Source organism: Barbatula barbatula (assembly GCF_947034865.1).
Source record: "Barbatula barbatula genome assembly, chromosome: 2".
In the NCBI taxonomy this organism is placed as follows: domain Eukaryota; kingdom Metazoa; phylum Chordata; class Actinopteri; order Cypriniformes; family Nemacheilidae; genus Barbatula; species Barbatula barbatula.
The window spans coordinates 26,427,845-26,499,933 of NC_136767.1; the positions used below are offsets into that span (position 1 = coordinate 26,427,845).

General features: G+C 38.7%; 3 protein-coding genes across 6 annotated transcripts in view; 2 read left to right on the forward strand and 1 right to left on the reverse strand.

Annotated features, from left to right (window-relative positions):
* txnrd2.2 (thioredoxin reductase 2, tandem duplicate 2) overlaps positions 1 to 14,616 on the forward strand; it is a gene marked incomplete at its 5' end in the record, with an annotated part of 15,969 nt that extends 1,353 nt beyond the window's left edge. For both annotated transcript variants that reach the window (XM_079480361.1, XM_079480362.1), the window contains 13 exons: positions 1 to 48; positions 555 to 633; positions 722 to 784; positions 1,340 to 1,410; positions 2,656 to 2,675; positions 2,918 to 3,009; positions 3,471 to 3,645; positions 8,578 to 8,714; positions 9,501 to 9,596; positions 10,759 to 10,851; positions 11,421 to 11,492; positions 11,700 to 11,797; positions 11,981 to 14,616. The exon at positions 1 to 48 is cut by the window's left edge and continues 27 nt beyond it. In XM_079480361.1, coding sequence (XP_079336487.1) covers positions 1 to 48; positions 555 to 633; positions 722 to 784; positions 1,340 to 1,410; positions 2,656 to 2,675; positions 2,918 to 3,009; positions 3,471 to 3,645; positions 8,578 to 8,714; positions 9,501 to 9,596; positions 10,759 to 10,851; positions 11,421 to 11,492; positions 11,700 to 11,797; positions 11,981 to 12,104 — 1,168 coding nt within the window. In that variant the 3' untranslated portion in view covers positions 12,105 to 14,616. The remainder of the gene's footprint in view (positions 49 to 554; positions 634 to 721; positions 785 to 1,339; positions 1,411 to 2,655; positions 2,676 to 2,917; positions 3,010 to 3,470; positions 3,646 to 8,577; positions 8,715 to 9,500; positions 9,597 to 10,758; positions 10,852 to 11,420; positions 11,493 to 11,699; positions 11,798 to 11,980) is intronic.
* Positions 14,617 to 19,990: 5,374 nt separating this feature from the next.
* gnb1l (guanine nucleotide binding protein (G protein), beta polypeptide 1-like) lies at positions 19,991 to 44,678 on the forward strand. 2 transcript variants are annotated; one of them, XM_079451315.1, is made up of 8 exons: positions 20,024 to 20,104; positions 27,530 to 27,682; positions 27,977 to 28,102; positions 28,302 to 28,464; positions 31,564 to 31,656; positions 35,953 to 36,162; positions 41,401 to 41,533; positions 42,215 to 44,220. In XM_079451315.1, the coding sequence occupies exons 2-7, from the start codon at positions 27,573 to 27,575 to the stop codon at positions 41,521 to 41,523; spliced, it is 825 nt and encodes a 274-aa protein (XP_079307441.1). In that variant the 5' UTR covers positions 20,024 to 20,104; positions 27,530 to 27,572; the 3' UTR covers positions 41,524 to 41,533; positions 42,215 to 44,220. The 2 variants fall into 2 exon arrangements, with proteins under 2 accessions (XP_079307440.1, XP_079307441.1); XM_079451314.1 differs by lacking the exon at positions 41,401 to 41,533 and having other exon boundaries at positions 19,991 to 20,104; positions 42,215 to 44,678.
* A 1,915-nt stretch (positions 44,679 to 46,593) lies between these two features.
* Positions 46,594 to 55,524, reverse strand: tbx1 (T-box transcription factor 1). Of its 2 annotated transcripts, none has more exons than XM_079473628.1 (8): positions 54,768 to 55,524; positions 53,148 to 53,487; positions 50,784 to 50,885; positions 50,329 to 50,500; positions 49,609 to 49,764; positions 48,620 to 48,687; positions 48,301 to 48,401; positions 46,594 to 47,592 (listed from the first exon to the last, which is right to left on the reverse strand). In XM_079473628.1, exons 1-8 carry the CDS (start codon positions 54,952 to 54,954, stop codon positions 47,210 to 47,212), a joined length of 1,509 nt encoding a protein of 502 aa, XP_079329754.1. In that variant the 5' UTR covers positions 54,955 to 55,524; the 3' UTR covers positions 46,594 to 47,209. The 2 variants fall into 2 exon arrangements, with proteins under 2 accessions (XP_079329754.1, XP_079329753.1); XM_079473627.1 differs by having other exon boundaries at positions 53,148 to 53,538.
* Between the last annotated feature and the right edge of the window lie 16,565 nt (positions 55,525 to 72,089).

Genomic DNA, 72,089 nt, shown 5'->3' on the forward strand with positions numbered 1-72,089 from the left:
TCATGTGAAATCACTAAACTGGGGTCACAGGGTTCAACTACAGGACAAGTAAGTTATACTTTAAAAAAAACAACACAGTCAAATTGTACATTTTATAAAAATGTAACTTTTTTTAGTTATTGATCGTGCAGATTATTTATTTTAATCATATTAATATTACTTTACATAATTATAGTATACATCACATTATCATGATTCATTTTGAAAGTATTACACAGGTGTTATTCAGTTTATGTTCAATAGACAAATTAGTTGTCAATCTTTATGATGAGGTTATTGCGGTCTTAGGCTATACGAGCACAGCGAATGTGCCAGCATGATAAATTGAATTTCAGTCTTTATACTGCATGGCTGTGAGGCAAACAGGTGTGGTGATGTCATTTTCCCACAATGCCCCCACACGTTTTCTCCACGTCAATGAAATAATAATTGTGTTTGATGTAGACCTTTCACACAACCCTTAGAATTGAATAAAAACTGGTTGAGTTCCTTAAGTATCAGAAAATTAGCAAATTGTGTTTAGAGTAATAGACCGTCTCTTTCTCTTGTAACAGGAAGGTGAAGTATCTAAATATGAAGGGCAGTCTCGTGGATAAACACACAATCAAAACAGTAAATGCCAAAGGGAAAGAGGTGCGACTTTGTACATAAAAACACATTATGTTTCACCAGCATTCTGATGTACTGTCATCTTATTTTTGTATTGTCTTATTTTATACAGATGACCGTATCTGCCAAAAACATTGTGTTAGCCACTGGTGGACGGCCAAAGTATCCCACACATGTGAGTAACTATGTCTGCATAGATGAGCATGTGCAGGTGTTGTTTTTCAGCTGCGTGACCTTGCTACGCTCAAATGGGAATGAGAGAGAGTGGATGTCAGTATTCAAAAGCCATTTTTTGTTAGCTGTAAGAGAGAAACATTAGGGTGAGGCATCAAGAGACCAATGGCGGACCAGAATACTTAAAATACTATAATGTTACTCATAATTCTTGTGTCACAGTAACTTGAAATCAGGAGAGATTTGCTTGAATGAAAAAAATGTATTTAGTTTATTATATTTGATTGTTGTATTTTACATTGTAGAATTTATTTACATTTACATTTTAACTTTAGCTTTTTTCCTCAAACTAGTTTTAATTGCAATTGCGCCTTATATAAAAATAAACATTGCTATTGCTATTATTATTACAATATTATCAAATTTTTATATTACTATTTTGTAATATTATAAATAACATATGACTCATTTCTTTTATTTTATAGTTTTATTCAAATAATTTATGTACAGTGTTTGCATTAACTTATTCAGTATTTTCTCATTTCTTGACTGTCAGGTTCCAGGAGCTGTAGAGTTTGGAATCACAAGTGATGATGTCTTCTGGCTCAAAGACTCTCCCAAAAAAACGTAAGTGACATTTATGTTGTGGGCAGATGTTTTGTTGCTGCAAACATGTTTACCAAGTTGTAATTTTAGGGAATGCAGCACTTTTATTGCTCTGTAAAGACATGTTTGTCTTTCTCTCATGAGCTTCATCTTACATTGCTTCACATTTAGCTTTGAACCCACTGAACAATAGAAAGGTTTGAATAGATCTATAATCGAAACCATCTATTTCATCTCTCTCTATATATATATGAAGAGTTTGGTTCCAAAATGAGAAACTTTATTGTGCTAGTTAGCTGTATTTTATTTTGGTTATTATGGCCTAACAACTTCAGTCTGATTTATATTAATTGGAATGCACAATAAAAAAACATTATTTAAAAACGGGGTTATTTCATTTTGGAACCAAACTCTTCATATTTTCCATGTTTTTTGAAGAGTTTGTAAGTCACGCGAGATGTCTCTATCATTGCCACATGCTTTCAGGGCAGGCGATGTTGTTTTGCCGTTGATCTGTCAGCTGTACAGGTGCGATTTTAGACTGTTGCCAGTAACAGGGCTCATCTCGTGGAAGTGGCAAGATGTTGGTGACTGATGGTGGTGAATGAGAGTGTTGGCGCGAACACCTGAAGTAAAAACAAATACATTGACTTGTGTAGTCATTTTATTCAGCTGAACACCTGTCAGAACCAGTGACATGTCACGTTCAGTTTGGCACGATAGCAACCCTTGAGGTATTTAAATACTGATGTAAAATTTGGGTAATTCAGGTATCCAAAGGGCCTCAGGTGTCACAAATGCATTAGAATGAAGTACTCGTAACATACAGTATATCCCCCTACTGAGTTTACACAGTTGTACAGAAAATGAATATCATGCCGAGTATTATCATCAAGTAACATCTGATGTGGGGAGTGCAAAGTGGTCTGAGGGGGACACCTAATCCTTCCATAAACCTCCACACAAATGAGCATGCGTGTGGATGTACTTTAGCAGGGTTGTTGTTTAAACGTGTGGTTTTGCATTCGAGTAAGCAAGTTTCATTCATAATGTGTCGTGTGGGGACATGAGGATTACAAGTGTGAAGCACAGGGCAGATTACAGCAGTGTGTACACATCAGCCACACACATACAGACATTTCTTTATGTTAATGCTTTAGGTCCCATACGAAAATTTTTCTGATCCATTTCCGCTCATTGCATACTTTATATTTGCTTGGGTTATTGAGTGTAAGTTGATCACGATTGTTTTTTTCTGCGTTTCAGGTTGGTTGTTGGTGCAAGCTGTATCCTTGTAAAACTTGAACATTTTCTACAAACAATATTTCTGTAAAGCTCCTTTGCAAGAATGCACATTTTGTAAAGTGCTTTACAAATAAAACTTGACAGAAATAATCCTTAGTAAAACCTTGTGAATCTTTGTTTTATTCTGGTTATGTAAATTTGCGATCACACTGCAAGCAATACAGCATATAAAATGATTTGTATAATATAATGTCCTAGATTTTTCTTTACTCTTTGTTGGAAGATGTAGCATTGGAATGTGCCGGCTTTCTCGCAGGCCTTGGACTGGACACCACTGTTATGGTGCGCAGTATCGCCCTCCGGGGGTTTGATCAGGTACTACACATCTCTATTTCTTTAATTTATTCAGAATAAAGATCTTCTTTATCATTTGTTTTCAAGTTAGAACTTTGATTTGGAGATTTTGGTTTAAAATGAATCACCCTGGTTAAATCACCCCGCCTAAAGGCTCCATGGCAAAAACAGGATGAGAGACTTGGCCAGACTTGTTTTATTCGGCTGTTTTTATCACGCTCCTCTCTAATTAATGGTTATAGTGTTCTGACAGGAGATTTGTCATGTTGTTGTTAAGTATTACACTAGCAATATGGTCTGACAGGAGTGACAACACAGAGTAATTTGCTGAATCGGACTAAAATCTGTGTTTAAGAAAACAAATGAACGATGAAAAGCCTTTAAATGTCTTTAAAGGCATTATATTTGCACTGTTAGATGGAAGTCTTAGATGAAGAGCCAAAAAGTATTGAGTAGCTTTCATGACTCTCTGTTTTTCTCAGCAAATGGCTGGTTTAGTCACAGACTACATGGAGGCATATGGCACCAAGTTCTCCTGGAGGTGTACGCCGAAAAAAGTAGAAAAGCTTCCATCCGGGCTTCTTCAGGTCACGTGGACGGATCTAGAAACAAAAGAGGAACATCAAGATACCTTTAACACAGTGCTGTGGGCTGTAGGTGAGAACAAAAGCAATGCGTCTCAAACATACACAACAAACATAATTATTTAGAAGCTAATTTTATTCAGAGGACATTTTAATTTTTTTATTTATGTTGTTTTAACATTTTTATTGAGTGAATTTGTCTTTTGAGAATACTGGATTCTGATTGGTCTGTTTTAGATATGCTTCAGCTATTATTGTTAGGTGGCTAAACCTTGTAATTTATGTCTCTCGTATCACCTTGCAGTCAATATTTGTTTATTTACATGCATATTTTTAAATTATATGCAGTCCAAATATATATCGGCTACATTGAAAAAGCTATTTGCAACAATTCTTTGGTATTTATTGTATTAAAGATTCATTTACTTGAGAATCCAAAAAAATGTATGTATTATTATTCTTATTAATATATACATTTTCCATTTATTTAGAAAAAGGCTAATATAATCATATCCATGTTTAGGTAATAAAAACATTTAACAGTGTATTGTAATATTCTGTGGTATAAGCAGGTAAATTGTACGGTGTGCCAGTTATTTTACAAAATAAATCTCTTTAGGATGATTAAAAAAAACTTCTCTTCATGCCATTGTGCTGAACACTTTGCTTACTTTACAAAAGTGAGCAGATGACACACTCCCCACATATATAAAAAATTGTATTAACAGAGATTAATGCCACAGGAAGCATGTCTTCCACTTTAGTCATCCTCTGTCATCGGTAAAGCTTTCATCACAACCCTGATATTCCACTTCAAGAGTATAAATCCTTATAATCCACATATCTGTTTGTGTTCATATCGTGTCATTCACCCCATTACAGCCGTGTCAGCAAAAACAGGGACCATCAGACCCAAAAACTGAGCAATAAAGAAACAGAGATGGAATTATCTGGGGAAGTGTTAATCATTGCACAGAGATCTGCTCTGCCGGACCAGGATGCACCCGGAGCCCAGGGGTCGCCTCATTCCCAGCTCTCTTCTCTATGGGTTTTCCTGTCCGAATCGCTCGTCTCACTGTACAGAAACCCGCCCAGAGCTGTTGCAGTTTTTCCCTGTTCTCATCTCTCAGCATCCCTGTCCGCAGATGCCACCTTGCCTGGCTTTCTCTTTCACTCATCTGATTTCTCTCATTCCGGTTACAGGGACAATGAGAGGAATATAGAAACACCCGGCTGAAGTCCTAGACATTTTCTATGATTGTTGGACCGAGACAAATGTAGACTTCATGTCACGTGTGGTCAAGCGTATTTAACATCTTTTAATGTGACTCATCCCTTTTTTAATAATAGAACTATACAAATCGTGTAATGTAAGTGTTGACTGTTGCCATAGTGGATAACAGTCCTACAGAGAGGATGCCCTTTGTTTCTCTGCCCTGATCTTTCTGTCAGTGGAAACATAACACAAACATTTTAATCTCCCTCATGGCGACTAATGGAAAAGCCCAATTTCTTTTCTCATCTCTCACCCCCAGTGGAGCTCTTCCACCCTTCCGCTGTTGTACCCTTCCTCTGGGCTGCACCCTTCTGCAGGTGGCTGTATTAAAGCTAGGAAGTCGAACATTTCCTCCATTGCTTTTATGAGGGTTGAAGATAGGAAATGTACACAATGACGGTACATGTGCATGTATGCATACACTATATACAGCAATGTGCGAAAGTCTTCATTGTTTTAGCATGTTGTTTTAATGACCATCCATGTTTATTGTCCAGTCTTTATATTAAAATACAAACAGAATTCCAGCTGATATGTACTCAAAATGTGTATTTAATATATTTGAGTCCAGAATTTGTATGTTCTTTCTCTTTATGCAAAGGTTCTGTTATTATCCATGCCTAAACATTTCGCCACTGTGTGATATCGTTCACAAAATCAGACCCAACAAAAATAGACTTACACAGCTTTAAACAAATGTAAAATAAACAAATCACTACTAATAAGCTCTCCCCAATAATCAAAAACATCTTTTAATCCAAGTTACTGAGTGCAGCTTTAACATTTCAGAGGAGAACTGGCCCTCCCAGCTGAGTCTGGTGTCTCCCAAGGTTTTTCCTCCATTTACGCATCATTGGAGTTTTGGCTCCTTGCCAATGTGCCACGTTGACTTGCCCACCTGGAAATTCTGATATTAGCTTATCTAAGAGCTCTGTAAATTTCATGAGAATTGCTTTATTAGAATGGACTTACTCTTTCGATAAAACTATGTACTGTATTGTATTCTACCTTTTTCTGTATTACTTTCTTTCCTGTAAAGTTGCTTTAAAACAATGCAACACTTTAAAAAGCGCTATATCAATAAAATAAAATAAAATTGAATTGTATTGATAAGTTAAAGATAAACCCAGTGCATAGAGAGATGTTTTTGCTTAATGCGTTGTAATAGCCTAATAGAGCGTTCACATCAAACACGGTAAATCACGCTATCTGCGCGTAGTTGGACTCTTAAATATTTTGAGGTTACGCGCTTCATTATCGCGCCACAGAATCTCTTTCGCGTCTTCGCACATTTTACTGTTATATATGGAAAACCTGTGTGCTTCGCTTTTGTGAAGGAGAACATGTTTAGGTTGCAACCATTTGACATCACAGGTTTTGACACAAAAAATGGCAAAAATAGTAAAAAGATTTTTCTAACTTTATGAATACTGTGACAGTTACACAGTTTTTTTTATTTCACAATTATAAAGTCAATGCCATTGTTTATATATTAAGCCATACATCGCTCTATACCCAAGGATCCTTTTGAGACTGTAAAAGTCATGCAACATCATACTTTCGGCTTTTAACTCTGAGACAGCAATAGAAGTCAGTGGAGTCTTTCCTTATTGTTGCGTCCAACATACCTTGTGTCTGGACCTACAGGTCGATAAGACTCTATTAAAGACTTGCCAGACAGATTGTTGTGGCTATTAGCATGTAGGCCTTGAGAGTTCTTCCTTATACAACCCTTGGCTTTGTTCTTGTGCATTATCACAGGAAAGTTGTCAGTGTGTGTGGACGTGAGCAGGCGTAAACTGTGATTTTTCAGGCATAGTCCTTATCAGTGGGTCGGTGTTGTTGTGTCCAGCCTTCACAATGACCAGCTAAGTTCCAGGAGCCCAAATCAGACAGAGGGTGAGACAGGAAGGGTAATGCAGGAATGCCCCCGCTCTGGTCTGACGCAGATACTGCTGCTTTTCCCAGTTTACTGTAATCTTCACTTCAGCTCCTATATTTGAGATGAACCAATAAAATGCATGTTCTCACTATTATTAGGCCGCCTTTACCCAAAGTCAAGGACGTTCCCTGGGCTGTGAAGGATATGGTGGAGGGGTTTGTTGCTGCTGGAATGTGGTGTAAAACAAAGACTGTCTTTCACAGTTTTTTTAACTAGAAATGTTGATATATTTTCTCAAGACTTCTTTCGCCGTATGGAATATTATTTATTGAATCAAACTAAATAAGTAAATAAATACACAGTGTTTTTTTGGCCTTTAGTTCTGCTGCTGGTGTTTGTCTACATGATGTCGGTCACGGATGAACGTTGCTTTTGTAATCTTGATTTCTGATCTTTGCATGATTTGCATTACATAAAGATGCATTTGTAGTTTTTCACCAGGATGAAACTATATTCTCATTTCCTGAATGAAATAGAAGTCTTAATCTTGCACTAAGGAACATACGTGTAATTGAAACCGTACATGAGAGCTGCTTTGATGTTTTATGACAACAATTGCTTTCTGCTCAGATTATGTAGTTGAAGTTGAAATGAAACGGAAGTTATGATGTTTTATCGGCCGGGCTTGATTTCTTCCTTCGGTCTAAATTAATTGCATCATTTGAAGTTGGAAGCCTGGCCATTGGACAGTCAATATACTCCCACCCTTGTGCTGATATGTTTATGATAAATATTGAATACATAGGATTTGTGTATTTATTTTATTATATAAAACAATTTGGATTGCAAAGTTGTGAAAAGAAATCTTGCTTATTCAATCCTATATTCATTGATTAAATGATCTTGATATACATTTAGAAACGTTAGTATTATGTTGTTTAAATATTAATATGAACTTTAATTTTTCCCAAAGTTGCGTATGTTTTGTTATATGTTTAAGTTTGTCCCATAAAAATTTTTCCCAAACAAGTGCAAGTTAAAGATCAATATTTTCAATTGGAATTTTTGGGGAGAAATGTTGTTGACCACTGTAGTTCACAGGATGGAAAAAAAATGTTTTGTTAAACAAAGTTATAAATCCTAAATTCAGAAAAAAACATTTTTTTTATCTTATAAGTACCGATACCATAATCTCCAATTTGAAAATGAAGACTCTCAGCAACGTTTTAAAAAGCCATCAGTTTTTTCCTCCCTTTTCTTTCTCTAAATCTTTCATTCTCAGTCATGGCGATAGACGAATACGCAGCTCTCTGGCTCAAGACTCGTTGTGGAAGTTATTTCTTAGCTGGAGGCAGGAAAAAAGGCTTTAGGGTTTGTTGTTCTTGCAGGCTGATAGCATCTACATGGCTTCTGCTGCAAACATTGTTTATTGTGATACCCACCAAGCAGGCGTGATTGGCCGGTCTGTGCATTCGTGTGTGTGTCTCAGACGCTGTGGAGGGGGGGGAGATGGACAAGTGTCGACAGCCTGTCTCAGTCCTCCGACAGGAAGTGACAGAAATGACACCGCAGGCCCCAGGTGCCTGATGGGATATGCCTCCAGGTCTCGTTATTACTGAGACCACCACACACACATTCGCCTCTCTCCCCAGCTGTGCATGTGTTTTCTTTTGTAAGCTCGGGATAAGATTTGACCTCTATTCTTGAGGTGTAAAGCCACCCCTGCACTCGCCAGCAGGACCAGAGGTTTGGATGTGTCCGAAACACTGAAAAGCTCATCACACCTCCAAAAAGCTCTCGTGCTATAAATCACACCACCTGTCATTGGTTTTGTTTTTTTACTTTAGGCAGAGCCCCCGAAATCAGGACCCTTAATTTGGAGAAGGTCGGCGTCGAGATCAACAAAGAAACCGGGAAAGTTATCGTGGCCCCTGATGAAGCAACATCCGTGCCGAACATTTACGCCATCGGGGACATCGCCGAGGTGGGTGCCAAGGATTCCGTCACATTAAACTCATGAACAACCAGGCCTAATCGGAAAAACGCACACATTGTGGAAAACGACAGAGCGACAGCATATTCCTGTCTGTCAGTTCCGTCGTTATGTTAGAAGGTCATTGACCTGTAACATCTCCGACACAACTGGCTGCCGGATCAAATATCCCGTCTGCAGCTGTGTGATTATTTGAGCGCACACACGCCTCCGCAAAACTAGTCAGGAGATGAGCCTTCTACTCTTTAGCCGTCATTTTACATCAAGATTTAAAATAAAGCGTCGAGCTGCACCTGGCTGTCTGGGTGGCGTCCGCACACACACATGCAGAGCCAAACTCCCCAGGCGCTTTCTTGGACAGCAGGATGTACAGAAGTTATCAGACAGGTTGCTGTTGCCATTAGTCAGTGAATGAGAATTCGCCCGCCGGCGCTGCTTGTTCCTGTGTTGTTACTGTAGGCATGTTGGCGCTTTTTTTCTCAGCCCTGATTGGCAGCCGTCCACCTCTGCACTGTAATCATCATGGTGACTGACAGCCGCGTGATGTTGAGTTGATACTAATCTCTAAAATGTCTGATCGGACTAATCGCGGCTAGATTTACACTTAACAGCGCGCTAATTTGCTTTGTATTGTGGTTAATTGCAGTTTAAATAGTTTCAGATGTTTTGTGCGCCGATCGCCAAAGTGCTAGACCTGCCTGTTTTTAGTAAACTGGATGTGTGTGAATGTGTGTGTAAATGTTCCTTGACGTAGCCAACGCACGTTCTGTGCTTCAGGGTCGTCCTGAGTTGACCCCGACCGCCATCAGGGCCGGAAAGCTCCTGGCCCACAGACTGGTGGGACAATCGACTGAGCTCATGAACTATGAAAACGTGAGTTTGCTACACACACACTATTTTTCTGTGTTCATTTATGATATACTTTCGTGACAATTCAGCATATTTTCGCATAAAAATATATTACTTACTATATGTATGTTTTTTTTATTTTCATTATTATTTTGACATTTCGCATTTACGGATCTTTGTGCGCACAACACAGTCTGTTCATAACAAATCTCTGTGTTTAGCTAAGGACAGCACGGGTTGTGTTCCTTTTAATTCGCCTTGTGTTGTCCCTTATATTTATTTAACACAAAATCAACACAAAATGACACGTGATAAAATAGCTACGACACAAAATATTATATTCCATAACAAAACCGTATAGAGCGTTTTATATGTGCTGGTTTTATTGATGCTTGTAACAAATTATTTGACTAAACACTTTGCGGATATTTGAAGGGTACAATACTGTCCTGTAAGTACTCAAGAGTAACATGAGATATTCGGAAGCTCTGTGTGTTATGGCCGCTTTAAGTGGATAATATGCTCAATTGTCAGACAATACTGACATTTTTATTTTATTTTAAATAATTTCATTATTTTTATTAATATATAATAGTAATGTTCTATTAATAAATTTTGAATGAATTATTATTTTCATTTTTTTATTATTGTGTTCTTTTATTTTTGGGGGCAGATAATTTACCTTAGATTTACTTTATTTTGTAGAACTGTAATGGTTTGAATTGTGCTTAACATTAACCTTTAGTTTTTATTTATGTATTTAGAAATTATGAGTAAAAATTGTGAATTATTAAATGTGTCATTATTATTTATTATGATTATTTTTTATTAACTAAGTTTAGTTTTGGTGGGATGATTTATCTTAGATTTACTTTAGTTGGTAGGAATTGTGATGCTATGAATGTGATTGGCATCCCTTTGGTTTTATTTATTTTTAGTCAATAATGAACATTATTATTTTAAGTGATTATTATTTGCATTTATTCTTTGTTTTATCTTTTATTTTTGAGGATGATTTACTGTGATGCTATGAATGTGCTTTGCATCCCTTTGGTTTTTAGTTCTTTTATTTATGTATTTATTTTAAGTTTAATTATTGTAAAATATGTTTAACTTTATTTTAAAGACATATTTTGGCTCAGGGAAGTGATGTGACCTCTTCAGTTGTTTGTATGTGTGTGCTCAGGTGGCCACTACAGTGTTCACTCCACTGGAGTACGGTTCTGTAGGTCTGTCTGAAGAAGAGGCAGAGAGAAGACATGGCAAAGACCAGATTGAGGTAAAATAAAACCGAGGATTATACCAAATACAGTAACTTTACATGCCCCTTTAACTAAGGGTTAGGGGATTTGTCATGAAACATTATTGTTATGAAGCAGCAATGTTATACTGTAAGACACAAATTTATAAATATATAATCACACGCTATGCCAATGCCTTGGTTTATAACATAATCAGAATTTTAAGCGATTGCGACATTTAAAACCATCGTTACTGAACCAAAACCGTAAACACGAATCACTAGCAACAGTATAATAATACTTGCACACCTGCATGGCTCTCAAACCTAAAGCATTCAGAGAGGGGCGTGGCTTTAGGCATGAATCTGGTTTGATTGACAGGTCTGCAAGAGTGCTGATTGATGCTAAAACGCAGAGTCCCATTTGCCCTGACAGCCGCGTGTCGGCACACCTGGACGTACGCTCTTAAGCGTGTTCAATATCACCAAATGATTTCAGCGAAGAGAAAATGTTTAACGCTGTAACGCAGAGATAAACCAGTAGAACAGTCGAGTGGTTGACCATGCAGGAAATGATGTAATTTATGACAGTGTTTCTGTGTTCACAGGTGTACCATGCGTTCTACAAACCATTGGAGTTCTCAGTGTCCCTACGAGATTCCAGTCAGTGCTACATTAAGGTAATGTAAGACTTTTTAACATGGTCTCTTACAAAGTATCCACCTTTACACGGTATTGCTGATGTTGCTTTTATTGATAAAAACATGGGTGGGCTGGACAACAGAAAATAAAGCAAGATTGGGTTGCCCGATGTCAAAATCCCTCTGAAGTCATATCTAAAATATGCATAAATAATAATAAAGGATTTTTTTATGTTTTCCTCTCAGTTGGTTTGTTTAAGAGAAGCCGAGCAGCGTGTACTAGGTCTCCATTTTACCGGGCTGAATGCTGGTGAGGTCACACAAGGCTTTTCTTTAGGCTTCCAGTAAGTTCTACCTCTTCCTGCAAATCATGTTGAGATTAATTTAGATTTAGGTTGACTACTGATTTAGATTTAGTTATTATTAGATTTCTGATATGCAGCACAGATGTCCTCATTACATGCTGAGTGTGAATACAATCGTAACAGCTGGGAATGAATACAGCGTCTGTGTCTTTATATCTACAGGTGTGGGCTTACCTACGCTCACCTGAGAAATACGGTCGGGATTCACCCCACCTGTGCTGAGGAGCTGACAAAACTCAATATCACTAAACGCTCGGGTCTGGACGCCACGGTAACGGGCTGCTGAGGTTAAGCATCCCCTCCCTGATCGCACGAGCACACGGGAATCAACCGTGTGATGTCATAGCCAGGTGCAAAATGAAAGATGCAGATTTCCGAAGATACAGGGCTGTAACCTTGACCTATAAAACGTCGATTCAATGCGAATCCAGCACAGCAATTCTCATTTAATATTTATTTTTACTACCGTCTATGATCTGTGTAGTTAAGGTCAGTGTTTTAAATATCAACCTTCCCGATATCGCATTCCAGAGGCCAAGTAACTCCTTCACCCCAACTGTAATGCATTGTTTTCAAACCAAATCCAGGCCACTTCTGCTAGCTTTTTACCCTTAGTCAAGATAATCCAATAAGGTCCTCGTGTTTGCTCTACGGAGATCCTGGTTAAAGCAACACCAACCGCTGCGCTACGAATAAACACGGCCATAAATCAGGATTAAGGCCCCATTACGGTGTGCTGAAATGAAAACCGTAAGAGAAAGTGGCCTAATGTTTCTGAAATATATTCTGCAAATATTGTTGTTTCTCCGGCTGTACTTCCTGGCCATTAGTCATACGCCAGTCTTGACACTGATGAATGGGATAGGCCCGTCGCTACGCTGACACCACCCCGTTTCCCAGGGATGTAGACAAACACTCGGCGAGCAGCGTGTCAGTCAAACGCAGAGGCCGGTCGTGGACAGAGTGAGCGCTTGTTTAGTCCTGGACTTTAGGAGGTTCCCTACAGCACAGAGAGAATTGCATACTGCCCTAAACATCTACAGGGCCAGGGTGAGAATTTGTTAGTACCACACGTGCCCTGCAGATGGCGGTATTACCTTCTTTTTCCCACTAATCCCTCTTAGGGGTGGAAATGTCTGGATGAGGTCCGAACCATTTAGTCATCATGAGTTCAAGTCACAGTTAATCACTGGCAGAATTTAAGATGAATTGAACACTTACTGGGCGTTCTGGCTTAAATAAGTTTAGCGTATCTGTTGTTTGCGTACTCGCCCCGGTTAATAGCTCAGGGTACTTACACCAAAACTATTCCCAAAAGTTTCATTCATTTTGTGACAGGAAACTGTGTAACGTTTCCCGTTTGCGTCCAAACCAGGTTAAGTTGCAAAACGTGCAAATTTAAAGGGATGGGTCATCTAAAAGTTTTCACCCTCATGTCAAAACTTGTGACTCTTTTTTTTGTCCGTACAACGGAAGTCCATGTGTTCTGCCACAGAAAGTGATACAGGTTTGATGTGACATGAAGGTGAATAAATGATGGAAGATTAAAATTTTGGATGAACTGTCCCTTTATAACAACATCTGGAGAACAGCATGAACATCACTTTTATTAATTTACTTTTGTGTGCATTGTCGTTCAAACCCTTCTCTAACACACCTGCCTGTAGTTTTCAGGTTTACCTAAAGGACATAATGTATATCGATATAGAAATCAGCTTTACAAATACTAGCTATAATTCCTGTCAGGATCTTAAATCCCACCTTAAAAATGGTGTCAGCTTAAAGTTAGTCATTTATTCGTGTTATTTCAAATCTTTATGACTTATTTTATTTAAGAATGCGTATTTTGTCAACACGTTCTCAAATAATGAACGTGAATGTGAAGTGGGCCAAGCAGTAGTTTTTTTTTCCTCATATAGGAAAGTTTTTGTCATTTACGGAAGAATGTCATGCAGGTTTGGAAAAACATAATGGTGAGAGAATGCCATTTAAGATACAATTATGGTCAACTCCAGAGGAAATATGTAAGAGTTTAAACAAGAGAAACTCCTGCGCTTGATTCATGAGAATGCCATTGATTTACAAGTGAGGTTCTGTGCTGGATAGAGTTTGTTTTTGTTTGAAGTCTAATCTGCCCCGGCTCTGATTAATGAGCTTAAGAGCCGAGTGACAGGTTGCCGTGGTGATGGAGAGGAGCACTGCGCTACCAGGTTTATTTGTACCCGGGGCTGATGGGAGCAAGGGGGGTACCGTGTGCTCGACTCAGGGATGGGGTGCTGAATGAAGACCCCTGACCCCAACACAGTACCACCAACAGCTTTGCTGTATCAACCCACACATACACACACAGCTGATGGTCGGGCCTGCAACACACAATGCAAAATATGCAGACGTTTGAAAGTGATTACATTCATGTTCATATTCGTGTGCTTAATATTTATGTGAATGTTTCTGTGTTGTGATTCCACAAATCTTGTATATGAATAATGAAGTTTATAATTTCAGTGCATTGGAATTATGTCCAGTGGTTTTACAGACATGTAACCCGCAGGCCATCTTGAGACAGCAGCCCCCAGTGCTCGCACACACACACACAGAAGGGTCAGGGTTCAACTTTCAAGGGCCCAGCTAATGATGACTTGTGCTAAAAGCCCATACTGGAGAGGGCAAGTCTGATGTCACCTGGCGTCCGAGTTTATTCTTGTAAATATAAAAGCCCAATTTGCCATTGAGGCTTGCACTGGAAAGTTTGTGTGTAATAAAATATACACTTGCAATATTAAAGTATTGAAAGTTTTAAAGATGTTTTGTATTCATTCAAAGTATAATAAGCCTTTTGCTTGACTTACAATGGGACTTTGCCTTAAAGCGGACAGCAGACCAAAATTCAACCAAATATGAATTCCGTCATTTATTCAACCTCATGTCATTTAAAATCTTTATATGACTCTTTGGAACACCACAAAATAAGATATTTTAAGAAATGTCTCGGTGGTTTTGTGTCCATAGAATCAAGTCAATGGGATCAATGTTTTTGGTCATCAACGTTCTTCCAAATTCGTTCTATTTTTGTGTTCTGCAAAAGAAAGAGAGTCATACAGGTTTGGGATGACATGAGGTTGAATTAATGTTGACATCATTTTCATTTTTGGGTAAACAATTCCTTCAACTATATATACAGTAGAAATAGCCAGCTCTGCAAAGGAACACTTTTTTTACGGACCAAATGTATAACTTTTTAAAATAGTTTTTCTATGTAACAACGTTAGACAGATGTTTTTGCCAAGGCTGTGCGTGTGTGTGTGTCTGTGTGCGTGCGTGCACGAGAGAGAGAGAGTGTGTGTAAGGTCAGCTCCTCTGAGGAGCTCTCTCTCAGCAGGGGTGGTCACGGTATGACCTCTCGCTGTCTATACTGACAGACTCCTCAGCAATGCCGGGCTGTCAATCAAACCGAGCTGCAACAATGGTGGAAATTCTTTTCTGTTTGTTTGCTTAAGGACGGGGCTCTCACAAACCCTGAAACTCTTAACGTTGTCACCCCTGAAACTTTACTAACTCTGAGCTCTGGCCTTAGCCATTAGGATGAAAGTTATACCCGCAACAGTTTGAGCCCCCTTTTACCGGCAACACGCTTTTAGCGTCTCTCTCCTTCGAAATGGAACAAATGTACGTAAATCCGTCTTAAAACACACTTAGCAGGAACATGTCAACATGTCTTGGTGAGTTCGGTGAATAGTTAGCATCTTAATCCACTGGTATTGTGGACTGACAGTCGGAATCAGCGTCTGTGTGCTTACAGTCCATTGTGGATGTGGTAGCCATCATTACCCTCCTGCGGGGGGTTTAAACTCACGGTGGTTACCCAGCCCTACATTTGTTTCCAAAGACCTGGGAGGAGAAATAAATATCTGCCTTGTGTAAACAGATGCGAAAAGAAATTCCCGCACAGAAAGGCGGGATTATGGGTAAAATTCATAGGCGCCCATTTTGGTCCTTTCGACAAGAACAGGGGGGCTTTTCTTGGCGAGTGTCAAAAGTTTCTTGGTGAGATTTTTAAAGTGAGAGCAGGTGGGTTAAATCTAACATACGGCTGCAGGTTCATAGCTATGCATAATTCATACGTTTTTCTTATTAGATTTACAGTAAGTATTTGAACTCCAAAGCTACCTTTTAATATTATACACCCAAGAATCTTCATTCATTCACCCTCATGTCTTTCAAAATCTGTATATGACTCTTCTGTAGAACACAAGGGAAGATATTTACAAAAATGTTTTGTGTCCATATATTGTAAGTTAATGTGGTTCAGTGTTGTTTGGTTACCAATGTTCTTCGAAATATCTTCTATTGAACTCTACAGAAGAAAGAAAATCATGCAGGTTTGAAATTACATGTTTGTGAGTAAGTCATGAAATAAATTTTCTTTTTTGGGTGAAATATCCCTTATGATAAATATGTTGCATTTTATTTGCTTAAGGCACATAGTATGACATAATAGCAAAAAGAGGTTGTTCTGTTGTCGTCTGGTTCAGTTCCTGTGAATCATGCCTCAAAGGCTCCATCACTGACCTGACAAGTGTCTGTGTTATATCCAAAGCCTCAGCTCGGCTGTTTACAGGAAACACTAAAAGTAATGCATTAACTTTCACTTAGATGGAAAATCATTTCTTTAATGTTTTGTGTATTACTTTTTTATTTTAAAATTCACTCTCATAGTACTGTAAACCTATGCTTTTCTTACCCTGGTATGTACTGCAATGTTGCTCCAAACCTGTATGATAGTTGTTTTACGGGGGGATGTTTGGGATAAACACTTGACGTTTGATCTTTTTAAACTATCAAATGGCTTCAGAAGATTTGGAATAGCCAACATACTTTATATCCGGTCATATGGACCGTTTTATAGAACGTTTTGTCCTTGGTGGATTTTGACAGCCTTTGTTACTATTCCTGAAACTGCAGTTAAATGCATAAACATCTTGAATATTCTATTTTGTTCATTTCTAAAGGTAAAGGTTTGGAGCACTTTGATGATAAATGATAACTTTATTTTTTTGTCAATCTTGATACTTTTCCATGTTTCCTTCACTCAGCATTTCAGTTATACTCACTATATCCAGTCTTCATGCTTATGGATGTTGATTCTGTGTTTTTTCACTCAACTCTTCAGAAATCTCTGCCAAAACATCTCTCTCTCTCTCTCTCTCTCTCTCTCTCTCTCCTCTCTCTCTAGCCCTCTCTCTTTCTATTTCTCTCCCTCGCTCTCTTTCTCTCCCTGTAGCACTGTGATTATTATCCTCACACTCTGTGTCATAAATCACCTTATCTTTACAGGCTGTGACAATACTTCCCACTTTGCAGCCAAAACATGGACTGTAGGGCTGGGGGTAGACAAACTTGAAATGAACACAGCACATTATCTCTCTCTCTCTTTCTCTCCCCAACTGTCTCTATCAAGTGTGGATCACACAGGTTTTATTGCGCCAGTTACCTCATGATTCTCAATTATTACATGTTCCACCTTTTTAATAATAGTAGAGTCATCAAACTACAAAAAAATGAAATTTGGAAATTTCACAGTGACCTAAATATGAAACCAAGCGGCATAAATGACAGAAAAAGTACAAAAGTTATTGTATCAGTTTCGATCTACAGTGTAGAAAAGGTAACATTTTTCGGTAAAATTACATCTTATTTAGCTCTGTTTCATTGTTGTAATATCTATTATAAATCTCCTGAAATATTAACCTAACAAACTTCTTTTTGTGAACAATTGTGCTTGTCTTTATACTGTCTTGATATTTTGTCATCTAATACAAAGACATTCACATGTTCTTAATAGTTCTATGGCCTTTACGCACTGTATCAAAGCTGTATGCTATCCAGCTGCAAAGCATCATGGGAAACCATTCAGGGCGAGGACATTAAGGAGAGTGGTAGGGAGTTTCAAACCGGTTAGATAACTTGAGGTTCAAATGTACGGTACTCTCTCATCCCCCACACCAGGTCCAGGGAGGATCTTAACCTTGTGTTGAGACGAACGAACAATCCGTCTGCTTTGGGCCTTTGCCATGCCATCATTGTGTGTGTGTGTGGGGGGGGGGGGCTGTTAGATTCTGCCTTTCACAAACACCATCAGGTGCCTTTTAGACACCAGCAGTCCATCCTCACCCTTTCTGAGATGTTTCACCCACACACGTCTCCTATCTCCATAAAGACATCCACCCACACGCCTCAACCCCCAAAGACAAACACAAGGTTATGAGAATAAACTTCAATACATGTGAAATGCAGTCGTTCCAAATTCAATCTCACGTGTGCATTTGCAAACATGTGTTAATAAAACATACCTCAATTCATTTATTTTAGCGCAGCTAACTACTTTCCGATTTAAGTTCTAATAACTGATGTTAAAAAAAATACGATCATAATAAATCAGGATCCATCATTTCCGTTAATGAGAAGAATGACTAGCTTGAATTCCCTACTTTTTCCTCTATTGGTTGACAAATGTTTAATTTGAAGTTTTTAAATGACCAGCAAGATCAATGTCGAGACTGACAGGACTGAAAGAGAGGGTTGTTTCACTAAAAGCTCATCTAATTTAGCAATGAGCTGTAAGCTGACCTACATGCCCTTGTGGCAAGAGAGATACATTGGATTTCCTTTCCTCCTCTACCATCAAGATGGACAATGTTCGGCCCCCCTCCTTGGGCCCACGGAGACTGCACTGGCATTGTGGTCCATTGCGGGTAATGTGAGATGCCACCAATAATTCATGGTAACGTGGGGTATGGCATATGACCAGCCTTGAGCAAAAGATGTGTTCTTGCGGCCCCCTCTGTGGGGTCATCTGCCTGCCACTTTCCATTTACGTTAATTGCCCAGTTTAATCTCATCACCGCTGATGATCAAGGCAATGTCTGACATTTACTATGCAGTGCATGTACTTTATACTCCCTGCTGTTTGATTTATATAGTAGTAATACGCATATTGAACATCATTGATGTCACAATTACTGTTTACAGTTATTATTAGCAAGTCAATTTTTAAATGAAACGCTTGTATAATGCAGCGAAGTAGGTCCTTAGGTATTTCCCATACAAAATGTTGCATACTGTAAAAACTATACTGCAGGGAGAGTAATGTTAGTGTTGTTAGTATGCATTTCCAAACATGTCAACCAATGCAAGAGTTTCTGTGCATCGTGGGTAGTTCCCACAATGACCGACTGTCGTCACAACAGCTTTCACAAAATACCTTGAAAACATATATGCTTTCACATCTCTAAACCACAGGTTCCCATCACATTCCTTATACATTCATCGCAGCACCTGTGTCCTTGTGGATAAAGTCTCATTTAAGGGAGATGGTGAGATGCATGGAGTTACCCTCAGTTGAGTTAATCCAGGGCCTCTAAAGAGGTTTACAGTGCTCTGGTTACATCTAATCTTTATGCTCGGACTCAGCTGAGCCTGAAACCTCTTCTCCATGATCGAAACGTACAAATAAAGGTCCCTCTCTCAACCGGTGCAGGTATGAAAGGCCGCTATGTGCTCTGTGGATTAGAGTGGACTTTCCCCTCCCTGTTTCTCAATTAGAGAAAGGATGAAATTGAGGAGGGAAACAAAAAAGGACTTTCGGAGTGTTTACAAAGTAGCTAGCCAAGCAGGTTGCACTTGATTTTATTATTTCTTTCCTCCAAATATGTGCAATAATTTGTGAAATAATTTCAATTCAGATTTAAACAGACCAAGTGCAATAGCAAGAGATATTTCCATTACATTAATTTATTACGCGTCTATACATGCAGTTTTATGACTGCATATTAATTTAAATATAAAATATTTGTGTGATTTTTTATTTCTTTAAATAATTAGTTATACTTGCCAGGCAAAATCGTAATGTTGAAAAACTTTATTTGTTTTACCATATTTCAGGTAAACTAATAATTACGGCAATTCTTTAAACCCACATTAACTTATGACATGTGGGAAAATAAGCGTGTTAACTTAATATTTGACTGTGGTTATTTATTTCGACTGTGTTATTTATTTTCAGAGTGCAAAAAACGTCTAAAAGACTAAATCACAACTGTAAACACTTAACGATAAATAATAATGTTACATTACATTTTGTCAAACATAAGGTATTATTAAATGATTTAAAACGTAGTTTAAAAATCAGGCACCACTGAGGACGCCTCTCCTCCTGCACGGGGGCCTTACAAGTTCACTGTCGCGTGTTTTGATTTCCCCCTCTATGGCGCGAAGCTGTCTGTGCAGGTACTACATTCCCCATCATATAACATATTGCATTATGGTTATGTCGAACATTTATTAACTCTTTCGTCCCAAATGTTTTCATATACTTATTGTTGTTACGCGGTCTGTTTTGGCTTTATTCATTGCCGTCAATATTCACGTCAGTGTGCGCACTGCACAGTAAGAGAGTTTATCCCCACTGTAATGAAGCTGTTGGGGGTTTACCTATCAACACTGAACGCACCGCCGATCGTCTGCGCTCATAAATCATGTTTAGATCTCCTTTGCCTGCTTTGAATGATTAAGATATGAGCCATAATCCCAAATGTTGATATGCACAATATGCCTGACTTTTACTATCGTTTATATGTTTATGTAACGTTACTATTATCTTGCATTAATACTGTAAGGAGCATGTATCAAACGGGTTAAACATCTGTGGCATTGTTTTTTTATTTTGTTCGTGGATCGTATTAGTGTCCCAAGAATTATGAATGTCAATGTATTAGATTGTCACACACATTTCATAAACAACATACTATTTGAAGACTGTGTGGTTGTCAACAAAGTAAAACATGCACATCTAAAGGGATAATTCAGCCAAAACTTGAAATTCCTTCATTCCAGACCTGCAAAACAAAAGACATATTATTGAAAAATGTATGTCCGTTATCCACTTAGTGACATTTCTCAAAATATCTTTTTCTTTTCTCTTATACAGGTTTAAAATGTTTATTGTAAACTCTCTTCTTCTTTAACCCGGACACCCATTTGAACTTTGTATAGGAGTTACTGTTAGGCTAGTAAAAAGCGTCATTTGTTTTTCATTTTGACCTTTTGTTATCTAAAGCAATGCGATTTGTGTATTGTGCGCAAGTGGACCTTGAAATTCTTTTTGAGACCACTATAGGTTCGAGCGAAGGAGTGGAGATGAAACCGCCTTTATCTGTGCGGTAATCCTGTATCACCGTTGCAGGTTAACAGGTGTTAATGCTCACAGATAAATGAGTGTTACCTGTAGGTCTCTTTAGTAATCAGCACTAAAGCCCCTTAAGTCAGGAAGCACTGACAAAGTGGCCACCATCCCTACCCTCGCGCACACACACACACACCGGAGCATTCAATCCTTATCTGTGTCAGCACTAGCGTGGCATTCACGCCATGGACAGAAACAATGCAGCTGTCGCTCAGGTCCGTCAGTCAGAGCGACACGGTGACAGTGGGTGTGGAAGCACTTGTGTCTGACTTTAGCTCTCTATCTTCCACAGAGCTGTTTTTCCAGTCTAGATAGCCCCCTTCCCTCCTGTTCCATTACCAATGCACGGCAGCACAATAAAGGGTGTGTGTACCCCGTACTTCCTCCGATGTTTGTTTAAGTCAGCTTTAGAATGGACACGGAGGTCCGTTTGCCACATTTGTTTCCTCCGCCTGGACAGTTTGGCTGGCCGGGGGTGGGGGGTTATGTTGGTTGTGTGTAAATTGTGGACAAAAACGCTGACCAATGCATATGTGAATGCTGCACTCATTGAGGTGGAAATGTCAGTGAAGTAAATGCGAGGGAGAGGGCTAAAGCAAGATAAGAATAAAGAACAGAACGACTTGAAGCCAAAGTATGATATCATTAGAAGCGGGAGTACCGGCTGCAGCACCACCCCATGGCCTTCAACAAGAGTCTACTCCTTATCTGCGGCCCTTTGGTCTTTTAATTATGATTCATTGATGTTAAAGCGAAAAAACATTTGATAACATTCAAATCACTCGATTTTTTAAAGATTTTTTTTGTGTCACTTAAAGGGACAGTTCACCCAAAAATTCTTACATCATTTTCTCACCCTAATGTCAGTCCAAACCTGTATGACTTCTTTTTTCTGCCGAACACAAAAGGAGATATTTTGAAGAATGTTGTTACCAAACAACATTGAACTCCATTGACTGGCGTTGTACGAAACCACTGAAACATTTCTCAAAATATCTTGCAAGAAATATCTAAGAGTCATACAGGTTTTGAACAATTAGGATAAATCCTGTAAATGATGACGGAATTAAAAGTTTTGGTTGAACTCTCCCTCTAAATGCTTCAGAGTGGAAAACCGTAAGTCCAGTACATTTTTGCACATCTCATTTTTCAGCCATGTTTTCATCTCCCATCATGCCAAATTTTACAGATGACGTTCGCTTAATCTGCTCTAGAACCTTGGCAAGAGTTACTACATTCAATATGCCCACAATCTCCAGGATCTAAGTTGGATCATTTATGAATGGCAGCATATGACACTGGCTTGGGGAGAGGTGTGTGGCTGCCCATCACCGGATCTGCGTGCGGGGGGGGGAGAGGAATGTGGACAGTCTCCCTGATCTTTGAAGCCCGTGTTAAAATGACTGCGGCTCCCCCTCCTATGGTATAAGTCGCAGCGCAGGGGGCACAGAAAGAGGCTGTGTTTGATCTGAAGGTCGCCGGCCCTCTGCCTGTGTTGAGAGATACCTGGCTGCCGTGGCTTCTTCTTATTTAATAACATGAAGGGGAAGCGAACTCTCTCTCATAATTAGGCCTAATTACCGAACAGGTGTTGACAGACGACCCAAGAAGAGACAAACTGCCTTTATCCCGAGTCTTAGAGTCAGATTACTGGAGCTGTCTTATCTGTTACCCAGAAAACTCGCTCTCTTTCTGCATCGGTCCATCAAAAGGAACGGGCGTTCTTATTTCATTCCTGCCCGTGGCTGTGAATTTAATTACCTGTCATAATTCAACACACTTTTGACCTTAATGCCTAAAGAACATTGTGGTCCGACGTAATCATGAGTCATTCTGAACCACATCAATTAGCATCAGTTGTTATGCCTAATGGGGTACAATAGGGGTGTAAATATTTAGTCTGGCGAATGTTTAATATAATAATAAGCATGATGCAACGCGAAATTTTATTAGCCAGTTGTTTTAACCCTTACAAGGTTTGAATGTTTTTGTGATTTGGATATTGCACAGTCAAAAGTTATGGTGGTCACCATTGTGGTTGAGCATAAAGGATAGACCATAGTACAAAGAAATTGCTTTATAAATGTATTTGTTCTGTTGAACTCAAAAGAAGATATTTTGAAGAATGGAGGAAAGCAAACAGTTCTAGGGCAGTTTTGACTACTGTTTAAAATTTCCCCACTATGGTAGACAATGGTGGCCAAGAACTGTTTGCTTTCCTACATTCTTCAAAATATCTTATCTGTTCTTTAACAAAGAAATGTATACAGATTTGGAAGGTGAGTAAATGGTGACATCATTTTAATATGTGTGTGTATTGTCCCTTAAAATGATGACTTGATTCTTTCTGGAGCTTATAAGTATAGTTCACTCAAAAATAAACATTCGGTCTTCATACCCACCCTCATGTTGTTTGAGTTGAACAATTAAAGAGATCGTAGAAAAGAAAAAACAATTTGGGGAACTGACAGCCGCAGTCCACATTCACTTACATTGTATAGAAAGATGCAATGAAAGTAAATGGTGACTGAGACTAAACATTCTGCCTAATATCACCTTTTGATCTTTTTAATACAGTACAGTACAAATCAATACAAGGGTGAGTGAATCAATGAGAAAATTTCGTTTCAAGTTTTGTGTCGATTGTATTACTGCAATGTGCCGCTGTTTGTCTCACTCCGCTCTCTGTTTATAAAATGTTACTCAATATAAATTTCGCCCTGCCAGCACAACCATGATCTTGACTTTTCTGCCTTGCCTCAGCCAGTTTTTCCACTTCATCCTTATCTTTATTTTTCCATCTGTGACTGACAGCTCTGTATTGGTACAGGAATGTTTTGATGCGTTGTGTTTGCACAAAGAGAACATGCATTTCCAAACCGGTGTGTCAAACATCCCCGATGCAGTGAGCTGCTCAATAAGGGTACGTTAATCCTCTTTAAGCCAACAAAAAAACCCTGCTGTCACACACACTTGTCGGACGGAGCACTCAGCCACCTTTACACCAACTTTTGAATGATTGCTTAAAAAGGTCATATGGCGCGAATACTTGTTTTTCTGTGTCTTTGGTGTGTTGCCCTTGCATGTATTACACGTTAAATTGCAAAAATGTAAGTGTCGGAAACAAAATATGCATTTTATCTAAAAGCGAATGCTCACCCAGACCTGTCTGAAGTGCCTCGTGTAACCAGACCCCCACCAATGTACGTCATTTTGTGGTATGATTTGACTAAGACTGCCCAAATCTACGCAAGTAAGGTGGGTGTACTTGTAAATCTCATTGTATCGTCGCCACCGCAGCCGTGTCGTGGAGACGCTCTGTGTTTCGTTGCGAAAAGAAAGCCTCTTTGTTTGCTCTTCCTGAAGATGAGACAACTAAAAACAAATGGTTACATTTTATTTACAATACTGTTCCAGAACAGTACAATCCAAATATTCAAGTGTGTGCAGCGCATTTCACAGATGATTGCTTCACGTACCTTGGAGAGGTCTAGGCTGGCTGTGCATGAAAGCTTTTGTTAAAAACCATTACAACTTCGGTCTGGCGCTTCAGATTCCCAGCCTGTAAATTTTAATTGTAAAATTCTTTGTTATGGACTAACTTGAGTTGAGGTTGTCGTGTTTTTGTAGGGCGCAATCACTGCAGTTAGCTATAGTTTTTAACTATGTAACATAATGTTTTTTTTAATAAAACCTTAACAATCCTTTACATCCTGCTCATGTTGCGCTGGCAAAGTTGATGAATCGACTTGATCATCTTAATTTTTCGGACAGTTTCGGGCTCGAATTGATATAAGGAAGTACCTTTTACTTTTTATCACCTTTCAGTACAATTGCTTTGGAACCTGATGTTCCGAATAGTGTAAGAGGCGTTACATTTCTGTCACACACTTGCAGAATTCGACCAATCACTACGCACTGGTTAACTGGCCACTCATAGCAAACCTCGCTTTTCAGAGCAATGAGCTTTGTAAAAATCTGCGCTATTCAGAGAGGCGGGGCAAAGAGGAGATACAAAAATGCACGGTATGTGGAAAATACAGTGTTATTTACCCTTAATTTGTGTATCCAAATTTGCATTACATCTAAGGAGTTCCTTTAGACAAATTCTGTCATCATTTACTCACCCTAGAGTTGTTCTTAATCTGTATAAATGTCTACGTTTCGATGAACACAGAGAAAGATATTTGAAACAATGCTTGTATCAGAAGAGTTCTTGGCCACCATTGTCTACCATCGTATGCAAATTACAATGGTAGTCAAAAACGCCCCTGAACTGTTTGCTTTCCTACATTCTTCAAAATATATAATCTCTTGTGTTCACAGAACAAAGAAATGTATAAAGCACCACTAAGGTAATAGTCAATGGTGGCCAAATACAGAAAACGACAGCTTTCACCAATTATTATATCAAAGTGCTCTTGAAAAGCTTTTATGTCGGAATCAAACAACAGTTTTAATTTCATCCCTTATGCAGTAGACAGGGTCTGGCTCCTACACGGTCCTGATGGCGACTGATAGTCACGGGTTCTAATCCCACCGCATCTCTCTTTGCTCTCCGTTAGAGGCTGGAGGGGCGTTTAGTGACTGTTTCCTTTGTGAGGAGTTGGTACGGGGCAGCAGGGGGCTCGGCTCTTAATTAGGAAGGTAGGGCAGTGAAGAATCTCCGCTTGACAGATTAACATGCACAATTTAACCACTAACCTTCCGAAATGAACTACCCCAAAATACCTGCGGCTCTGGTTTCGGCATAAGGGCAGAGGTGACCAGAAATGACGCTGAGTTGAAGGCTCTTCATTAACCAGACAGCTCCGATTTAAAAATCGCCAATATTAGTCGCCACTCGAGAGAGAAACCGACTCTATTTTTGTATAATTGTGTAATTAAAATGCAAAATGTGTAATTGAAAAGAATTGCAAAACATGTGACTTGAAGTTTACCATTTTCCATTTATTGGGGAAACATGTAATCCTGTCACCAATGCTATTGGTGCCTTCAAAAACTTATTTTAAAGAGTAAAATGTATTTATTGTCATAATTTAATACCACATCAAGTCGTATACAGATTCAGCCATTTAAAGGTCTTATTATGTTATTTCCATTTGTGTTTTTTGTGGTCTGTTGTATCTTTAATGTGGCTTTCTCTACAGCAGACTGAAAACTTTTGAACACCTTTGCAAACTGTTGATAAAAGTGAGAAAAAAAGACAGTATCTCTCTGTTTACAGTAATTAATCTGTCTCAAACGCTTTGATTTATGATGTGTTGCATCAGAACTTTTTCAAAGTAGAAGAAAGGGAGAGAAGAAACATAATCACACGCCCAACGGCACAACATTTGGTTTTCATGTGTTAACCAGGAGATATCGGTGTTTATTGAATTGGAGCAAACGCTAATAATTTCATGAAAGAAATAATGTGGTGATAAAAAAGATTATTTTCACAGCTCGTGTTTTGTTTAAGATTATATATTAGCATTTACCCATGATTCACATAGTGTAATGATGCGGTTTAGTCACTGATCTTTAATTAAATCCGATATTTTACACGTTCAGTATCTGCCTATGTTTTTTTATCTTTTTGAAACATTGATTGTTTTTTTTGCGAATGCATAGTACTGTTATCCATCTTAACTCTTAAACATTTTTAAATGACAGATTTTTAGGGATGCACCGATATGTACATTTTTGCCTATAACAATAACCGATGATCCTTTAACTTTTCAGGCTGACAACCGATATATTTGCCGATATACAGTATTTAGATATTATTATTAATGTAACATTTTCTAAGACTTGCAAAAAGTGGACAACTGCTTTTATATGAAAACATTCGCTGCAAAAGAAACAAGGTAACCGTTAGTTCTATTTTTTTCCCCTGAAAATCATGCACCAAGCATCCTTTACACTAGTTAAAGATTATTTAACCTTCAAACCTTTTCTTTCCGAGCAACCCAGAAAAATGTTCTTAATAGTCTAACAGGTCTCAAGACCGAAAGCATTCACACAGCAGTCTGATTCAAACGATATGCTTTTGTTCCTATAATTTAAACATTCATAAATTTACATTTAATCAATTAGCAGACGTTTTTATCCAAAGTGACTTACGAAGAGCTCGGGGAGCAATAAGCGATATGTCATACAAAGAGCAAATAAATACTGTATCTACACTGTGCCTACATCAACAACGTTTGCTAATAGCAGTAAGTGAATGATCATGACAGAAAGACAGTACTGTACAGTATTTTAACAGTGAGCAGCATGCAGCTGAAGATGTCTAACCAGTGGAAATTCTTTATCGGCTATAATATATCGTCCTAAATTTTATTATCTGCCGATAACATTGAAAATGACCATTTATCGTCCGATACAGATATGGTCGATAATTTATAGTGCATCCCCACTGATTTTACTTGTGCGATTCTAAAATGAGCAACTTGTTAAAGAATCTCATCTGTATGTGATGTTTTTAGGATATGTACAGTTGATGTACGTCACTGAAGTGTTACAGCGGTGATGGCCCGTCCTCCTCCAAACCCTCTGTACATTCTGAGGGGTTCCGGCGAAGCGGTGAACACCCTGCACTTCTGCTGTGATGGACAGGGACCTTCGCTGTTGTACTCTGGGTAAGTTTATTGGACAGTTCACCCAAAAATACAAATTCTGTCATCATTTACTCACCCTCGAGTTGTTAAAAATCTGTATACACTTCTCAATCTATCTTTCTCTGTGTTCATCAGAACAAAGACATTTATACAGATTTGGAGTTAATGAAGACAGAATGTTCATGTGAACTGTTCCTTTAAATGTGACGCCATTAAAAACCCAAAACGAAAAGCTTGCAGGGTCATTTTGCATTAATGCCCTTGTAATCTCTTGCAAAATGTAAATCTCTTGTAAGACAAATGTATGTATTTCAGGTCTGGTAAAGGAGCAATCCATGTGTGGAATCTGACCACCAGAAGACCAGAGTGTGTATTGGAAAGCCATTCTGGCAACTCTGTTATCTGGCTCCAGGCCCTCAAAGAAAGCAGCACTCTTATCAGGTATATCTTATTTTTGTCGTGCGCTCTTTTCAATAAATTTATTTTAAGACCTGGTAGTGAAGATGGAAGCTGTGGAGGTTAAGAAGAGACCACAGGATCAAATTTGGCCTGCAATAGATATGCATATTTAAGCCAATGTTTTTATTTTACTTAGTTAGCTTTACGTGGTGTTTAAATAAGCTCTTGTATGATTTGTCAGTCAGGGTCGTGACATGCGCATGTGCGTGTGGGATCTGTCTGAAGGCCGCAGTGCAGTGACAGACTCTCTCCTCACGGGCAGCGTGGGCTTCTGTCAGTGTTCTCTGCTGGAGACCCGACCCGGATCCACTTTACTCGCTCACCCCACTGAACACATGGAGGAGGTGAGACGCTGAAGGGATAATGGCTATATCACACATCTTGCTAACACTGTAGTTCCCCCTGAGAGGGATAAAACTATGTATTCACACCGTTGCAAGCAGAGCTTTCAAACATGATGACACAGTAGACGTGCCCATATGTGCTTTCTTAATGGTCTACGGATGCCAAAATTAAGGAAGTGAGTTGACTCATCGCAATTTAAAATGATGAATGAAATTAATGTTCCTGTAGCCTTAACCGCACGAAGCGTATAGGTTCAAATGCTAGGGAACAAACATGCTCCAGTGAATTAAAAATGACAATTCCTATTTTTTCATGAAATATTGCAACATTTATTGTAAATAGCTTACCAATGTGGGTCATTCTTTATTTTTAATTCATGTGCCCTCATTATCTTGTTAAAATAAAAAAATGCACTTAAATCTGATGCTTGTCTCAAGTTTTAAATTTGATGTATTTTTTATCAATTCTGTCATCTTACTACATAAAAGGTAAATAAAATCTTAGCAACAATCATTGTTACGGTTAATACCAAGAATAAACATCCCATGAAAAATCGCACCCGCACAACGCTTACTAGCTCTATGAATAGAAAACAAGTGTTCGAAACTCACAAACATTTGTCAATGTTCATTGTATTTCAAAAAGTATGTATGTATTCTATGTTTTAGGCCTCTCTGCTCATGTTTCTGCTTTAGGTATCTGTAGGTATGTAAAGCTATTTTGTAGGAATAAAAATGTGTAAAAACCGCTACAGAGATTGAACTGAAATTGAATTAATCATATAACAGAAAATATATCGGTTTAATTGTATTTTGATCGGGTTCTTCAGTTATTGCAATGAGTGTAATGGCAGTTTGTCTGACACTAATGACGGTTTGAATCATTCATGTTCTGCTTGGCTGCGGTCTCTCTCTGTAAGATAGCTGCAGTCAAGATAGCTGCAGTCAGTGTTTTGCACAGTCGAGCGCGCTACAGAGAGCTGAGAGTGTGAGCTCTGCTCTGTCTTGTCTTATATTGCATTCCGATTCATGTTTCAGTTTCCGTTCTGCCTGTTGTACACTAGAGTGAGTTCCAGCTGTCACTCGATCTACATTAGTATGCTTCACCTAGCAGCAGCACGCCAGCCAGACCAAACACAAAGTCTCAGTGTGTTGCCATTATCCTTGTCCTTTTACCTGTGACACTTCACATGCATGTCCTTTCATCTTTTAGTTCTTCATTTTTTTACTTTTGTATGCATTTGAAGATACTTTTATCCAAAGCGAAGTGCCTTCACGTTTTCTTTTAGTATGCGTGTTTACTGGGATTCAAACCCATGACCTTTGTGCTGGTTACACAAATGGACACATTCAGGTTTGCTATAGAATGTGCACCACCTAGTAGCGTGTCACTTATTGCCTAAGCATTTGCAAATTTTGGGTTGGCTTTTAAATGTAGCTTTGGCCTGGGTTTCAAACTCATGACCTTTGTGTTACTAACGCAAATGGAAACGTTCAAGTATGCAATGGAGTGTGCACTGCTCAGTGTACTTATCTCATATCTTCTTGTTTGAGAATTTGTATATTTTGGCTTGACGTTTACATTTTGGTTTGGCCTGGGTTTTAAACTCATGACCTTTTTACTGTTAACACAAATGGAAAGGTCAGGTATGCAATTTGGTGTGCACTACCTAGTGTACTTATTGAGTCACTTATTGCTCGAACATTTGGAAAATTTGGCTTGGCTTTTAAATTGGCTCATACAAGGATGCATTATAGTATGCACTACCTTGTGTACTTATTGCATCACTTATTGCTCAAACATTTGTCATTTTGGCTTGGCCTTTACTGCACATCTTGCGTTCCCTCCCACCTTGCCCTTTCTAATGAAGGCCTTGTCAGAGTCCCATCAAGGTAATAACCGTCACCAGATAACTGCAGGCGAACCGCACCACCATACTTCTCATGAAACAAATAACAATGCTGCAAGGCATGCTGGTAGTCCGGAACTGGAGCAACAATTCCATCTGTGTCTTCCGTTTTCTTGTAATGTTTAGCATTCCAGTGTGCGTCTGACAGTGCAGGGCTTTAATTAATAGACTGTGTGTTATTTATTGACTGTTTAAGCCAAGATCTCGCTCTCTTTAACCTAAGGGGATGAGAGCTGCCCGTTTCTGCTTTGTTTATAGTTACAGATGTAAACACATGTATAACGTGCAGCTGTGTTGTAGTGTTAAAATATGAATAGGTCTGAAATCAGGAAGGGTAAATAGAGCATAATGAGGACGTTTTTAATCATTGCTGCTTATGCATGCACTTAAAAGCTATCGCTCCAGGATTGTTTCTAATACATTTCTAATCCTGCATAATATAAATGTCTTTTAAAGACACTTAATAATAAGTGTGTTAGAAAAATCGAAGCCGGAAACCTAAACGAGGATGTCCATATGCTTAAATCAAATACGGTGACCCGTCAATAACTTCAAATCTCATTGGTTTTTGTGTGTACAACTTGTTGTAAATTTCGTTACCAAGCAAGAACCAATGACCTTCAAAATTGATGATATGTTTTAGTTTATGGGTTTGTTTTGGTTTTAAATCGTAGCTTGATTCTGTTCAAAAGGTAATCATGCTTCTGATCGTAGCATTTTAGCAGTGTAGCATTAGCATGTTTGTTTTGATGGATGGTCATGGCGCATCTGGAGATGGTTGTGTTTTGAGTCACTTGCCTCTGTTTGGTGTCAGGCGAGTCACGACTTGAGGAGGTAGAGAGCAGGAAAATGGGACGCTGCTGGCGATCAGCCCAACGTTGGCTCGCTTGCCTACCATCTGCGAACAAAACCACTAACAAACAGGACAGTCATCTACATCAAACTGGTTTTGTGTCTTTCTTCCCATGCTTTCATGATTATTTGGTGGTTCACTTTACTTCTGTCAGTGACATGTCTATTTTAAGAGTTTTAAATGAAACGTCGGTAAAAGATGGAGCGGTATTACATATATACATGTACATTTAAAATTGTTATACAAATCTTGTTAGATTGTGTGAATTGACACAGATGATTAACATGACAAATGCAAACAGATATGAAAGTGTTTAATAAGAGTTCTGTTTTTCAGGTGAGTGTGGTGGAAATGAAGAGCTGGACTCAGGTGTGCACTCTGAAACCGGATTTAAAACTGGGGATGCTCATGTGTATGAAGATGTGGCAGGTAACAAGATACATTTCAAATTAGAAATAATACCAACAAATATTCAGGAAAAAAAGAAATCGGGGCAATTCCAGCATTACACAGTGTCCTAACCAAACGCAACATGTTATTTGGACGAGCAAGTGTTTGTGTTTCTGCGATGTTGCGGCTGACAGCTCCGCCCGCACAACAATCTCATTCGATGTAAGTTCTGCACCTCATGAACATTAATCGACAAACATGGATGATGACGGCTATATACATCTGATTATTTAAGTTAAGATTCTGAAATTCAATTATAGCGTCCATTAGAGTCATTAGAACAGGACGCATCTCTCTACATGTGCACTCTTCAGCTGCAGCGCGAGAGTGTGCGTGGAATGAGAAAAACTGTTCTGATTGGCTGTGTTTTGAAATTGATTGTCGCGCCCTTTTTCGCATTCAGTATGGACAAACAAACAAAACAAATCGCAGAAATCTCATCGCCTTTGGTTAGGATGCAGCGTCATGGATGTGATATTTTTAGCCAAACTTGAAATAAAATCTCATAGAATCAAATGAAATCTGTTTATATCTTACTAAATCCCTGATTAAAGAGTACAGACATCAGAAAAATATTAGTCCAAGCACTTGTTTTCTATTTTAAAAATAGATCTTATCTTATAGATCTTAGAGGAATATATGGACTGTTATGGATGTGATAATTCACTTACCTTGCTATGAAAAACATGGCTTTAAAAACTTTACGAGTGCCTTCACATGGTTATTTAAACAACCAAATATTGACTTCTGACCACAGTATGGTTAAAACCTTTGGTAAAAAACATAGAATTGCCCAGTTAGTTTTATGCAACATTGGATTTATAAAAAGAAATTGTATTTTAACATTACGAATTTACCACCAGTTAAACATTTTGACATTTATACTTTTCAAATTTTCTATTTGAGGATAACATATCTATTCAATGTTTCTATTTATCTATAAAATAATTCCTTGTATTAAAAGGTATTTAAGATCATTTTATTCAGTTCAATGTGTCCACAGTTTTGACTGGTTATGTAGTTTAAGTCCCTCAGAACCGGTAGTTTGTTTTTCCGTATTCTGGCACATTTCGGAATGAAATTGAATTTCGAATGAAAAGAAATAGTGGACGTGGCTTATTTTTTTACTGCGATTTGACTGGACGTATAAAAACAACCATTGCATTTTGTCAATTGAAGGGGAGGAGTTAACGGATGCACTGCCAAAGCCGTCTAATTTACGTCATTCGAGATGGATCGTCAGAAGTGCATTTTCAGATTTTGAGGGCACATGAATTTTAAAATGAGAATGACCCATATTTGGTAAAATATTTGCAATAAACACTGCAATATTTTATTGGGACTTTAAGATAGCTGTTTTCCTTTTCCAAATACTGACAGGAACAAGGGACGAGTTTGCCAAGTGTACAAAAAACTGATTTCCACAGCAACCTGTCCAGACTCCACCACACTATATTCATAGTGTTGTAACAACTTTGGTTTACACCCAATATCAACTGCCCAAGTCTATGTGTGTTTTGTAAACACTGATGCAAATTTTATTCAACTCTTGAATTATTTTACACATAATTTTTTCACTGATGAAGTTTTCCATCTCCTTAAACTACAGATGAATCTGGGGCTATGTTTGTATCATAAACGGTGTTGTAATTCTGTTTGCTTTTTACCTGCATTCCCTCATTCTTTATGCAGGTCTTATGAATACAGTGGTGCTCTTAGCGCAACGTTCCTGAATTAGATTTGATAATTTAGAAGTATTAATGTGACACCCTACGAGTAGGTGCTGACATCTAACTGCCGGATTCTGGGTGGCGGTGAATTCACTCCTTCATTGCTCCAATGGGAAGAATCTGTTACGGTCAAGTTCAGAGCCGCCCGACTACCCGAATGAGGGTGTGAAGGGGGTCCGTCCAGAAAGGTAGTGTGACGGGCCCAGCGTGAATGTGTGTAACATATTGTCAGTTCGCATCAATCAAGAAGCAGTTGTCTTGTTATCCTCACGATCCCTGCTGTCGAAGACCTGCTGTTTCTTCAACCTTACACACGGGAGATCACTGTCTCGCTTTCTTCCATCTCGTTCGTCTTTGAACACGTCTCTTCCATCACATTGCAAAAAGACCCGACAACAGATTTATGACCTTCCTTAAGCTCTTTGTGCTGGACTATTGGAAGGAATTATATGCTGTATTAAATAACACTTTCAGGTTTTGCATGGTCTGCATCTTCTCTTCTGGACCGATTGGTGGCTTCTGATTGGTCGCACATCACTGGTTTTGGGGATGTGGTGATGCACGTACGCAAGATCCCTGTAGCATGAACATACAAGAAAGAAATTGTCATTGCGTGACATCAACCTCCACCAGCTCATTTTGCGCGAACCAACGCAGTCCCTCATTAAATTCCCTGTAACATCACCGTTCCTTTCATCAGCACGTCGCCTTTTCTGGTAACCCTGTCTCACATGTGTTCGTCCTTGTTCTAGGTTTGGTTTACATACGCGCCACCCACGGTCCTTCACACGACTTGACCTGAAGGAGCTCCTCTCTCCTGATCTTCCTTTTGAAGGCCCCCCGAGATGCAAGGCTGGGATCAACTCTGCGGTTTCCCGCTCAGCGGGGGCTTCGCCGGTGCATGGCGACTTGTTGCCATCCATCGGAACGCCGTCGTTCTCCTCCCTCCCGCTCTGTTGTGGCTTTGCTCGAGAACATCCATCCGAAGCAGCTGTTGGGATGATGAATCCTTCCCTGAAGCCCGAGTCCTAATCCGGCTAAAGCGTCCTCTTGTAGACCAGCCATGAAGGATATAATGAATTAGGTGTCTACCCAGGGTTCCGTGACCCTTGACCTGTGACATCATCAATCAGGGAGCACCTACACTTAACTGAAGTGCAAGGGCCAGAGGGCAACAGACGGTAATGCTTAACAACTGTCGATGAGGCTTGGGGGATTGATTTCCAGTTGTTTTATTTTTTTATTTCATCTTAATATGCTCTGCTGGCGATATGTTTACATCTGATTCGGGCTACAATTTGTTTAAGACTGGAAAAGAAATGTGCAGCGCTCTAAGAGGACGACCTTCGCGGGTAGGAGGGAGCGAATGCGAATACTAGGGAATTTTTTCCCCTTACGTTTTGGCAACACATATGGAAGGAATTTTTCTTCAACAGCTTTGCCTGTACAGGGCACACTACTTTCGCCCTAGGACAGAAGATTCATAAAGATTCCTCATTCGTTCTTCCAGGTAAAACCCAAATCGAACACCAAACGAAACAAGTGCACTTCTTCGGCCTTTCCTCCAAGTACGATGAACGTGACGTGGAGCTAGCTGAGAGGTCTAAATATATTTTTTGTGGTTTGAATTTGCATACACATGCCGGTTGTGCCGTCATTTGCACCATGAGATGAATGATCTGCCAGGAGAAGGTGTGTTTTGTATTTGGAAAGAAGAGGGGAAGAGCACCTCCGTTGTAAATCTTGTTGTGTAGACAGCACGCCTGCGGCTCTGTTCTGAGTTATGAGACTGTAGGCTTTATCAGCCTGCTCATTCTGCTTTTATCCGCTAAACTGATTTATGAGACAGCCTGCTGCGTGTAGCCGTGTAACGCAGATGCGCCTCCTCGCAGATAATGAGCGGGTGGTGCTGTAAATCTGAGTAAACAAACAAGTACGCGCACCTGAGCTGTCGCTTTTTTGGAGGTTAAGTGAAAAGAGGTCGGGGAGTATAAACAAAAAAGTCAAAGATCATAGCGAATGTGACTTTTAAGAGTCATCTTATATTAGTTTCATTTCTGTTGGTTCTGGTGGAGCGGTGGTCTGACCTTATGCCTTGGTGCTCATGTGGGAGAAACGAGTTCAAGTCTGACCATGAATTATTATTTTTTTAAACTAAATAATTAGTGTTAACTGAAGTATGCTCTCTGTCTATTTACACTAAAGCATTCGGTAAATTGTGCTGTCATTGGCTAAATTTGTGTCAGGTGATTAATGTTGTGGTACATCAGAGCGCTGGCAGTCAGATAACCTCTGATAAACACTCCTGCCATAAGCTTCTGTTCATTTCTTGGTCTCTCTCTCTCTCTCTCTCTCTCTCTCTCTCTCTCTCTCTCTCTACCTCCCCTTTAATTATTTCTGCATTCTTTGCATTCACTCAGATCTCTCTCTCTCTCTCTCTCTCTCTCTCTCTCTCTCTCTCTCTCTCTCTCTCTCTCTCTCTCTCTCTCTCTCTCTCTCTCTCTCACACAGCAGATTTACAGTCTCTCTCTCTCTCACTTTGTAGGCGGAGTCTGGTCCAGTCTTGTGTGCTGGTTACGAAGATGGCTCTCTGATATTATGGGATGTTTCCCACCGCCGTCCATTCAGCTGTATGAAGGCACATACTGAGCCGGTCATGTGTCTGGATGTTGACGTCTGCAGGCAGAAGGGCGTTTCAGGGTCTTCAGACAACATCCTCCAATCCTGGACAATTGATGACCAGCAAAACCTTCAGGTCTCCGCTCAAATAACCACCTTTACATGTTCGCTCACATCTCCTAATTGATCATTTTGTCTGTGTGCAGAACACAGGAGTAAAACTGCTACAATAAACAAGCAACATGGATGCCAAGCGTTTAACCTGTTTGATGCAAGACATATTCATATTCATCTGTCATCTGTCAATTGTTAGAAATAGTGTTGTTGACAGAGACACAGCTTAATGACTGTAACTTTCACTGCGGTATCAGCTTTAGTTCTGTTTGGGGTTAAAATTAGTTGTCTTGCTGTGAATAGTGCAACAATGTGTGTAGAAGTTTATTAAGCATGGGATTAACTAGGAGCAACAATGTGTGTGCGTGGCCTTATAGACTCCTGATACACTTGGAAAGTATTTGGCTAGTATTTGAAAAGTTTTTTGTGTAGTAAATCCGTCTCTGTTAGTTTAGATTGGCGACTCCGTGCAACACTCTGATCTCATGCGGTAGTTCACAGCCAAATTGTGCTTTTTAGGCAAAAATCTTCTCCCACAATACTATGACAATGTAACCGCTTTTGTGTTTTTTTTTTGTATCCATAATAATACAACCTCGCACCGAAGCCATGTTTCCATAACGCTTAACTCATCTGATGCTTGATTCTCAGTGATTCTCTCTGGCGTTTTCATGATTCAATATTTCCCATTCGTCCTGAGAATCCGCGTGAAAAGAGTCTGATATCCAACACTGCAGCACTGTGCACGGATTGTTATTCTTTCCACAGCCTTTATACACATGAATGGACGAATGAGAAATATTCCCAAACCCTCCCTTCCTATTTTGTCTAGCATGCAAAATGTATCTGCAATAATACTGCAAAAGCATTTATTCATACTTTCTCAAAATAGGACGGTTTAGTTTATTTTGCATGTCGAAAAAAAAATTGATTTAGGGTGTAATTCTTGGAGGGGAGGGCAAAGAAGGGGGCTCGGAAAAGGAGTCAGCCGGGACTTTTAAATTACCCTGAAGTGCAGCGCAGTGTGACGTCCAGACAGCTGCTGCGAGATCTTCCCACAGAAGTATTTTTGTGTGGCGGTGGAGCTGGGGGTATCTGCCGGGTGGCTGCTTCTCTCGCTCGCTCGCTTGATAAACGACCCGCGAGAGGTAATAAAAACATCAAAACCTCGCAGGCTGCTAACTAAACAAAAAACACATCTGTAATAAAAGGAACAGTAGTTCACAGTGGGAGGCTCTATGAAGGGCAGAGAAGAGAAAAAGAGAGAGAGCAACACAAGGCCAAGGACTTTACTGTCCTACCTCACTTGTTGCAAGTTGTGAAGTTAAACCAATTAAATGGTGCCGACTCGGCTCCTGGAGGAAACTTCCTTAGTTTAGTTCCAACCCTGAAGAAATCCACCTAAACACGCTGATCAAGATATTAAGGACAGTATAATAATGTAATGTAAAATATACTATTATATTATATCATATCTTAACCTCATTTTATATCATAAACTATATTATGGTTTTATATTGTTGTATTTTATTTTGATATTTTATTATCTTATTTTTTTATATGTGGGGTGTGACAATGCACTTAGCTTAAAATTTAATACAGTACATACAATACAATACAATCTTGTAAAATTATAGTGAATTTAAATAACGTATTGTTAGCGATATAACAAAACATGAATTTAAAATATAAATAAAAAAAATTTATATGTAAATTTGAAATAAACACATTTTTTTTAAATAAATGAATTAATATATTCAAATATTTACATAAATTAATAAAAATACTATAGTTTCCAAGAAATTGACACCCTTGGAGTAGTAAAAGAGCAAAAAAGCATTCAAAAGAAATGCTTTTCATTATCTTCACTATATTTTAAATCAAATATTATATAATATAAATGTTATCATATTCATAGCATATTTTATAAAAAATATTAACATCACATTTTTCTACTGATAACAGGTCTTCTCATATAAACGCAGACAGGTGTGTTTGAGAAGGTTGCTCTCCGGGAGCAGAATTGTCTAACCCTACTACAGCGGAGGAACTGACAGTAGTCTGACAGAAGCTTGTGAATGTGTGTGTCATGTCGCAGGACTACAGCAGAGGTGAAGGACGGGGAAACATTCTTATCAAGTACAGATAAATAGCGGATTCACACGGGGTGGCTCGCAATCCATTCCACACTGGCACTCGTATATAATAACCATAGTGCTAGAATTCAGCATCTGTCACAGAGATGACTAAGAGTGATTACACTTGTGTATCACTTTGCATCTGTGGCATACCGCAGATCTAGGGGCCCCACGCAAACCCTGTGACGGGTCCTGCCCATGAATAGTGACGTCATGCGGCAAGTGTTTGTATTGGGGTGTTGTTGTACCACCGACACTGATTGGGCATTTTCTGGAATAGTGAGATTTAAGCCACAGCATGTCTAATCGCCACGATTTCATAGCTATTATGAAAGTTTTTAATACAAAAACAAACCAGTTAATAGGATCAGAATGTTTTAACTATAGAAAGGATACGTAGTTAGCGGAGGTTTTATTTATTTACAACGATGTATGATGAACAAATCAAATCAGTTCAAATAATAAAACTTTGTAAACCGAAAGCAAATGTTGTAATGCAAGGGTGGCCATATTTCTTTTGATACGAGGAGGAATAACGTCTTAGATTTCTGCTCATTTTGTTCTTCTTAGAAAGTGAATGTTATGCTTCGGGCACTTACATAGTTCACCCAGACAATTTCGTCATTTACTAATCCTACGTCGTTTCAACCCTGTATGACTTTCTTCTGCAGAACACAAAAGAAGATATTTTGAAGAATGTTGGTATCCAAACAACATGGGCCCCATTTGACTTCCAATGTATGGACACAAAACCTTCATTCATATACAGGTTTTGGATGACACGAGGGAAAGTAAATGATGACAGAATTTATATAATTGTGTCCCTTTAACTAGTCCAGTCATTAGGATTATTATCATTACCTCTGTATTTCATGTAGTGTAGAAACGTCTAACATATGCAAATGTATCCATAATATTATTTGCTCATATAAGGCAGTGAGGACGCCAGTGCTGTGCTTGTTTGACCGGGCTGTGTGATGGGATTCATGCAATATATGGGTGGTTTGCCGCACTCTAGGATCTTGGACAGACAAGATCCCCTAGTCTGAGGTGTGTGTGTGTGTGTGTGTGTAAAGATTAGTGTAAATCAGGCATGGCTGTCTATGCATGCTGTTTGAGAAGTGCTGACAGCTCTCACAGATGGATCTCCCCATCTCCTCGCATTCAGTCCCTGCATTCCTACTGCCCTCCTCAATTAAACATCCCTCCCTTCCCTTACCCTTCCTGCACCGCACCAGTCTCCATGCTTCAGGTATCCAGCATCTGTCATCACCCCTCCACTCGGATCAAGCTGTCATACCGAGGGTTGTTCTGGAATGGGGAAATGGAATTGCTTGTAAATTCCCACTGAGGTTCTTGTACGCAGTATTACGTTATGATATCTCCCTTTCCATAATGTCACGGTGAGATGTTTTTGTGTGTGTTTGTGAATGCGTGCACATGCATAGACTTGGTATAGTTGGGAAGCGCGGGTCTCCAAAAAGTGAATCGTAAATGGTGGTAGGATAGCGCAGATACACCCTCACCTGTACTGGATCGTCAGTCTTAAGTGGACAGGTGATGATAACTGGTTTCAGTGGATCGGTGGGGAGGCAGTTCACCTTGCCAAGTCCGGGCCGGAGCGAGCCATAGTCTCTTCATGTCATCACACACTTTAAACGTCCCGTTGCGTTGCTGCCAAAAACCGAATCGCAGTTAACTTTTTAATTGGCCTTTGTATAGTTAAACCAAGGTGGTGTCTTGACGTACAAGTGTTCTGCAAATCATGCTTTGATGCAGTTGCACCTTTGACAAAAAAAGTGATCACGGATTGCGTTTTTGTCTTAAAGGGATGGTAAATGAATGTAGATAATAGATAAATGTAAATTCTTTCATTGTTTACTACCACTTTCTTTCTTCTGCAGAACACAAAAGAAGATATTTTGAAAACCAAACAATATTGGACCCCACTGACTTCCATTGTATGGACACAAAACCACGGAGGCATTCCTCGAAATATCTTTTGTGTTCCACAGAGGAAAAAGTCAAATACAAAGTTTTGAACATAATGTTTTTATGAATTTTTGTTTTGGGCTGCACAAAAGATGGCTTTGTGTTTGGTTAATACATGGCGTATGTGTGTGTGCGCATGACCATTTGGTATGTGTCCCCATCTGGAAAACAATACTGAAACATGAAAATGAAGGATAGTTCTTAAAGAATGACCTCTTTGATGTCTGTAATGAAGGTTTGGAGGATGCGGAGCCGCAGAGAACGGATTCAAGCTAATGATACGACCATGGACTGTGTTCGATATACATACCGTCATGCATTTTGAAAACATTTGAAAGTAGTGTATTTGTGTGAAGTATCGACCTGCCCAGAATTAGCAATTCACAAGAAATCTTACGTGTGTACAACAGTCTCACACCTCCAGGAATAGCGAAGGCATCCAGAATGAATTTTTCTTTCACGTGACTTGGAACACAAGTGCAAGTCGCCGTCCCATAACGGTTAACTCACCATACAGGCGGCTCGCTTTATAAACATCCATTTACCTTTTTTATCGCTTTGCTGTGACCTCTTAATTAAATTAATGTATTTTCCTGACACAAACTATGGGAAGCATAACAAACACAGATAGACACATTAACCCATCATTATCAGCTCTGTAATACGGACCAGATGGGCGTTTAGTTCAGGCATACCAAGCACAGCTCGGAGCGATTCATCTTTCCCCCCGTCCCTCTTGGCCACAACACGCCACCCCTTTCTCTTTGTGGGAAAGTTTTTGCCTCTTTCTGCGTCTCGCAGGTGACATCATTACCGTCCGATTTGGTCTTGAGATCTGAGCAATAAGACTAATGTCAGAGTCATACCTGTGATTTGTTTTCGAACTTTTTTTCTCTGTTCCCTCTAAAAAAAAGACATTAGGGTTTTCGTGGTGCATTCTTCTATCCGCCTGGGTCGAGAATACCTGACTGGCTTATATCTTCCACATGCAGCGGTGAATGTCTCTGATTTTCCCAGCAGAAACAGGAGCACGCCGACAAATTCTTCACTGTCTTCTCCCGCTCGAGAGCCATTAGTCTCCCCGGACAACGCTTATGAAGTCAATTTTACGCTGTCCGCTTCGATTCCAGCTTTGGGACCAGATGCCTCCTGCGGAGAGAGGATGCGTGCTCACGCACACACTTAGCACACGTGTACGATCTGTGGGTTCACCAGGAAATACCTCAAGAACGAAGGAGAGGGGCCGCAGATAATGAGCTCTCGGTAATACTTCATTATACGTCACATTGTTGCCCATTACTGAGATTTATCTGGTCTCTTGACCACGGTAGATCACTGCAAGCGAGGAAAGGGTGATCTTTAGCCAGCGTGCGCTTCACAATTCTGTTCCTTGCTGTGTTGACACCAAACCTTTCAATGCAAATGTACTTCACAAGAGACCGTTAAAACAACAAGGAAAACGCTGTTTGCCCGCAAAGCGGCAATAGTAAACCCGCCCCAATGCTTTATTTTCCAAACCAAATAGCACCTCGCTCGCACCCTCGCGCTTGAATGTTTTACGGCCGATGATTGAGACGCCGGAGCCGCGCGTGGGTTTCCTCTGCCAGGTTCAACAGCCATTTAGCCGTTCATTTGCGGCTCAATCGTCAGATCGGCTCGAGGTGACTGGGAAAGAGAGAGAAAGCAGTTCACCTTGCTTTTTTAATAGATTTAAAGTTACTCTTGCTCAGGTCATTAAACAACAAGATCATTTTTTCTGGTAAATAGTTTGTGCATTCGTCTGAGCGGAATAACCATGTACAGTGACAATGAGGTGAAGCACGGTTCATGTGGTATTCAATTTACATCTGTACCTTCATGATCAAATGACATAAGTGATGTCTGTCATGGGTAATTTACATTTCTGTCCAACTAACGCCGATTCTGATTTGTGTTCCTTCACAGATACACAGCTCGGTTCAGCTCACCAATCCTGGGGTCTCCCATGCGCGTGTCCGCGCCGATGGCAAGATCCTGGCGACGGCCGGGTGGGACAACAACATCAGAGTTTTTGGATGGAAGAAACTAAAGCCACTGGCTGTTCTGCAACATCACACCGACATGGTGAATAGTGTGGCCTTCTCAGACCATCAGGACCCCCCACAGAGACTTTTGGCCGCAGGGTCCAAAGACCAACGGATCACTGTGTGGTCTATATATAGCGACAGTTGAGGCCGGGTTGGAAAGACAGAGGCCTCTTTACCTTTTCCGTCAAGCTGATTGTTGAAAATTACTCTTGACTTTATTTACACACCTGAAGGGTGGTGCTAATATTTTTTTTTGAAGAAAAGCGCTCCGAATGACAATAAGCTTTTCGGAGGCGGACTTACTACATGGACCATTGGTGTTATTTACGAAGTTTCAGCCTGTAGAAACAAGCTTGCATCTCACATTGAGAATCAAACAAAAGGAGCTAATCTAAACACACTCCATCATCATGTTTGGTTGCAACAATGGCCGATATTTAAATGTGTTTTATTGTCAAAGGCAGAGCTTAGCCATCCGCTCAGATGTGTTTGGTTTGCCGCAGGGTAATGCCTTTCAGGAGATGTGTATTTGCTCTCGAAGTCGCACCTGAGCGGCAAAGTAATCCACGGCTGTTTTTCTAAATCTGCCTCCGAGTTTCAGATTGCCCTCTGGACTGACCTGTATACATCACGCTGGGTTAATCACGAGGGCTCAGGCACCACAGACAGGCCTGTTTGTTAGAAAGATATATTGAGCTAGTTTTATTCTTTCCTTTAAGCACATGAGCTGATGAAGGAGCAGGGACAAGGATGACCTCTGTGTCGGTATGTAGAAGCTGAAAGACAAACTGGTAATTTTTGTGTATGTTGCAATTGCTTTTTTCTGAAGAGTTTAACATGTTGGGTAAAATGATCTCTTACATGGTACGTGCATATTTTAAATTTAGAAGACTTCAAAAGCAAGTTTAACCTAAACCATGTCATCAAATGTCCAACACGCCGAAGGTCCGAAAGTGAAAATTTTTCATCAGTTGTATATGTAGCATATGTATGCGTTTGTGGTACACGGTTAAGTTGGATTTCACGCATCTCCTAGCAAGTCGGTAGAAGATCAAACAGCTAACAGCCGTTCTGCCGCATAAAGCACGTGTCTCTAGGGACGTACCCAGACTGGAATATCTCATCAGACAGTACAGGAAGCTCGGGGAACTAAGAGGCCATCCTTTAAAAGGAAAACAACAGCGGGCGAGTCGCCGGCTGGAGAGGAAGACAAAACAGTTCATTTCACAGTTTGCGTGTTCATTAGCTCGCCCCCTGTCATCTGCAGACCCTCACGTACCTTTTGTCCATGACCTCTGTAAAGTTTGTCCGATTGGTAATCGCTTCCTACTTCTGTAGTTTAGATGGGAGTGGGGGTGGGTAAAACAAAGTCCAAAGTGGGGTCCCTTCCATCCGTTCCTTGCATGAGCACATAAGCGCTGCTAGAGATTTAGCCTCATACCTCCCAAGTCAATAATACATCACTTAAGAAGTCAATATAAGCAGAACCTCGACATGGGCCACTGACACAAACCTGCAGCTCTGAGAACAACAGACATACGCCTGTGTACCGCATGAGGGGTCAGAGGTCATCTGACCATTCTACGCCCGCTTAAACAAACGTGCAGTCACCCACAATGGTGTCTATATGGTGCGTGTTGCTAGATTCAAAGACACCCTTGGGTCCCGGTGCTTAGACGGGGTGAATAGATGTTAGTTTTTGGAAACATAATAATCTTGGGTAATCACAGAGTGAGGAAATGGAGCTTGGAGGGAGAGAAAGCGAAAGCTGGATGCGTAAGAGTAAAATATTTAAATGTTGGCAAGCTCATTTGAAATAAAACAATGCTTTATGAGATGAAAAAAACAATAGAAACAATTGCTGACAATAAAAAGGGTGTCTTTATTGGTGTCTTTGGGTATTTTCTGGTTATGAGGTCTAGTTTGTGGAAACGGCAGTAAACACTACATTAAAGGAATTTGGTTTTAATGGTAAACAGATGATGGTTTATAACGGTATTTGTGATTGGAAACTATTAGATTTTGCACTGCTCTTTTTCAACAGGGTAGTGATCTGTTTTCATACTTTGCAGTGACAAATTGAGCACAAATGTGAAGCAGGTAAACATATTGCCACCTCAGGTTTTTTGAAGAGTTGCTGTTGCGTGTGCAAGCGAAAGCAGTGTACACAGACTATAGACTTGTCATAACAGAAATTCAGATTCAACAATGTGTCTCTTCTCACCCGCATATTTTTACTTCACCTTTTTTAATAATAATTTGCAATCATGAACTTTCATATTGTTTTCATATTTTGCGTAAATACGTTTTTGGAAAAATTAAAGCATTAGAAGGCCACAATGAACAGAAAGAAGAATATATTTGTTTCTATTTGAACATTATTATTCCTGAAAGTTTTCTTCCTAACGTTCTATATCGTAGAATGGCTATAATTTCATTCATTTAAATAGTTAAATTGTTTTGAAATATAATCAAGTTTACAATTTTTTCAACATTTTTACCAAATTGTCTGTAAATAAATAGCTTAACTTGCAATTTTAGTTTTTTAATTTGACCTTTAGTCATTGTGTAAACCCGTTTTTGTATTCTTACATTTGTTAATACGAAACGCCTTCTTTTCGCATAATTCCTAGCACACATTGTTAAAAAAATAAAACATCGTGTTGACATTGTTTTGCGGCCTTGAAATGCAGAATATGTATCTTGCACATAATTACTCAAATCTGTCATTGTATTTTTTCCTATTTTCAAAGCGCAGGTATTTCCGTTTGGGATCAAACAGCATCCACGGTCACTTCTCACAAATCGTTTTGAAGTTCAAAGACGGATGCAAATTCGGCCATAAATAATTAGCGGTCAGTTCTGAAATAGCCATCACTCGTCATGTATATGGATGCAGGTACACAGGTTGCGCGCCCGTGGGCCCCATGCGTCGGCCCTCACATCAAGGCAAAGCGCCACGAGAGAAAACACAGATGGGTAGATCCCTGACGGAAGAGTCATGGGTCCGGGTGTCCTCGTTTTCCTGATGGGCCAAACTCATTACCTCCAGCCGGGAACAGGCTCACGCGAAGGGAGACCCAATTCTCCAAACGGGCTTTTCCTGCCTCAAAGTACAGGAAAATAACATTTGCGTTTTACTTGACATTGGGCGGACTGTTAAAAGATTTAATTGCATTTCATCATAAAGCCAGGATGAACATAGCTATGGACATAAGATAATACTATTAAAATAGAACTATATAATAATATAGGCTAAATTTCATTATAACAATACAATTTTTTAATTAACATATAGCCTACTTTATTTGGTAAGAAATATTTATTTATTCGAGTTTATTGAATTCACGTTTGCAGAAATTAATAATGCAATGCCTTTGGAGTTTTACTATTTACAATAAGACTTTTTGCGATGTTCTGAAATCGTAATTTTCCTTTTGACTTGATTTCGTTTGAATCTTTTCAGTCTTCAACGCGGAACAACGTGGCGTCTTCCATAACGCAACATTAGTTAAAAAATTATACTATCATTTACTCGACGCATAAATGACTGGAAACATTGTGTAACCTTTGATACTTAAGAGAGTCGTTAGCTGTCAGAGGTCAAATGGTGTGCAAGCGTTTCTTTCCTCTAGCCAAATCACACTAGAGGAAAATTGGAGTAGACATTTGTGCTGCTGTTTTTATTGCAGTGTTCATGTTACAGAGCTTCTGAGTCAGTGGCTACGAAAAAAAGACGTGCTTATTTAGTGAATTTGTTCTGTTTGTTAATATAATGTTAGTATTAGTATTTATTTGTGTGCATGTAATAGGAGGAATAGAGGAACTGTGTTTTTCTTTCTGTTAATGACATTGAATTAGGAGCTAAGGCAATATTTAATACTAAACTGTCTAATAGTGCCTCCCCCCCCCTTACCTATCTCTGCATCTTTCTTTCACTAGATTTTGTCTTGATTATATTTGTGGTTTACATAGAATAAACGTTTTCAAATTAAAAAATAAACATCCAGACATTTTTTGCACAGGTAATCTCTTTTCATTATTGGTCATCAGATGAGATGCATGTATTATTGGCAATGTGCATGCATTTCCTTTAAAGGTTGCAATGGGCCTAAACAGACCTTATCACAATTATTTATTTGTTTTGTAATTTCTGTCCCATAATCAAATATCCTAGGGAGAGTAAAACACTGTTTCATGCCAGCATTGCATTCTGCAAAACCTCGGAGAAGAACTGAAGGTGATAACGGACATGTTAAGGTAAAATATTCAATGTTTATTTTACAAGTTCAGCACAGTCATTCTGTTCATTTATTTGAATTGCTGTAAGTCAGTGCCACGTTACAAGCTTCACGGACCGGCTCTATCATTTTCAAAAACGATTTTCAACCAAAGAAACAAAAAACATTTCAGGGCGTTTCGGCACCTTCAAAACAGCGCGACATGCAAATAGTCCATCTATCTACAAGCTCAATGGCTCAAGGGTAATATATAATTTATGGCTTTTTAAAAGCAAAAACTAAAAGTGCATCCAACACAAAAAAAACCAGTTCAGATCCAGGCGATGACAATGCATGATTTGTTTGAAGAAGTCCTCCTTGTTACTCTGAACACTAGTTATACTTGTGCCATGGCTTCTGACTGAAACTTCAGGCACGCCATACCTAACATTAGGTCCACGGGGCTCATCTTTATGTTTCACAAAGACGTTTTGTCCCTTCAATAAATATGGCAATTTCTCTTTCTGTCTGCAGCCACTTCTGAAGACGTGCCCAACCCATAGCTCCACATAGTCTGGGACACGAAGGTACGTGTGTATTTTTTCCCGTATGTTATGTCCCATGTGGATCCACCAAGGATCAAGTTTGAGTCATTATCTAGGTCCGTAGTCGTAATTAGTAGGCCCGCTTGTCGCAGAATACATGTTGGCTGTGGTTGGGTTCATATGGGGGTGGTAACTGTGGCCTCTGATGCTCGGTGAGGGGTACGGAGAGGGTCTGGTTTTAGCTCCCAGATAATGTTCATAGGTGGTTGGATACTTGTATGGATGGTGGTGCAGGGTCTCCGGTGGTTGGGGGTGTCCATCAAGGCGCAGTTCGTGAGGTGGGCTGCGGTGGCCGGCTGTGAGGGAAACGGCATGTAGGCCACCGAGAACGGGAAGGGCTGGGCTGAGAACTCTGGACATCAGCTGGTGAGCAGGGTCAGAATGGAGGGGAGTGCCGCTGGGATCACGATCGTATTCTCTCCGGTTGTCCTCTGTGTTCGGGATGAAAAAGAAACGGTGTGAGCTGTTGTATCAGTAAATGCTTGTACGATAATGTGTTATTTATTCATGTGTTTTTATTCGGAACAAATTAACTGTTGATTAGATACGTGTTTGTGTACCGACACATGTTAACAGTTCAATGGCTCTATGCAAACTAGGTAAAGGCCCAATGTGTAGGCCTCCAATGGAAAGGCTGTGTTATTTAGTTCGTTTGCGAAATGAGATGTGCTGTGGTTGATTGGCAGGATAAGGCGCAAGTGTCCTCCTGCCAAAGAGGCGAATTCTCACAGGAAATCATTTTACACAAAGCGCAGGACAGAAAAAAACTGTGTGCAGAGGAGATTTCAGTCTGAGCATGTCCTGCAGGCATGCAGCTGTTCAAGCCTTTGTGTATTGAAATTTGCAGTGCTCAACTAGACAAATGTAACTGTTTTACCCAGAACGTAGAAGCCGAGAAGCCAAACAGACTGGAACCATTACTTGCTTTTATTTTGGCTTAGTGAATCGACCTTTATGCCGTATTCTTAGGTGGATACTGTGTTAATGCATGTGGTATGTGTACATTCCTGAGTAGACTATATGATTAGTAATAAATCTGAATAAATACATTAAGCACACAAAACTGTTCATCTAGCAATGTTAATATAATAAATGTGTGTTTAAGTGTATGTTTTGTTGATTGTATTTTGCATACAGACCTTTTTCTGAGCCATTCAGTTGTGGAGGGGAGGACATAGGGTTCCTGGTTCTAGCGAATGCACTCATGATTTGCAATGAACCAGGCCTGTGATTCCTAGGCCTGAAAGAGTAGGTATAAAATCAGCATTGTTTATGTATATGTATTCTGCGTATATATATGTAATATTAAAGTTATTCAGTGCAATAAATTATTTCGCTCATTTGATGTTACTGGACAATGCAAATTGTATTTATCACGTTAAACATTAAATCTTCCATATGCTTAAATTTTTCTAATTACGTTTTTACTAAAAAATCATTTTTGAAACAAAAACTCACCAGTCCTCTGGATCGCAATCCCTGAAACCCTTGGCAAACGGGTTGCTGGCGATTTTCAGTTGCGTTATCTGACAGAAACAGTGAAAATGTGGTGTTAATGCAGTTGCCAAATGCACAAATTAAAGTTTTGACCACCCATCATTGTTAATTTATTCTTATTCAGATTACGACATTGTTTATAGTAATCATTTCTCAAAGTCCATATGTTATTATAAGATGATTTTAAATTGTAAACGAGTTTTTTTCTACGAGGTTACGCTTCAATTAATAGCGTATACAACCACGTGCAATGAATGTGAGGTATTCGCGAAATCGCGAAGATTTTGTATATTTGCATTAACATGGCTAAACATTTATTGCTCGACAGATTTAGGCAATTTGTTAAATATCAAGTCCTGCAGTTATACCCCTCGGGTTTGGAAAAAGGCGCTGGATGAAGATATGTGTGCGTGATTTTCCGGAATGAGTTGAAAAACAAATGTAAAGCCCGCGGTGAGAGTTAGAGATCAAGAGGTCAAACTGATAGAAGACAGAGCAGGAAAGACAAATGAAAGAAAAAGAAGAAAACATAGGACAGCTGTGCTGGAGCATCAGTGACACCAAAGCATTCAGCACTCAGCTCTAATCTAAGTCAAGTGTATCGTGTTAAAATTTACTGTTTAAAAACACTGCATATTAAATGTCCGAAGCAATCGCATTCACGTGTCGATTACAACAAATAAATAAATACAAGTATTTAAAAGTTCAAAGTGGATAAAGTCAGTTCTAAAAATACACGACCTTGCATATTTTTTCTGTTATCGTTTTACTTTTTCATTTCATTAGCAAGACTTTGATAAATCGCAAGATCAGCCACAAATACATCGGCTACAGTGCTTCATAAACATGTTTTTACCCAAATATATTCTTTCAATAATATTTTAAGTGCGGAAGAGGACTACACAGAAAAAAAATAAAAGTAGTAATAAGCGTCAGAGATGAAGACTTACTCTGTGATTTTGATACGCTGTAACGGCGGTGAATCTGGTCTCCTCAAAAACAAATGTCTTGTAATTTTCCTCGGCGTATTTTTCGCTGTCTTTCCGAGGATCCACGTAGACCACATGGAATCTGGGTTGGTATCTGTGCATTGAGTTCAGGATGATCTGCAAGAGACCAATGAATGCATTTTAACATGATAAAGTCATTTTAGATTTTTTTATTTATAGCATAAAAGTTATTTAAGACGCTGATATCGGTACGTTTGAGATCTTTGCGTCACTGCATTTACACTTAGTTTAATTACAAAATACACATTAATCCGCAATGTAAGAAAACATATATTTAAAATATTGCGTTCAATAAAAATGTGAACACATAAGAAACATTACAAATATACGCACGTTCCTCGGTATAATATTTACCTCGGTAATTATAAGAGCGGATCATCTTTTCTCACATTGTAAAGTTATCATATATAAATTTTGCGATACATTACTGGCTTTAAATTATTAACAGGTAAAACTTCCACTGGTCTGTGAAAAAAATGCTAAAAATTTACTTGATAATTAATTACAATGGAGTCTTAAGACAATCGGATACACCCCCAAAATCAATTTGTAAGGCTTGAACCAAAGATATGGATGTTTAAGTTAAGAATTGCAGTTTACATTTTTGTTTAAACTAACGCTTAGTTTTCAGGTATGACCAAGCTAAAAAGTAACACGTACATGTCCGTTGTCGTCCAGTAGATTGTTGGTAAGTTTTAGTTTGTCGAAGGAAACGATCTGTTTCATCCACTGGGCTCCTTTGGCAGGTGAGTCGGGATGATAATGCACTCTGCCTGGAGTCGCCGGGTCGGCTTTGCCGGCCACCAGCCACGATGAACTGTGGAAGGCATACCTGGATACAACATAAAGGGAATGAAACAACTTTAACTTACCCTGGTATTAAATAATATTTCCCAATTCAATTTTTACCTCTTATCAAATGCACAACGCTTCTTATTGACTAGAGCTGTTCGCTTTTATTATTTTACATTTAGATTCATGCTTTTCTCAGACGCTTTTATCCAAAGCGAATTACATTGCATTATACTCTCCATGATGATTTTAGTTAAAATATTGTTTGCAATTTGCGCAATGTGAGTTATGTACAGTATATCTTGTTCCAGAGAATGCCATACCTATATCGTTTATCATCCACTGGTAGGAAATCCATCAGTAGCATGTAATCTGCCATTGGGTCCATTCCAAATATTTTGACTTGAAACGTAGGAAACATTCGTCTGGAGAAAAGAATGCAAAAAGAGTCTAAATGTACGTTTCATTTTACTTTATGCATTCATATATCTTTATTGTTAATCTTCGATATAAACCTTTTCGACTTTTTATATGAGATGATTCCAAAGTACGTGCTGATCATTTTGCTTACATCATTTGTCATATTTATTATTTATATGTATTCATAGACTGACGTTAAACAAGGAGGCCAGGTTTTCTTCTGTTAAGGCCTAATGTTACCCTTTGGAATTATCTCCACATTTCTATCTCCCCCTCACACACGCACACATATTAATACACGAATGCATTCGCAGGACACAAGTTGTTTAAAAGTAGATCGACAAATTCCTTTGAAACCGTAGTAAGCTCCTTTAAATACAAAGATACCTTCTTAAGCTTAGGAACACCTCATGTTGCATGCCAGTGAAAGTGATGCTGGAATCATTGTTCAGTGAACCTGAGTGTCTTTTCAGGGCGCTAGTTGTGGATAGGTGAAGCTAAAGTAGCTTTGAAAGTGCCTTCCTTTAGATAATGTAGGCCTAGTGCGCTCCTTTGGAATGACAGATGACCTTGTACACAAGCACATGTGCACAGGCAAGTGGACAAGCGAGGAACGTATAATTTCTCTTTGACTTGTTAAAATGTCTGTTCTCTGTTTCACTTCATATATATTTTTAATGTAACAAATTGCGACGTTAACATCTAGCATGTCAAGCAGGTCGTGATTTCAGGAAGGTCATATAATTATTCAAATGAATTGCATCAAAATATGCTATTAATTAAAGCGTTACCATTGACTTGTTGTTTGCATTCTAATAACATCGATGAATTAGCCTATTTTGATGTCCTTACTTTTATTAGGCTCAAGTATGTCATTTTCATTACAACTCCTACTAAAAAAACACCATAATAACCTGTCTGTTTTGATTAACTTCTACAAATGTGAAGGACTTAACCTCTCTTAATTTATGAATTTTCATTCGGAACATTTTACATTCATCTGCAGAATTGTATATGTTACCTTTGAAATTTGTGAAAGAAAAAATATCAATTCATTGCAATTACTTAGGCCATTGATATTAATTGCGAGGCAAAGACAAAATAAACGTGGGATATGGTTACAAATATAGCCTGATACAAACTAAAAAGAACAGTGCTATGCCTTTACGTGCAACATCTGTCTGGAAACTGATATTAACAGGCAGAGGAGCGTTGCTGAAATATTAGGCTGTTGGAAAAAAACTAAATTCGTTCGAGCAACCCAAGCGGCTTAAGATCCATGTAATGTTTTTCCAGTAATGTGCTTTGTATAGCCACATCATGTTAATTTAAACCTGAACGCTCCATGCAGTGCCCTTACAGTCAGCATTTAACACACAAGTGTCAAGCCCATACGGCAATTTCTCTCTTTCCTTTACCCAATTTTTCCCTGATTTCATTTTTAAATAGACAACATTGCAGAATGCTTCCCAACTGAGGCCTATTGATATAAATATAAACGTGCATTTTGCTGTGTCCTTGTATGAGCCCGTGTTTTAAATATTTTGAAGCCATTTATCTTATGCATTTATTCTATCTTAATTGTTTGTGATTTTATTTATTCGTGCATTATTTGATATCATTAAGGTACAAACCAAAGCTTTCGACGTTCAACTGAATACTAAGAAGTTCTATTAAAGACACTCCATAAAGACATTATATTAATATACTATCTGCTGGTGAAGCGGTCGTATTCTCTACAGGAGTCCTTAAGCACACAGGTGAGTTAAATATGTTTTAACTGCTATCTGCTCATCCTGTCTTATCACTGTGTAAATACACAAAATGGACTGTCTACACTTCATTGTAAATGCCCATGATTGTGCTAAGCTAACGCACTGTTAAGATGATTTAATCAGTCCTATTTTACCATTTGACAAAGAACAATATTAAAAGATTAAATCGTACAAGTTGACTTGAAAATTGAAGCTTCATACATTAGAAAATAACTTATATTAATGAACATATATTAGCCTATATACTGTTCAGCCGAGCTTATTTAATAATATAATAGATCCGTTTATTCCCTCAATGAAACCCTCTTATTATGATTTCCATTTAAAGGGTCAGTGTTAAGCATTATAAAGGAAAATGGTTTGTTGATGCAATTAATCTAAAATTATAATCTTATATGCTGGTGCTAATATTCTTGTAATGCCCTGGATATATTAAGTCAATTGTTATAAATGCACCAAAGCCTGTTCAAGTACAAAAACTTGTCAGCTCACCTCCCAGCTTTTGTGACAATCATTTCAGTTCCAAGTTGATTAAATTCATCCCACAGCGCCTTCATTTCCAACTGTACATTAATATTGGCTACTTTCGGATTCTTTTTCACCAGCGTTTTGTTCGGCGTAGAGCTTGACGACGAAGACGAGCAGTTGGATGTCCCGCTGTCTCCCTGCGCCGGGGCTTGTGCTGGGTTGGATCCGGAATAGTTGTAGCCGTGTTGGGCTGCCGGGCACGGCTCAAACTGGCTTTCGTGGTGGCTGTACGGATCACCAGGAGAAGGAGAGAGATGGTAACTCCCGGGCGTATTGAGACTGCTCAGGCTGCTGGTCGTGAAGGCTGCAACATCGCAAAAATGGGACAGCTGCGTCAGCCACGGGCTTGATATTGCTGAAATCATTCCAAAAATTGGATTTACAATTTGCGCTGGACTCGAGTTCAAATATGCAACAATATGCAGACGAATGCAGAGGTCCGCCTATTGGTTATCAAATAGAAAGCGGTTTCACGATGTCCCCACGAGATTAAACGCCGTCCTCGCGCTGCGTATTTGAAGGTTATGAATGCATCCAAGAGCAGGAACGGTGGTCTCCTAGGTTAACGCATATTGCCTTGGCGAAAATGCCGAAAACCTAAAACGCGCGCTAAAATATCTTCAGGAATTTGTCTAAAACGTCTTGATATACTTTAAGCAAGTTAGTGTTGCTGGCGGCTGTCGCTAACTTATGCGTAAATTCGCTGTTGTTTTCAAAGCGTTGCGTGCCGAACTCTTCCAGGCGGCCTCTCTCCCGCAGCACTGCTGTATGCTAAACTAAAATCCAGACTTGTCTCTTATCTCTCGCATAGGGCCTCCCCTTCGCGATAAAACCGGTTCTTATTTCTATTTAGATAAGGAACTTCAGGTAATGTGCCTTTCCTCGCCCTGGGACGAGACTGATTGACAGAGAAGTGCGCCCCTTATAATGGGCTTTCCGGCACCCAGTTACTTTTCGATAAGTGTATCGCCCACATCGCCCTCCTCTAACAATAGACTGGTAGGCTGGCACGACGGAGAGTAAACTTTTTTTTGCTAAGCAAACAAACGCAGCGCAACGAGGACAAAAAAACAATGAATGTTTCGCGATGTTCGTGAGATAAGCCAAGGCTCATCCTCCCGGCGCATTTCTAAAATTGTATTTTCATTTATTCACGTGTGCGGTCGGTTTTATCCGCGATGACACACACGCCCGTCAGTACATTGGGGTGCATGCGATAGCGTATTTTCCCATTCCTAGTTTTCTGTGACACTTTGCAGACTTTTATTCGCATTACATGCGCTTTGGTGGCTGTTTAGCCTACTTGTCCAGGTCATGCTGGCCGATTTATACGACCACGTAAGTTGTGATATACGACTTTATGCATGACTTGTGTGCCGACAAATTGTGTGCGTCAGGACATTTTCCTAATAGGCGTGCGGAGAAAGAAAACACGTTTTCATTTATTCTGTGTTTTGGACGATATGACACGGCGTGTTGCGTTAAACATATTTATTAAATATAAAAACACACGTGCTGAGTCAAGTTCAATAATTTGCGCGAGCCCAACAAATCACAAGGTTGTTATCAAGATCGTGCCCGTACCTTCCATCTCCCGCGTGACAGTGCTGTAATGCATTTTTAAGGTTCTGGAGCAGTTTTGCGCCACTTGCTCGTCCAGGCCAGTGCAGTGTTTGTCAAACGTTGCGTTTCCTGCTTGCTCCCTCGCTGAAATCAGAGAGGCAATACTGAAAGCATTCGCCTTTGGAGAAAGGGGACTACAGTCGTCCATAAGCGAGAAACCGAGTCAACGAACACCGTTTCCCCCTGTGCCTCCCCCTTCCGAGTTACTCCATGTCGAGAACGCAGGCAGTATAAACAATAAGTCGAAGTAAACGTTACTGAAGTTGCATTCGTTGGTAATGGACCTTTTGGCGATGTGCGCTCCGCTGTGTTCAAAACAAAGATAAGGTCTGCTCTATATGCTCCAATTAAAAGATGTGTTTGAACACGTCCAGCTGTATTAAAACATCGCTCTGCCGCTCAAAAACGTTTCTCGCTTTTAGACGCGTAATGTCATTGGGGCTCGATGGAGGAGCGCGACTGCGGGCGAGAATGTCAAAACCTCGAGCTCCACGCCTCTCGTGCACGGCTAAAAAAGTGTGCACGCTCTACGCGGGATGTTTTATTTGAATAGCACCTTGTCAATCACACTACCGATTTGAATTCACTACCGAGAAAAAAAGAGAAGCATAAGAAAACGAGGATGTCTGGTTTCAAAGTGCAGGAGCCTAGATTTACAAGAAATCAGACGTTGTGCCATTTCCCTGCTTGTGCATTACATTGCACGCACAGACAATCTGAACTGTACACCAATGACTTGCATGGAGCCACCCTTAACTGTTCACCAATGAATTGCAAGCATGCACTCTGAACTGCTTGGTCAATGAATCGACCTTATAATCGTCCACCTATCAGTACATTAATAGGGGAAATATCACCATAGCATCAGTTCGCTTTACAGGGTCCTGAATCCATTTCTGTGCGTAAAGACATGACACACACTTTTGTGTATTTACACTTGTAATGGCGTCGTTTTCTTTATTTAACGTGTTTTAGAGTTGTTGGTCGATTGCTTTGATCTCCCCATCTAATAGTTAACAACATGGTTCCAATTATGAAATAATAAAATATGTTATTTCAAATTTTTAATAGCCCGTGAAGCAGAATAGCTGTTCTCGAAATAAACGTGTAATAGGGCTGTTGGCAAACAAGTCTACTTAGCCAGAAAATAACCCAAGTGCACGTGAAACGTAAGGAGCGCGGCGCGTGGCGTGCACTTGACCCTTCTCCGGTATACAATATCTTACTGGTTATCGGCTTATCAAGGTTCATAATTAATGAATAGTAACAAAAGTTATGTTTTGTTGACCTGCGGCGATAGCAACCGGATTTAATCTAATTTACACTCCGACGATTGAATAACAGACAAACGCAGTGGGGTACTAATGAGATAACCTAGTTAGCGACACCACTGTTTTCACTGCAGCTTAACACTATTTGTTTTTGGATGTTTATCTTACTCCTATCATGCTGTCGGTCGTAAATAAACAACCGTGATGATTTTCTCCTTCCCCTAAGGGAAGAGTTGGTGTGTGTGGGCTCTTGATTCAAACGCAAATAATTATCAAGTCATTGAAAATCAATAGCCCGTTCTTAATTCACATCGCAAATATAAACATGGTTACATGGTACGTATTAACGTATCCCTTTTGTTCCCTAGATTTAAAGCATATCAATAGGTACCTAGAAAAGGTACAAATACAATTTTCATATCAACGGCAATATAAACTTTGCGCTTCGTTGTATTTTTGGATTGAATTATTTGTACTTTCTATGTTAAGGAATGGAAAACGTGCAAATATTTTACGCAACATCAAGCGGCACACGTACGCAAGTATTTCCTTTTTTTATCAGATAGCCTACTACTAGTGATTCCAGATCACTTCATCACTGACAAGCCGGAAACGTCCTTTGTAAATACTCAGGTGATAACAGACAAAATTCAGGGCTTGATAAAACGGGACAGACCGTATAAGTCTGCGCTCTGCAATTACGCGTATAGGCTACAAGTGGAAAACATGCTTAGATTTTGCGTGCTGAAAAAGTAACGATGAGCCACATAAATAATAAATACGAATAATACAGACATTATATTACGTCACGTGTCATTTTTTCTTGTACTACCTGTTGATATTTCCATTCGAGACACATTGCATTCTTTGCAAGTACAAGTTCAAACGGATCCATTAACAAAAGATTGACGCGGAGATTGCATTTATATTTTTGTCTCTAACCGAGATGCCTTAAGGGAAGAACGATGCGCCAATGTATTCTTTTTACCAACGCACGTCTTTTTCTTCAATTATTAAAAAAAAATACGAGGTTAAATTAGATTATTATTGTTGTTGTAAAAAGTGCATTATACAGGATGCTTTACTTACATTTATGCATTTGGCAGACGTTTTTAGCAACTTCCAGTGCATCAAATATATACAACGTGATTTGTACCATTTAGCAGACATTAGGGATTCAAAGTGTTGGGCTGATACCATTTAATACCAGTGATTAAAATATAGATAAAAGTTGCACAACACAACATTAGTTTGAATGCGGTTGTAAGGGAGCCAGATTTACCGATTTGTCTCTCAGCAGAATCCAAAATCCACCAGGTGCTTTTTAGTATTTTTACTCTTTTTATTCACGAATACTGGTGTGCCATATTGAAAGCCTTTTTTCCCCAAAGTACAACATGAAACTCTTGTCTTTAAATGCATTACACAATAATTCCAGCTTTGTTGATTTGATTCTTTGTTTTCATTTTTAAAAACAAATTTAAAGGTAAAGTAAATTCAGCATCAGAAATATACTGTACAGTTTGAAATATGTGACTCACACTTAACTGATCATATAGGCCGAGATATTTTTTTGCAGTTATGTTTGGTGTTGTTAAAGTCAACTGTCAGAACTTTTAAGAAAAACATTAATGGGGCGTTTAGTGTAAATCTTGCATATAGCAGTTGACTACTGTTTTAGTTATTTAGTTTGATCACCTAAAGGTGATCTTTTCATACAATACCGTTATCTTAATCACTATATGTTAATGGTGAACAAATGTTGTTTGCGATAGGCTTTATTCTTCTCTTAACTCGAGCACCATTTGGAAATACCCCAAATAAATATTTGATATCACAAAAATAAAACATAAAATAAACGAGTGAAGTAAATTTATTGAGATCATTTTTTATAGGTTTACAATGCTTAAACGAAAAACCTTTGATTACTTTCTGTATTTCTGAGCATTTTATTTTACAGCTCTTTTGTTGACAATCTCCTATCTTCTGGGCAGAGGGGTTCTACCATAAATGTTCCCACTTTACGCAACCAATATAACGGAAATTATTTTGACAAGATCATCTCCAGATGGTAAATATATCCTTGAAAAATATTAAAAGAAGAATTAAATGTCCTATTATTAGGATATTAAAGAAATAAATTAAATTTATCATGAAAATCATCCTTTGTCGCACAAGGAGAGCATCAATTAAAGGATATGTTAACAAGATATTATTTCGTCATGCGTTATGGTTTATACTGCGGGTACATCCTACAGATGTTTGCTGTATTTTAATCACACTGTGTATGTAACACTATAGATGAAGTTTTTCATTTCATCTTGATTTAACAGAGTGCGCATGTTTTAAATGACGTCCCATTTTGCCGTCATTTAAACAAGACAATATTAAATAAAACGAATTATATTATCCTTATTGTTGGGGAATTAATATATCTATGTAAAACGCAGCAACAATGTTATACATGTATTATTATCATTTCAATATTACTTTTAGTGGTGAATGCCCAATTCACTAAACGAGTTTTTCCGAAAAATTTAGTTTACAAACGAATGTTCTAGCATTGCGCGTCTACGCATTAAGGGGAGTGATAGGTGGACTGTGTGGTCCTGCGCGCGAGGTTTGGATTCTCGTGTGGAAACACGAGACGTGAGCTCGCACACATCCCTCATTAGAAACCTCAAGAAACTTTAATACGTTACGACACGTTCTGCACCTTTTTTAAAGGTACGAACATGATTGATCTGCGGTGAAAAACATTGCAAACACCCAAACATAAATACAACCCTAATTTCAGGCCCTGTCTCGAGGCTTTCACGTTTTGCGTTTCTATCAGCATCCAATATATGAAGCGAATCCTGCAGTGCAGAATGCCGCCTCCGGGCGTTTTAAGGTTTTTCGATGATTTTTACAAAAGAAGGGAGAAAAACAGCCATATATTAATAAGAACCAATATCAATTAGCAGATAATAAATCATGTCTTGTCAGAGGAGCGAGTGGCGCTGATTTCCAACATTCATACATGGAGACGTGGTGTAAAATCCTATACTATCTAAATATTAGCCCAATTCCCCGAATAAGACCGGCAGGAAGTGAGCAGTTGACCGCTGCCAGTTGGGTTGCCGAGTAGATGTCCCTTGATTCCCAAGCTGGTTTTATATCAGTCGTGTGCAAATACACACGAGGATGCCTGGACTGGATTCTAGCCCTATAAAAATGTAAATCTTCTTTTGCAAATACATTTCCGATTTAACAGGTTAATAAATGGATATTGATATCAATGCTGTTCTGTGAAGGACAATGTGATTACAATATGAAGCTTAATGAGTAATTTTCTGTATATATATGTATACTTATTGCAATTAATTACTATAATTATCGTTATTATTAGGCTATACAAACATTGCATTTTCTACTTTTTTTCAGCCTATTTTCAGTTCAAATTTTGCTCGGTACAATTTTTAATAAAATATAATTATTTAGTATTAAAACGAAATTATTAAAATTATAATGAAGTCAACGATCATCTAATTAATATAGAATGATTTTCTCAAGGATGATTATCAATATGTTTTACGAAATCATCCATCAAAGCTGTGATGCGACCTGATGTTTTTTGCTCAGAATCACTGTCATGGGATCTGTTTTTCAGAAACGGGAAATGTGACAATAACTGGGGACTCGAACTGTAATAACATTTACAGTAAACACGCTTCCTTTTTGGCTCGAAAATGTAGGTTTCCTGTGAAACTGTTCGTTTTATATTTTTGTCAACGTGAACGTAAAAACACAATGGGCATGGACACAATGAAAACGTTATCCCCTGGTGTCCAGCGGACCACTAACCTTGAACGTGAAGCGCAACCGTTGTCACGCACATTTTGCTCATGGGGCGGAATATATTTACGGTATGGTATGATAACTGCTCGCTCCTGTTAAAATTTGTAAAATAAAGTTGTCAAGCTTAATGCTCCAAAACAGTCAAACAGTTTTCACAGCTAAATGTAGTATACTTTATTTTTTAGTTCTATGAATAACAGTGATAATAATACTTTTATTATATATATATACAACTTATTTATATTTGCTATAATCCACGATTTCTAAAGCGTTTTTTTGTTCGTTATTTTTGCCCCAAATTAAATTCTTGATCATTTCGCAATCTTGACCAAGTTTACACATTTTGCGTCATTGTGACCTTCTTTTAACGTCATAGTGTGGTGTGACACCCTATTAATGAAGAAGAGCTCCATGCAAGACCCCCGGGCAAACACCCCCTGTCTTCCTCATCATGCACACCAAACATCATTCTTGCCGTCTTTTACTATGTCTTGGATGATAGTTGGTGCTATCCGTGCATCTCAGGGAGCTAAACATAAAGAACACTATTAAGTATTGACCTGTTACTGTATTTCATATATTTTACTGTTTGAGGGCTAAATAATGATTTTACAGGTGCAAAATAGAGAGCAGTAAAATGATGAATGCAGATTTTTAATTTATTTAAGGTTGGCATGTGTTTTTCTTCCACATTGTAACAAATGATAAATGTGACCTTGTAGTATATAGTTTTGAAAGGGTCACGAAAGCATATTTTGCAAAGTACATTTTTCACAGAAAGACCATGGAATGTCCCATCGACCGAGATTTTTCCAAAAAATCACTTCTCCTCTCTCTCCCCCGCCTTTGTTTTAAATTGGGAAAAGCTTTTAGCTTTTGAAAAGTATCCTTTTCCTATCTGAGCAGAGGCGGCAAGCCCATCATCACCTAGCCCCTCTCCAGCTCTCCTATTGGTCGGCCTGTAAATAGCTGAGATTCCTGTTACAAAGAACTGATGATATGGAATCGGTGCAGCAGTGGTTTCCAAATTAATTAAGACCCCTTTTCTGTCTAAACGGGATCTGCTGCGTTTGTGTCTCTAATTCAGGTAATTAAAGAACAATCTCTGTTGGTTACGGTCTCATGTGCTGGCTACATAAACAATGATTTCAGGAGTCTTTTTTGTTTCCATTTCCACCCTGTTTTTCTTCCAGTTGACCTCTTCACTGGCACAAGCTAGTGTTTATTTTAATATGCAAACGTCTCGTGTTGTTAGTCTGTGGAGATCGTAAGCTCATCTCTGTGTCTTGTTCTTTCTCTTTTGCTCACCTCACCTCTGCTACCGCGGACCACTGATGTCCATTCTGATAATAACTATAACTTCATTTCAAGGAATCAAAGCCGGTGTTAAACTGCTTGGGCATGAACGTTTACTATAGTTAAGTTTATTTATTACAGTAAGATCTTCATGTCTTCATTTCTCCTCTTCGAGTATTTCTGCTATTTCTGTTTTACAGCCGTTTACAGATCTCTATTTAAGTTAATACAAATTTAATTTAAGATACCCTGGTGTGCTGATGAATGGCCTAAAATGGCCATCCTTTACCCGTCACCCCAGGCACAATTGATGTGGTTTAAATTATCGGCTATGATAAAGTCTCGTCCACGGTCAGCAGAAGATATGAGAAATCTTCATTACAGTTTCGCGTGTGCCACATCTTTGCTCTCCAGATGAAGAACAGGAAGTTGCATGCGTGTGTGTACAATATGAGGTATGAGTAGAATGCTAAATTTATAAGAAAGCAAATTGTATATGATATTTTACAACATTTCCAAATATATTTACAATTTTACACAAGCCACCCAATAATCATTTGAAGTGTTTCATGGTTTTTCCAAGTGTCCATGTGTTATATATGGCATGGCCTTGAGAAAGAGAAGACAGCCTCTCAGCCAATCCGATTGCAGTTCTTCTTAAAAGGACAGGTGATTCATCATCTTTGTATTGGCTGACTTCACGCATTTGTTGTGATATTTTTGTGAAGTGTGTTCTGACAGTGAGGAATAAGATGCCATGTGGTCCAGTAAAGGCCTTTGTCATGGTGTATCTGCGTGTCTCACGTCCAGCATGCCCTAAATGTTCACGGAATGTAAGTTTATGCCTGACTATGCATACTCAGGTGCAGTGCAGACCTGGTTTGTGTGTGCAGACCTGGATTTCTTGGTTCTCGTGTGTATGTGCAGTTGGCATGATACACTCGTTGACCCTGTACCCATGGCGCTCTGACTTAGTTTGTTTGCTATATTTTCATTGGGTAACTCAGACAGACACCCCCTCATCATTTATGGACAGTTATGGGAATCTCTTGCACTATGGCGAAGGGGTGTTAAGACTGTTTACGGTTGGCCGTAGAGATGGAGTTATTGGAGAGGTGTAGGTTGACCGCTACTACTCGCAAAGTACGTAGAAGCCATATATTATGTTTGTCACACTTGCTTCATTCGCATCCATTAACGCGAGTTTAGAAGATGGAATGACCATTTAAGAGTGAGAAAAGAGTACAGCGGGTCACGTTACTTGTTTATTGTATAGGGTTGAGTCTGTTGTGGCATTTACATTTACATTTAGTCATTAAGCAGACGCTTTTATCCAAAGCGACTTACAGATGAGGAAACATTGGAAGCAATTATAACAACATAGGCAACAAAATACATAAGTGCATCAAACTAGTCCATTAAAGCCTAGCACAGTATACAAAGCTAAGAATAGTGAGGTTAGTAAGTTTTTCTTTTTCATTTACATGTTGAATTCCCAGGATCTTCATCGAAGGGTTATGAATCATAATGACTGTCTATGAAGTGTCTCTGAAATAAGAAGGAAATAAGCATACAGCATTTAATAATGAATCGTACTTGTGTTTATTTGTTTTTTACAGTATTACAGCTAAATATCATTATTTTTGTCTTAAATAACATTCAATGCATCATAAAAATGTTTTTTTTAGATCTAATTTAGTTCTTATTTAAGGGATAGGCTGAATTAATAATCTAATTTTGAAATTGTAAATACATATTTTGCATTATATGAAAAATAATATTTTGAGTAATATATATTTTTTGTTGCTTTTATGAATAATTAAATAATTGTTTATATTTCAGACAGTTGCAATACAATTTTTTTTAAATGTGCTTAAAAAATTGTCTGCACAAGAGTTTAGTGCTTTGAGTTATTGTATTCATTTTAACCTATTAATTTACTGCTTTTGTATATAAACTTAAATAAAAATAAAGATTAATGTCCTAGCATTTAGTGTATCACAAAAGTTTTTTCTTTTATAGATATACATTTTGAAAGAGAACAGTTTCTCTGTTCATACAGACAGAGTTTAGATTTATTTATACATTTTATCATTCTAAACGGAATCCAATATAAAATATAAAATGTAATTTGTAAGTCCTTCAGCAACATTCTAAACCCAAAAGTTTCAGACCCTCCCTGGCACGTTAGTCCAGCTTTACTCATTTTATTGCCTGTGCTGTTTGGTGTGCTATATAAATAAGGTTTACTTACTAAACCTAAAAAAATTTAAATGCGAAAATCAAATAGTAAAACATTTTTGATGTGTTTGTTTTGTCAGACCGTTTCATTCAGTAGAATTCAGCATTACTAATTTCAATCATCGCTCACTTAAGCACATGAGAAAATGCCACAACATGCCACCTCAATCCTTTCACTTCCATGCATCCCTACAAACACTCCTGCCATACTGGTGGAAATCAAACGAAACGCAGGGATTTTCTCAGGATTTTCTTCTATTTTTCCTAGTCAAAAGTATGGTGATTTGTACGAGCGTATTATTTGTTTTTGTGTCTCTGTCTCTATACTCGGTCACACAAAACTCTTTTTACACCCTCAGCCAGATTGAAATATGGAGCAAATCTTGAGCGAGCAGAGAAAAGAAAAACAGACAACGGGCTGAAGCCTCTTGCTGCGGGGTGTTGTAATAACCTCCCATGTGGATAAGACGAGAGGAGTAAAAACACAGTAATGAGGCGGGGGTAAAAAAAGAGAGACCGTGTTTGGGTCCAGTTTCTCTTTCCATTCATCTTCCCAACACTGGTTCTGTGTGGGGGCCGTGGAATGATGGGATATTTGGCACAGCTCTGGTGTGACGATATTTACGAAGTGATTAGGCTCTTGATGTGTCATAATGACGAGGTTTTGGTTGGTGGTGATCTGTGATTTGTCTTCATCATTTGTCTTTATTTTCTAGTTGCATGATCACATTGTTTAAACTGTTGTTGTTCTGGGTTTGTTGGTTTGTCAGAGGTTTCTTAGTCTGTGGGTAGTTTGTGTAGTTTGTGGTGTGTGTCTTTGCAGTTTTCCAAAAAGCTGCAGCTCCCCTTTGTGGTCCAGCAGTGATCTGCACTGTGGTGGGATGGACACAGTCAAATCCAGAAGGAATGAAGGAACCCTGATCTAGGTCAGCCAACAGCAAATCAGCCTTCCCTTAAACAAGTATGGTTCACAGATCATAATCTCTAGTTTTGTCATTTAACTTGGCTTTATTTTACAATCTGAAATTAAATTGTTTTGTTCATCTTTAATTTCAGATGGAATTTTTAACATAACCAGACCGTATTTTAACAACATCTTGATGTTCAGTGTTTATGCATTTCTACATTTGCACATGCACGTTTGTATTTCATGAGATTCTAGATAAAACACATTTTCTGCCTGATTTGCTCTCCTCATTGAACACACACACACACACACACACGTTCCGTTCTTTGGCACTTTGGGTTAAGTTTGTGTTTATGGTGCGTTGTGGTGCGGTGAGCATCAGAGGACGGCTGCGTCTCTAATGTTGTATCAGGTAACTCTGCGTTAGGCTTGTATGGACACACGCACGCACATGTTTGTGGGTCGCAGGCCTGAGATGACTCGCTCTCTCTCGTGATGGACCACTTCACCTTTCACACACCTGACGGTGCTACCTGGGTGGCAGGACATCAGTGGAGGATCATGTGTGCAAACACACACTTAAAGTGCACAATTATCCTCATACTGACACTCATACACACACACACACACACACACACATTTTCTCTTTCACTTTTGATCTCATATATAGAGTTTGGATATCTTGGAAAAATATACATTCTTGTGCAAAAAACATATTGAGTCAGTATTGCAAAAAGGTTGTTTACATTAGTGCATGAAACAATAAATGAACATGTGCATTCCAGCATGGTTGCTCATTGCAGTAGTGCTTTGAAGGGGCTTTGTGAATGTTTACTGATGCAAATGAGCCTGCAGGGTTTCAGTGAGTGTTAATGGAAACCTGTGAGGGGCATTGGCCTCGGTCACTTCATCTCTGCCCGGCTGCACATACAGACAACCTTTAAACTGAAACTTCTTTTACTTATTAATAGCAAGAGTTTTTCACCTTGTGGGTTGTTGACAGGACATCAAAACATTAAGCAGCAATGTCCTGCAACGTGATGTGCTGTATTTCGTCTTAGAACTATGTGTTATATGCAGTTATCTTCTCACTTTATTTGAGAGATTACGTGGAAATGACATTTTATTTATCTTTATTACTCTCATACTGTAGGACTATTGCAAAAATCTAAAAGATGTCAAAAAAATGTAATGTCATTTTTTTAAACAAACACAAGTCTGCCTACTCTTTGATTATTTTTACCATTTCAAACATTTTACAATACAGTCTTTTAAATTAAACGCCCACAAAGAGATAAATTGAATAACACTTTATATGTATAATATGTTTACTGATTTAACAAACTAAAAGTAACATTGTGACTTTTTGTCAACTACCATTCATTAAAGTATTTGTAGACTCTGCTTAATGTCTGCTTAATATCTGCAAACGTGGACGCTAAAAGATGGTTTGCTGACTATTAGTAACTTTGCAACTACAACCACATGTCCTAACCCTGTACCCAACTACAACCATAAACTAACAGTCTCTAATGAGATTAAAATAAAGTGCAACTGTTCTTGGTCGAGCTCTGTCTCCAACAACAACAACCAACAAATATCCACAGACTTGTTGGTTGTTGTTGCACAAATGGTTCTTTGTAGAAAAAAGGTTTTAGACAGTATTAAAATATAGGAAAGAAGTTTTAAAAAGTGTATTCGAGAAATCAAATCAAAATGTAATCTTTTGAACAAAATGTTTTTATATTTAATGTTTATAGGAAACACAAATACAGTCAAGTGTATCATGAAATGTCTTTATTATATTAACTTTTTGTTTTATTCTTCTTAATTTCATTATGAAAGTATCGTTTTTAAGTTACATAAAATGTAGTTTAATTTATTTGTAGATCGAAGATTTGTTTGTGGTTAAGTGATTATACAACCTGAAAAATTCACACTGACGTGTGTGTGGGATTCTCTCCAGTCTTTTTTTTGCTCATCAGCGATTGTGTCCTGTTGATCGAGCTAATGATCTGTATGTCCTCATCTGACCTCATGACCAGGTTGAAAAGGTTTTTAAAAAGGTTGAAAAGGTTTTTATAATAGCGTGTTAAAAGATTACCCAGACATTTCAAGTTTCACAAATATTAACAAATTATTCTTGCAAGAAGCATACATATCCAGACATTTAAATGCACAAAGTTAGAAACTCGCAACATTTTAAAAACATATTCTTTGACCAAACACACAGTGCTTCTGTCATTCTCCTGTAGGTAAAGAACTTTTATGGCTAATAAACCCCCCAATTTTAGGCCCTGTAAATAAACCCCCGGTGATGAATTGGTCTGTGATCGTTTTAGAAGCCGTGCTGAATCAGGGCTGGACTTTCAGCGGTGGTTTGGAGTGTTTATCCTGGCTATGCACAGCAAGCTCATTATTGCTGATGCAGATGAGCTCCTATGGCTTAAAGCAGCAGCCGGTGTTGCTTTCGGTGGCCGCGGCTTTCTCGGCGGAGAGAAGAAGCCGGACCACAGAGGCTGAGTCCACGCTGAGAATGTCGACCTCGAGCGGCAGGGGTCAGTCCCTGGAGGCGGCCCCCCGCCCAGAGGTTAGGATGTTTCAGCAGGAAAGAGTTTCAAAGGTACAAGCTTGTAATTAAGACGCTAAAAGAGTCTGTCACTAACTGTTTGGGTTGTACGAACCAACGGACTGATGCGATATAGAAATTGAAAGTCCCGGATGTTAACGCAATTAAATGCAAGAGCAAATAGAAACCTTTCCAAAGATTATTTGGTTTAGGGAAATAACACATCAAACATTCTTCAGTATTGTTTCACACTCCCGATGTACTAACATAAGGAATTTAAATTAGGGCTGTCAAACGATTAATCACGATTAATCGCATCCAGATTTTGATTATTTGTAATGGAATTGTAATTATTTGAAATGGAATAAATACATAAAAATATTTCCTAAATATATGTTCACGTGCGTGTATGTTTTTGTGTTTATTAATACAAAAAAAACCATACACAGTACACTGATTTATTTAACTTTAATTCTGGATGTGATTATTCGCGATTAATCGTTTGACAGACCTAATTTCAATATGAATTCCAACATTTTGCACAAATCCTTCCATGAACAAGATATCAAGGCTAAACTATGTAGATTAGTTTTTATAGCTAAATGGTTTTACTATGTAAACAATCCTTTGTTTCTTTTTTAGTAGAAACATCTCCCAGTTAAAAGATGTCTGAGATCTGACTACATCTGTTGAGCTACGAAAGAGCAATCTCTGAGAAATCTCTGGCAATGAAAAGTTCTTCTGCATAGAGACGGGCAGAGATGTGGAGGTGTGGTTGTCTACCTCCATGCTTCCTCTGTTCTGATCTGGCAAGATGTAAAGTTTTTATTGCATTTACAAGGAAATGTAATTAAAGACTAATAGCATCTCTCTCACTCCGAAGTTTGTGTTGTGTTTTGCCAGGAGCAGTTTGGAGCCAACTATATACTGACGTTTAAAACAAACAATGATGTGACTGTTAATGCATCACTAGTTTTAAAATGCATGGAATTCATCTGGCATTTCTCAATGAATTTTATTTTTTATTTATATTTTCAAGATCAGTCAGTATTGGTGTTTTCACAGGTGATTTAAAGGGATAGATAGGGATACAATTTCTGTCATAATTTATTCACACTCATGCTGTTCAAAGTCTGTGTATGACTCTTTCCTCTGAAACATGAAAGAAGATATTTTGAGAAATGTAGATGGTTTTGTATCTATACAGTGGAAGTCAATGGAGGCCAATGTTGTTTTGTTACCAATAAAATATTTTATTTTGTGTTTCAGAGGAAAGAGTCACACACCGACTTTGAACAACATGAGTGTGAATAAATGATGTGTTCTGAAAAAGAAAGAAGGTCATACAGGTTTGAGATGAGATGTGAGTAAATGATGTAAGAACTTTTATTTTTGGGTGAACTTTCCCATTCACTGTATTTACCACACATTGCTGTTTCATGTGCTTCATTTATATCAACGTTAAATTGGAAATGTGAATTTAATCGAGAGAGTGAGAGAGGGATATACAGGAGTTCTCCCTCCAGGTGGCTGTTTCTAGATGGAGTTCTCAGATCTCCTCAGGGTCTCATCACTCCTCTTGCAGTCAGTGAGTCGCTGGGTGGTCTCTCTCTCTCTCTCTCTCTCTCTCTCTCTCTCTCTAGTGTTTTTAATGTAACAAGCATTCAGCAGATGCAGGCCTTTCAGATGCTTACACAACCATTAAAGTACCAGTCAAACCTAACACACACACACACACACACACACACACACACACACACGCAGGAACTGTAATGATGAAACTCTGTGATTATCATGTACGGACACCTGTGCTTTTTGAGACTTTTTAAATTCCTAAAGTCAGGTGGTTTCTAACCCTCATCCACCCCCGCCCTGCAGCATGTCTGCTCTGTGTTGTGAATTTTATCTCTTGAAAGGTTTGTGTGTAATAGGTGGAGGTGTACATCACATACTATTTTTGTTCTTTATAAAGATATTTACACACACTGTAAAAGTAACATTTTAAGGACTGAGAAAAAACACCTTTTTTCTCATTATGTATTTGATATTTTCATTGTGTATTAATTTACATTTTTTATAAAACTTTTGACGATTAATAAATCCGCTTTCAGGCTGTCCGTTTTGTTTATTCCCAATTTGTACTGTAATTTGCTTGGTGAGTGTTGTTTTTTATTGTTTTTTACTCCGCACAGTGCACATGAACAAACTACAAATGCTGGGTTCTGATATAAAAAAAGCTGGATTTCGTCGGTTTTCATCTTTCTCTCTGTTTTTCTCTCTCTCACTCTTGCCCTCTCTCTTGTTGATTCATACGACGGACTGTTTTCTCTAGCCCACATGATCCTGGAGTTTGCATGAAGTTTCTTCAACCAGAACCGATGTCATTTAAATCCAGTAAAGTAGATGACCCCATAAATTTTCGCCAATAATAAGCGGGACAGCTGAGAGGAATGCCAGGAGAGCCAGCGTCTGGTCACTGCGTTCTGCTTAGGAAATTTGCCATCTCTCTCACTGAGCCTGTTCCTGGAGAATAGAACCCCAGGGAGAGTCTAAGACAGCCCACCCAGGGTCTGTATTCACTGGAGGCCATTAAACCTCGCCACTGATGTGAGAATCACAGACGCTTGTCTACTATGCTATTTTTGCCCTTGAACATCATATCTGTCCGTCTTTCATTCTGCCTTCTACTATTTCATGTGTTTTCATATAATTTTTTATCTCCTCCCATCAGGTGTCTTCGTGACTCAGACGGACTCAACAGAGCATGGTGCTCACTCTACGCCATAAACTACGGCAGAAGTAGTAATCAAATTAGACTTAATGTATTTTTCTATCATTAAATATCAAATGTATAGATTTACTGTAGCACTACATTCCATGAAATGTAATTTAATTTTAAAGTAATAAAGCTGGTAACTTTCGTTATTAGCCTTACAATAACTAGTCTCCACTAGCCGGCAAAAAACTTAGCAGTGTGTTCGTGGCTGGAGGAACATACACCTTAAAGTCTCTGACCTCATGACCTGTTCTAAATAAAATTTCCATACCATAATTATGACTTTCCACCTAGTAAAACCTGTTCATCCATTTCTAAAACTCATAATTACACATTAAAAACTCATCTCCCAGGTGAACTTCTGTCGCTTGAACTTTGTAACATTACGTAAAAACCAAATAAAGAGCAGTTTCAGCAGTTAAAGGTTTCTATTTGGGAGCCCATATATATTTTTCCTTGACATATTTTGTAATAATAGAACGTTGACCAGAGTGATATTCTTGGTCTTTAATATTTCAAGTGTATCTTGAGGAGCGTTAAGTGATACTGCAAGTATTGCTCTTTCATCATAAGTAAAGATACAAATTGAAACACATTTTTGGGGCGCAGGGACAGGAAGTTGCCATGTCATAATTACAGTTATTCTGACACGTCGTGAATACATGCCTTTTGAATTCCAAAAGACTATTGTTGTCAACGTCAGAGGCTGAAATGTATATCTGCTAATTCAGAAGAGCAGAGCTGACTCGCAAAATGACGGGGGACTCGTATGTGTATGTGTGTTTTGGCCTGAAGTGAGATTTTCTAAGACATCTGTCGCTCCCTGACTGGCATTAAGATGGGTTCCTGTGGGGACTCCACTGTGGGAAACAGGAAATCTCAATATTTTCCTTGTTCACAGCTCATAAATGCACCAAAATCAGAAACGGAGAGATGGACAGAATTCACTAGGATTTCATTCTGCCCACCAGTAACACACACACCCTTCCTAAAAGGAAGAAGGATGCAGTATGGACACTGCAAACAAATTTTTGTATTAATTATTATGCATTATTTACATGACAACACCCTTTGCTACAAATTATACTTTTTAACAATTTATCAATTTAAATAAAAACACTAAGAAATTATAAAATTTGGTTCTATGCTTTAATGACAGCATGTATTCAAACTGGTGTATGCAAACGCGCAACCACATGCTTCCATCTGTAATTTGTACATTTGTTATCAAGCCATGGTAAGAGAACAAAATGTTGCATCTTCATTTCTTCATTCTTCAGTATATATTGTGTAGCAGAAAACAATATGGAAATATTATTTTCTTCTCAGAGAGGAGGATGGCTGGTTCCTGCTGACTGAGGTTCTGTGTGATCTTAATGACCCAAATCCTATAACTACCTCTCCAGGTCTCCTTAACAAGAAAAATGGGTGAGGTTCTTTTAAATAGGGTGGTGACTTTTCAAAAATGAGCTTTGCCTGATCTTTTGTACTGTGGAAGTAAACACAGTGTGATTTCATGTTGCAGTTTCATTTTTACTTGATCGTTTTATGAATGTATTTAATTAGCTTTAAGTTTTAGATTTTCACTTTCATTGGCGATATTATTTTTTATATTGCTATTTATGTTTCATTTATTTTCGTTTCAGTGTATTCCCAGTTCCATTTGATAACTTCAGTGTCTCAACTCATTTATGTTCATTGCTAGGGCAACCATTCTCATTTCAACTAGTTATTTTAATAATATCAATACCTGTATTTGATCCGATTTCAATTAGGAGAAATCATTTAATAGTTTTATTTAACCGTATAACCCTGGTGTGGGTATACGGTCAATGTGAACAGATAAAATGACACACCGGTGCATTGTGTTTAATGATAACATGATATAAGGGAACACTTGATATTCTTGCACTTTTGATACTTCGGAATGGTGCTATTGAAAGACAATGAGGCCCACCGCATATAAGTTGTATATCATCGCTGTCCTTTTGAAACCTTGTATCTCCATATTTCTTGATTTTTATACATCATTATTATGAGCAACCCTTTATGCTTATCAATGGGTTTTGCTAATATCTAACTTTGACGACTACAGTGTTTTTGCATTTCCTGAAAAACTGTGAATTTGATCATGCAAGGTTTTAAAAGGACAGCGACGATATGTAAAACACTATAGTAAAGTGCTGTGAAATAATGTTGAATACGTTATTTATACATGAATTCCCTCACCATAGTAACTGTTGTATGTCATCCTGATCTCACAACTATTTTCTTTGTTGTGGATCGTTCAAAAACATACGATTCCTAGAAATAAAGCAATACTGAAGCCCCACCCCTAACGTTACTGGCGCTAAATCTAAATTAGCCACATTGTAAAATAGTT

Coding starts and splice junctions, on each gene's coding strand:
- gnb1l (XM_079451314.1), top strand. CDS start 27,573: ATGGCCCGTCCTCCTCCAAACCCTCTGTACATTCTGAGGGGTTCCGGC. Junction 28,103..28,301: donor GAAAGCAGCACTCTTATCAG/GTATATCTTATT, acceptor ATGATTTGTCAG/TCAGGGTCGTGACATGCGCA. Junction 31,657..35,952: donor TGTGTATGAAGATGTGGCAG/GTAACAAGATAC, acceptor CTCACTTTGTAG/GCGGAGTCTGGTCCAGTCTT.
- tbx1 (XM_079473627.1), bottom strand. CDS start 54,954: ATGGACGACTGTAGTCCCCTTTCTCCAAAGGCGAATGCTTTCAGTATT. Junction 53,539..54,767: donor TGTCACGCGGGAGATGGAAG/GTACGGGCACGA, acceptor GAATGATTTCAG/CAATATCAAGCCCGTGGCTG. Junction 50,886..53,147: donor ATTGTCACAAAAGCTGGGAG/GTGAGCTGACAA, acceptor TCTTTTCTCCAG/ACGAATGTTTCCTACGTTTC.